Source organism: Arachis hypogaea, chromosome 18 (genome assembly GCF_003086295.3).
Source record: "Arachis hypogaea cultivar Tifrunner chromosome 18, arahy.Tifrunner.gnm2.J5K5, whole genome shotgun sequence".
In the NCBI taxonomy this organism is placed as follows: Eukaryota; Viridiplantae; Streptophyta; class Magnoliopsida; order Fabales; family Fabaceae; genus Arachis; species Arachis hypogaea.
Window position 1 is genome coordinate 105118846 of NC_092053.1, and position 72089 is coordinate 105190934.

At 38.2% G+C, this 72089-nt stretch overlaps 1 long non-coding RNA gene and 3 other non-coding genes across 4 annotated transcripts; 1 reads left to right on the forward strand and 3 right to left on the reverse strand.

Moving 5' to 3' along the window:
* Nucleotides 1-11685: 11685 nt before the first annotated feature.
* On the reverse strand, nucleotides 11686-11793 carry LOC112773697 (small nucleolar RNA R71). Its single transcript, XR_003188234.1, has one exon. It is a non-coding gene; the product is annotated as a small nucleolar RNA R71 (small nucleolar RNA).
* A 19587-nt stretch (nucleotides 11794-31380) lies between these two features.
* On the forward strand, nucleotides 31381-31488 carry LOC112773440 (small nucleolar RNA R71). Its single transcript, XR_003187990.1, has one exon. It is a non-coding gene; the product is annotated as a small nucleolar RNA R71 (small nucleolar RNA).
* Nucleotides 31489-43349: 11861 nt separating this feature from the next.
* LOC112772350 (uncharacterized) lies at nucleotides 43350-46899 on the reverse strand. Its single transcript, XR_003187474.3, has 2 exons — nucleotides 46032-46899; nucleotides 43350-43804 (listed from the first exon to the last, which is right to left on the reverse strand). It is a non-coding gene; the product is annotated as an uncharacterized lncRNA (long non-coding RNA).
* An 11093-nt stretch (nucleotides 46900-57992) lies between these two features.
* Nucleotides 57993-58100, reverse strand: LOC112774165 (small nucleolar RNA R71). The gene has a single exon (XR_003188665.1). It is a non-coding gene; the product is annotated as a small nucleolar RNA R71 (small nucleolar RNA).
* Between the last annotated feature and the right edge of the window lie 13989 nt (nucleotides 58101-72089).

Sequence of the window (72089 nt, forward strand, 5' to 3'; positions counted from 1 at the left end):
TTTTTGGGGTTAATTTCATATAGTTTTGAGTATGTTCTAGTTAGTTTTTAGTCTATTTTCATTAGTTTTTAGGAAAAATTCATATTTCTAGACTTTACTATGAGTTGTGTGTTTTTCTGTAATTTCAGGTATTTTTCTGGCTGAAATTGAAGGAGCTGAGCAAAAATCTGATTCAGGCTGAAAAAGGACTGCTGATGCTGTTGGATTCTGACCTCCCTGCACTCAAAGTGGATTTTCTGGAGCTACAGAACTCAAAATGGCATGCTTCCAATTGCGTTGGAGACATCCAGGGCTTTCCAGCAATATATAATAGTCCATACTTTGCACAAGGATAGACGACGTAAACTGGCGTTCAACGCCAGTTCTCTGCCCAATTCTGGCGTCCAGCGCCAGAAAAGGATCAAAAGCTGGAGTTGAACGCCCAAACTGGCATAAAAACTGGCGTTCAACTCCACAAATGGCCTCTGCACGTGAATTGCTTAAGTCTCAGCCCAGCACACACCAAGTGGGCCCCAGAAGTGGATCTCTGCATCATCCATCATAGTCCACTCATATTTTGTAACCGTAGGCTACTAGTTTAGTATTTAAACAACTTTTAGAGACTTATTTTGTATCTCATGACATTTCAGATCTAAACTTTGTATTCTCTGACGGCATGAGTCTCTAAACCCCATTGTTGGGGGTGAGGAGCTCTGCTGTGTCTCGATGAATTAATGCAAGTATTTCTGTTTTCCATACAAACACGCTTGTTCCTATCTAAGATGTTCATTCGCGCTTAACTGTGATGAAGGTGATGATCCGTGACATTCATCACCTTCCTCAAACCATGAACGTGTGCCTGACAACCACCTCCGTTCTATATCCGATTAAATGAGTATCTCTGAGATCTCTTAATCAGAATCTCCGTGGTATAAGCTAGAACTGATGGCGGCATTCATGAGAATCCGGAAAGTCTAAACCTTGTCTGTGGTATTCCGAGTAGGATTCAAGGATTGAATGACTGTGACGAGCTTCAAACTCCTGAAGGCTGGGCGTTAGTGACAGATGCAAAAGGATAGTAAATCCTATTCCAACCGGATCGAGAACCAACCGGTGATTAGCCGTGCTGTGACAGAGCGCGTGAGCGTAGTTTTCACTGGAAGGATGGATGGTAGCCATTGACAACGGTGATCCACCAACACACAGCTTGCCATAGGAGGACGTGCGTGCATGAATCAGAAGACAGAGGAAAGCAGAGATTCAGAAGACAAAGCATCTCCAAAACTCCAACATATTCTCCATTACTGCACAACAAGTAACCTTTAATTTATGCTCTCTTGGTTATTCACAATTCAACTGATAAACATAATTGACTTCCTGACTAAGATTTACAAGATAACCATAGATTGCTTCAAACCAACAATCTCCGTGGGATTCGACCCTTACTCACGTGAGGTATTACTTGGACGACCCAGTGCACTTGCTGGTTAGTGGTACGCGTTGTGAAAAGTGTGATTCACAATTCGTGCACCACTCACCAACGTTCCCACCAACGTTGGGCACCATTCTTTGTTGCAACGTTGCTAGCAACGTTGGTAAGCCACACCTGGGCCACCAACGTTGAATGCTAGGCTTTAGAGCATTGGTGGCAACGTTGGTGAGCCAAACTAGGCCACCAACATTGCACCTCTTCTTGTGGCAACGTTGCTAGAAGCGTTGGTGAGCCAAACTAGGCCACCAACATTGCTCAACCTTCTCCTTAAGCCAACGTTTGTGGCAACATTGGTGAGCCAAACTAGGCCCCCAACGTTGCTCAACCTCCTCCTTAAGCAACATTTGAGGCAACGGTTGTGGCACAAACTTTCCCACCAACGTTGTTTCCTTTTCCTACAAGCAACGTTTGAGGCAACGTTGGTGGCACCAACTTTCCCACCAACATTGCTTTCTCTGCTTCTTCCTTGCTCTTCCTCTACTTCTCCCCACCTATCATCAACCAAACGAATGCATCAAAGCCTTGCCATAATCACAAGATTTTGCATCATTCGTAGCATTCAAGTAAATCTTGCATAAATCTCATGAAAATGCATATAATTAACCATGTTTGATTGAATCAAGATATGCATGCAATTCTCATCCAAAGCTTACTTATTGCCTAAGAAAGTGCATGAAACCAAATGAAATCTAATGAAAAAAGCTTGTGAAACTAGCCTAAGATGCCTAGCCATCACAACACCAAACTTAAATCTTGCTTGTCCCCAAGCAAGCAGTAAAACATAAGAAGAATGAATGAAAACAGAGAAGAGTTTAAGTCCTTATTAGAGGGTAATCAATCTTGGTTCATGGAGTTTCATGCAAGATATCTTTGAAGCTGAACACTTATTAATTTCCAGGCCACAACATCCCTTTAAGTACTAACTAAAGTGCTTTTATGAAAACCTTTTTAATCCTTGATCCTTGGTGCTTTTCTTCTTTCTTAGAAACTTATCCTTTATTGAGCTTAGTGTTCTGTGTTGAGGCAGCTTTTTAAGGTAAGTTTTCAGTCAACACTCCCGATCCAGTTAGCTCAAGGTTTTGGGTGATGAAGCACCTGGTGCATGAAATCGTGATCGTTCATTACTTGGTAACGGTGCTAAAAACTTAATACGCACGTTCATAATTTTAGTTCTTTTTCACAATTTCGATACAACTAACCAGCCAGTGCACTGGGTCATCCAAGTAATAAACCTTACGTGAGTAAGGGTCGATCCCATGGAGATTGTCAGCTTGAAGCAAGCTATGGTCACCTTGTAAATCTCAGTCAGGCAGATTCAAAAGGTTATAGAGTTTTAATAATTAAAAGATAAATAAAACATAAACTAGTATAGAGATACTTATGTAATTCATTGGTGAGAATTTCAGATAAGCGTATAGAGATGCTTTCGTTCCTCTGAACCTCTACTTTCCTACTGTCTTCATCCAATCATTCCTACTCCCTTCCATGGCAAGCTTTATGTAGGGCATCACCGTTGTCAATGGCTACATCCCATCCTCTCTGTGAAAATGGTCCAATGCGCTGTCACTGCATGGCTAATCATCTGTCGGTTCTCGATCATACTGGAATAGGATTTACTATCCTTTTGCGTTTGTCACTATGCCCAGCACTCGCGAGTTTGAAGCTCGTCACAGCCATCCCTTTCCAGATCCTACTCGGAATACCACAAACAATGTTTAGACTTTCCGGATCTCAAGAATGTCCATCCATGGGTTCTAACTTATACCACGAAGACTCTAATATCTCAGACTCGGTCCTCTGTATTAGATATCTAAGAGATACTCATTCTAGCTTGTTTGCATGTAGAATGGAAGTGTTTGTCAGGCACGCATTCATAGGTGAGAATGATGATGAACGTCGCATAATCCTCACATTCATCATGTTCTTGGGTGCGAATGGATATCTTAGAGAAGGAATAAGCTTGAATTGAATAGAAAAACAGTAGTACTTTGTATTAATTCATGAGGAACAGCAGAGCTCCACACCTTAATCTATGGAGTATAGAAACTCTACCGTTGAAAATACATAAGTGATAATGGAGTTCATTGGTCTCGGCCCCAGAGGGGGAACCAGAAGAACCAATCCTCAAATGATCCGAAAATAAAACTCCGGATGTAAATACAATAGTAAAAAGTCCTATTTATGCTGAACTAGTTACTAGGGTTTACAGAAATGAGTAAATGATGCAGAAATCCACTTCCGGGGCCCACTTGGTGTGTGCTTGGGCTGAGCGTTAAGCTTTATACGTATAGAGGCTTCTCTTGGAGTTGAACGCCACTTTGTAGCTTGTTTCTGGCGTTTAACTCCACTTTGCAACCTGTTTCTGGCGTTTGAATCCAGAATGCAGCATGGAACTGACGTTCAATGCCAGTTTGTGTCGTCTAAACTCGGGCAAAGTATGGACTATTATATATTGCTGGAAAGCCCGGGATGTATACTTTCCAACGCAATTGAGAGCGCGCCATTTGGAGTTTTGTAGCTCTAGAAAATCTACTTTGAGTGCAGGGAGGTCAGAATCCAACAGCATCTGCAGTCCTTCTTCAACCTCTGAATCTGATTTTTGCTCAGGTCCCTCAATTTCAGCCAGAAAATACCTAAAATCACAGAAAAACACACAAACTCATAGTATCCAGAAATGTGAATTTTAATTAAAAACTAATAAAAATATACTAAAAACTAACTAAATCATACTAAAAACTATGTAAAAACAATGCCAAAAAGCGTATAAATTATCCGCTCATCAGCACCCCTCACACCTACTAGCTCAAGCCTCTCCTCAACACATACACACCACAGGCATTTGGCTTGTAATTCAACCTTGAAACATTGATGCCCATCACCTCTTTGGGTTACTAAATGCTTTGTCGTGAGGTTGCTCTTGATAGTGGACTTTTAGTTCATAATCCCGGGTTAGTTAACCTAAGTTACTAAGTGTTAAAACACTCCTTAGAACCTAATTATCCAAGTAAATCCTAATACAAAAGAATCACAGGAATGTGTCTTAAGGTTCAAGCTATTGGTGCGTAGCTTATTACTTGTTTCTTTCTTTTTGTTGCTGCCAACGTTGGTGCTGCCGTTGGTGGCCCCAACTTTGCGACCAACGTTGGCTTTTTTTCCATTCTTTCATTTTTTTATTTTCTTCCAAAGATCCTTATTCTCAAAGGTTTCATGTAAGGCAACTGAGTTCATACTTTAAACATTTACCACCACTTAACCTTATTCTACCCTTCATTTTTATTAGTCAGCTTGCTAAGTTTTCAAACATTTACCACCACTTAACCTTATTCTATCTTCTACCAAAAATGGACTTCTACTCTTTCTTGTTTCACAACATTTTTCTTTTATTCATGCATGGAGAACAAACATACAACCTAAGCAAGATAACATGATGTAAACACTTAGGCTAGCACACTTAAATGAAAGTAAAAGAACATTCACAACATGCAAATGACCATGAACACAGGGTATAATCACACTTTTAATTAAAACACTTCAATCTGGAGATAGTTAAGTGACAATACAACCTCTTGGTGCCTTCATGCTTAGTCTTTCCAAGCACTTGAATGACTTCCTGCAAAGATATTGGAAGTTCCTTGTTCCTCCATCAATTCCTTCCTCTATGTTCCTATTCACTACAACAAAACAAAAAATTAATCAACTTAAATGACGGAAAAATGAAAGGCATTAACTAACTTTTAAAAATTTGAAAATTCGGTTAAGTATTCCTCAATTATCAATCAAAACGTGACTCTTGCAAGCATATATATGATGTTGGTGAACACCAAATTTAGTGTTTAACCATGTGGTATAAAGAGTTATATTCAATTCCTAGGATGTACATCTTGTGATCCTTATAGATCATCCCAGGTGCCTTGCACACCAAACTTGCTATTCACCATATGATCCTTGTAACAATTCAATTAAATTCTTGTCATCTTTGATTCATTCATCATAAGGACCACTTTATTTTCTACTTTCAAAAATGAACTCAAAAATAATGTAGAGCATACTTTAACTTTCATGAAATTCAAGGCTTAAAACAAATTTAACTCTCATCAATTGTACTCATAGCATATGCAGAACACCAAACTTAATGTTTGGCTATATACTTTAGGAAAATGCTTTGAGTATATATCCTAAGTTGGCTCTATTATCATCATGCTTGAAACCCATCTTAGGGTGCCTTTAGGCACACCAAACTTAGAAATTAATCATGTGCTTCAGGATGCTAAATGTAGCTGTCAAATTTGTTTATGAAAGCTTGAATTCATGCTAGAAAACCATTGATTATTAACACTAAAATAGTAAATGGAAATGCTAAACATGGGTTGCCTCCCATGGAGCGCTCTTTTATTGTCACTAGCTTGACATTTGTTCTTTGTTAGGGTGGCTGATGGTCATAGTGTCTCAGCTTATCTCCTATCACTGTGAGCCTTCTTCCTGTGTTTTTATTGACAATTTTTGCATGCTCCAATGAGAGTATTCTACTGACAGTGTAATATTTATCAGAATGTGGAGGTGTTTCCAACTGTTGGTAGATCAACTTCACTTTGCCGTCCAGTGAAAATCCTTCAGTTGGGATCATCTTGTTTCTCCACCCCTTAGGCACTTTCTTCTTGTTCTTCTTTCCTTTTCCTGATGACTTTCCAATGTCAGGGGTATTCTTCTTCACTGTCCCCTCTGGTGCCTTTCCTTGTAGCACCTTCTCAGTATCTTTGTTCTCCTGATCCTTATTTTCTTCAGACTTGCTTTGGCTAGAAAGGGTCTTCCTAGTATGATCGAATCACTTCTTTCTTCTTCTAAGTCCATGATCACAAAATCAGCTGGGAAGATAAACTTGCCCACCTTGACTAGGAGGTTCTTTACCACTCCATTAGGTCTTATCAAGGATCTATCAGCTAGCTGTAATGACATTCTGGTTGGCTTCACTTCTTCTATAGATAACCTTCTCATCATGGAGAGTGGCATCAAGTTGATGCTCGAACCCAAATCACATAAAGCTTTATCAATTGGCATGTTGCCAATGGTACAAGGTATGAAGAAACTCCCAAGATCCTTAAGTTTTGGTGGTAGGCCTTTCTGAATCACAATACTGCACTCTTGAGTTAGGATCACTGTTTCTTTTTCTTTCCAACTTCTCTTCTTGTTGATGAGCTCCTTGAGAAATTTCGAATAAAGTGGCATTTGTTCTAATGTCTCAACAAGTGGAAGGTTGATCTCTAGCATCTTGAAGATTTCTAGGAACTTGGGGAATTGCTAGTCCTTGATCTCTTTGTGCAGCCTTTGAGGGTATGGTAGAGGAGGGACATAAGGCTTCAACTCCTCCTTCAGCTTTGGTGGTTGCTCCTCTAAGACTTGCTTTCCCTTCTTTGAGGCTTGTGGTTCCTCCTTCTTCTTGTCCACCTCTGTTCCTTCCTTGCTAGCAACCTTGGTATCATCCTCCAATGTCTTCCCACTCCTCAGTTGTAAAGCTTTGCATTCCTCCTTAGGGTTGGAAATGGTATCACTGGGGAAGGCATTGGTTGCCCTTTCAGTTTGTTGCTTAGACAATTACCCAATTTGCCTTTCCAGATTCCTCATGGAAGCTTCATAACTCTTGTTGGCCAGTTCTTGATTCTTCATCGATTTCTCCATCATCATCTCCAAGTTGGAGATCCTTTGGGATTCTTGTTGCTGTTGTGGTTGAGTGTGGGATGTTGATGGTTGATGGAAATTATTCTGGTTAGTTGATGGATTATTTGGTGGGTAGAAGGTGGATGAGAGATGATTATTTTCAGGTTTTCTATATGGATTTTGGTTAGTGGTTTGATTATTTTGGTGGTTTGTGTTACAAAAGTTGCTTGGGTTGGAATTTCTTTGCCATGAATTCTGGTTTTCTCCCCACTTCAGGTTGGGGTGGTTCCTCCATGAGAATTCATTTTGTCTAGAACCTTGGTTGTGCATGTATTGAACTGGTTCATGCTGTTGTTCACCATTGTATGTGATGAGCAGATAATTTATACGCTTTTTGACATTGTTTTTAGTATGTTTTTAGTAGAATCTAGCTACTTTTAGGGATGTTTTCATTAGTTTTTATGATAAATTCACATTTCTGGACTTTACTATGAGTTTGTGTGTTTTTCTGTGATTTCAGGTATTTTCTGACTGAAATTGAGGGACTTGAGCAGAAATCAGATTCAGAGGTTGAAAAAGGACTGCTGATGCTGTTGGATTCTGACCTTCCTGCACTCAAAGTGGATTTTCTGGAGCTACAGAACTCAAAATGGCGCGCTTCCAATTGCGTTGGAAAGTAGACATCCAGGGCTTTCCAGCAATATATAATAGTATATACTTTAGCCAAGAATTGACGACGTAAACTGGCGTTCAACGCCAGCCTTCTGCCCAAATCTGGCGTCCAGCGCCAGAAAAGGATCCAAAACCAGAGTTGAACGCCCAAACTGGCACAGAAACTGGCGTTCAATTCCACAAATGGCCTCTGCACGTGCAACACTCAGGCTCAGCCCAAACACACACCAAGTGGACCCCGAAAGTGGATTTATGCATCAATTACTTACTCATGTAAACCCTAGTAGCTAGTTTATTATAAATAGGACTTTTTACTATTGTATTAGGCATCTTTTGATCATCTTAGGATCTTAGGATCATCTTTTAACGCATTGTTCTTAGATCAAGGGGGCTGGCCATCTTGGCCATGCCTGGACCTTCACTTATGTATTCTCATACGGTAGAGTTTCTACACTCCATAGATTAAGGTGTGGAGCTCTGCTGTTCCTCAAAGATTAATGCAAAGTACTACTGTTTTCTATTCAATTCTTCTTATTTCACTTCTAAGATATCCATTCGCACCCAAGAACGTGATGAAGGTGATGATTATGTGTGACGCTCATCATCCTTCTCCCTTATGAACGCGTGCCTGACAAACACTTCTGTTCTACATGAATTAAGCTAGAATGAGTATCTCTTAGATCTCCTAACTGGAATCTTCGTGGCGTAAGCTAGAATGATGGCGGCATTCAAGAGAATCCGGAAAGTCTAAACCTTGTCTGTGGTATTCCGAGTAGGATTTAATGATTGAATGACTGTGACGAGCTCCGAACTCGCGATTGCAGGGCGTTAGTGACAGACGCAAAAGGATAGTAAATCCTATTCCAGCATGATCGAGAACCGACAGATGAATAGCCGTGCCGTGACAGGGTGCGTGAGCATATTATTCACTGAGAGGATAAGATGAAGCCATTGACAAGGGTGATGCCTCCAGACGATTAGCCGTGCCGTGACAGGGCATTGGATCATTTTCCCGTGAGATGACCGAAAGTAGCCATTGACAATGGTGATGTATCACATAAAGCCAGCCATGGAAAGGAGTAAGACTGATTGGATGAAGATAGCAGGAAAGCAGAGGTTCAGAGGAACGAAAAGCATCTCCATTCGCTTATCTGAAATTCCTACCAATGATTTACATAAGTATCTCTATCCCTATTTTATTATATAATATTCGAAAACACCATTATCACTTTATATCCGCCTGACTGAGATTTACAAGGTGACCATAGCTTGCTTCATACCAACAATCTCCGTGGGATTCGACCCTTACTCACGTAAGGTATTACTTGGACGACCCAGTGCACTTGCTGGTTAGTTGTATCGAAGTTGTGACAATTATGAATTAAGATCAGAGCACCAAGCTTTGGAGCCATTATCAGGATTTGTTTGAGCCTGGAGATCACAATTTCGTGCATCAAGTTTTTGGCGCCGTTGCCGGGGATTGTTTGAGTTTGGACAACTGACGGCTCATCTTGTTGCTCAGATTAGGTAATTTTCTTTTCGTTTTCTTTTCAAAAATATTTTTCAAAAAAATCTTTCAAAAAATTTCTCCTTTGTTTTCGAAAAAAAAAAAGTAATAAAAATGTTTTCAAAAATGTTATTCAAAATTTTTAAGAATGAATTCTAGTGTTTCATGAAGCATGTAAAGCCTGGCTGGCTGTAAAGCCATGTCTAAATTTATTTGGACTGAGGCTTGCAATTTGTTATCAAAGAGCAATATACTCTCGTGTTAAATGCTGAAGCTTGGCTGGCCATTGGCCATGTCTAGTGTTTTGGACTGGAGCTTTCATTGAAAGCTTGGCTGGCTAGTGAGCCATGTCTAATTCCTGGACTGAAGCTTTAGACTAAGAATGCAAGATTCCTGGAATTCATATTAAAAATTTTGGAATCCTTATTTTTCTTTTTCATATAATTTTCGAAAAAAAATCCAAAAAAAAATTAGAAAATCATAAAAATCAAAAATATTTTCTGTTTCTTGTTTGAGTCTTGAGTCACATTATAAGTTTGGTGTCACTTGCATATGCATCTTGCATTTTTCGAAAATATCATGCATTCATAGTGTTCTTCATGATCTTCAAGTTGTTCTTGGTAAGTCTTCTTGTTTGATCTTGATGAATTTTTGTTTTGTGTCTTTTCATGTTTATCATATGCATTCTTGAATTCTTAGTGTCTAAGCATTAAAGAATTCTAAGTTTGGTGTCTTGCATGTTTTCTTTGCATTAAAAATTTTTCAAAATTATGTCTATGATGTTCATCTTGACATTCAAAGTGTTCTTGGTGTTCATCTTGACATTCATAGCATTCTTGCATGCATCACATGTTTTGATCTAAAAATTTCATGCATTGCATATTTTTCATGTTTTTCATAAAAATTTCAAAAATCAAAAAAAATATCTTTCCCTTTTTCTCTCATCAAATTCGAAAATTGAGTTGACTTTTTCAAAAGTTTTAAAAATCAAGTTGTTTCTCATAAGTCAAATCAAATTTTCAATTTGAAAATCTTATCTTTTTCAAAATCTTTTTCAAAAATCAAATCTTTTTCAAAATTCTTAGTTATTTTCGAAAATTCCAAAAATATTTTTCAAAAATCTTTTTCTTATTTTTATACCAAATTTTCGAAAATAACATAATCAATTAATGTTCTGATTCAAAAATTTGAAGTTTGTTACTTGCTTGTTAAGAAAGATTCAAACTTTAAGTTCTAGAATCATATCTTGCGATTTCTTATGAATCAAGTCATTAATTGTGATTTTAAAAATCAAATCTTTTTCAAAACTAATTCCTATCATATCTTTTCAAAAATATCTTCTTATCTTATCTTTTTCAAAAATATCTTTTCAAAATATCTTTTCTAACTTCCTAACTTCTTATCCTTTCAAAATTTGTTTCAACTAACTAACTAACTTTTTGTTTGTTTCTTAACTTTTTCAAAACCACCTAACTAACTCTCTCTCTCTCATTTTCGAAAATATCTTCCCTCTTTTTCAAAAATTCCTTTTTAATTAACTAATTATTTTTATTTTTTATTTCAAAAATTTTCAAAAATTACTAACATTTTTCAAAAACCATTTTCGAAAATCACTAACTCTTTTTCAAAATAATTTTCGAAAATTATCCCTCCCCCATCTCATTCTATTTATTCATTCATATCCTAACATCTCATCTCACCTCTCTTCCATCCTCACAGTTGTGTTTCTTCCATTATATTACATTCTTTGTCTCCCCCTCTTTTCTTCCACTCACAAAGGGATCTCTATACTGTGGTATAAAGGATCTCTATTATTATTATTATTTTTCTGTGCCTTCTTCTTTGTCATATGAGCAGGAGCAAGGACAAGAACATTCTTGTGGAAGCAGATCCAGAACCTGAAAGGACTCTGAAGAGAAAATTAAGAGAAGCTAAAATACAACAATCCAGAGATAACCTTTCAGAAATTTTCGAACAGGCAGAGGAGATGGCAGCCGAAAATAATGATAATGTAAGGAAGATGCTTGGTGACTTTACTGCACCTAATTCCAATTTACATGGAAGAAGCATCTCCATTCCTGCCATTGGAGCAAACAACTTTGAGCTGAAACCTCAATTAGTTTCTCTAATGCAGCAAAACTGCAAGTTTCATGGACTTCCATCTGAAGATCCTTTTCAGTTCTTAACTGAATTCTTGCAGATATGTGATACTGTTAAGACTAATGGAGTAGATCCTGAAGTCTACAGGCTCATGCTTTTCCCTTTTGCTGTAAGAGACAAAGCTAGATTATGGTTGGATTCTCAACCCAAAGACAGCCTGAACTCTTGGGATAAGCTGGTCACGGCTTTCTTAGCCAAGTACTTTCCTCCTCAAAAGCTGAGCAAGCTTAGAGCTGATGTTCAAACCTTCAGACAGAAAGAAGGTGAATCCCTCTATGAAGCTTGGGAAAGATACAAACAGTTGACCAAAAAGTGTCCTTCTGACATGCTTTCAGAATGGACCATCCTGGATATATTCTATGATGGTTTATCTGAGCTATCAAAGATGTCACTGGACACCTCTGCAAGTGGATCCATTCACCTAAAGAAAACGCCTGCAGAAGCTCAAGAACTCATTGACATGGTTGCTAATAACCAGTTCATGTACACTTCTGAAAGGAATCCTGTGAGTAATGGGACGCCTATGAAGAAGGGAGTTCTTGAGGTTGATACTCTGAATGCCATATTGGCTCAGAATAAAATATTGACTCAGCAAGTCAATATGATCTCTCAGAGTCTGCATGGAATGCAAGCTGCATCCAACAGTACTCAAGAGGCTTCTTCTGAAGAAGAAGCTTATGATCCTGAGAACCCTGCAATAGCAGAGGTAAATTACTTAGGTGAACCTTATGGAAACACCTATAACTCAACATGGAGAAATCATCCAAATTTCTCATGGAAGGATCAAAAGCCCCAACAAGGCTTTAATAATGGTGGAAGAAACAGGTTTAGCAATAGCAAGCCTTTTCCATCATCCACTCAGCAACAGACAGAGAACTCTGAACAAAATGCTTCTAATTTAGCAAATCTAGTCTCTGATCTATCAAAGGCCACTGTAAGTTTCATGAAAGAAACAAGATCTTCCATTAGAAATCTGGAAGCACAAGTGGGCCAGCTGAGTAAAAGGATCACTGAAATTCCTCCCAGTACTCTCCCAAGCAATACAGAAGAGAACCCAAAAGGAGAGTGCAAGGCCATTGACATAAGCACCATGGCCGAACCTACAAGTGGAGTGGAGGACGTGAATCCCAAGGAGGAAGACCTCCTGGGATGTCCAGTGATCAATAAGGAGCTTCCCTCTGAGAAACCAAAGGACTCTGAGGCCCATCTAGAGACCATAGAGATCCCATTGAACCTCCTTATGCCCTTCATGAGCTCTGATGAGTATTCCTCTTCTGAAGAGAATGAGGATGTTACTGAAGAGCAAACTGCCAAGTTTCTTGGTGCAATCATGAAGCTAAATGCCAAATTATTTGGCATTGATACTTGGGAAGTTGAACCTCCCTTGTTCATCAATGAACTAAGTGATCTGGATCAACTGACATTGCCTCAGAAGAGACAGGATCCTGGAAAGTTCATAATACCCTGTACCATAGGCACCATGATCTTTAAGGCTCTGTGTGACCTTGGTTCAGGAATAAACCTCATGCTCCTCTCTGTAATAGAGAAACTGGGAATCTATGGGGTGCAAGCTGCTAAAATCTCACTAGAGATGGCAGACAGCTCAAGAAAACAGGCTTATGGACAAGTAGAAGATGTATTAGTAAAGGTTGAGGGCCTTTACATCCCTGCTGATTTCATAGTCCTGGATACTGGAAAGGAAGAGGATGAATCCATCATCCTAGGAAGACCTTTCCTAGCCACAGCAAGAGCTGTGATTGATGTTGACAGAGGTGAAATATTCCTTCAATGGAATGAGAACTCCCTTGTGTTTAAAACTCAAGGATCTCCCTCTGCAACCATGGAGAGGAAGCAGAAAAAGCTTCTCTCCAAGCAGAGTCAATCAGAGCCCCCACAGTCAAACTCTAAGTTTGGTGTTGGGAAGCCACAACCAAACTCTAAGTTTGGTGTTGAACTCCCATATCCAAACTCTAAGTTTGGTGTTGGAGAGTCTCAACAAAGCTCTGCACATCTGTGAGGCTCCATGAGAGCCCTCTGTCAAGCTATTGACATTAAAGAAGCGCTTGTTGGGAGGCAACCCAATGTTTATCTAATTCTTATTTTTATTGTTTTTCATGTTTTCTTAGGTTCATGATCATGTGGAGTCATAAAATAAACAAAAAAATCAAAAACGGAATCAAAAACAGCAGAAGAAAAATCACACCCTGGAGGAGCATCTGTCTGGCGTTCAAATGCCAGAACAGAGCATAGTTCTGGTGCTGAACGCCCAGAATGGGAGCATCCTGGCGCTGAACGCCCAGAACAAGTATGGTTCTGGCGTTCAACGCCAGAAATGGCAGCAAAGGGGCGTTGAACGCCCAAAATGGGCACCAACCTGGCGCTGAACGCCCAGAGTTGGGTACAAAGGCATTTTGCATGCCTAAATTGGTGCAGGGATGTAAATGCCTTGACACCCCAAGATCTGTGGACCCCACAGGATCCCCACCTACCTTCACTCACTCTCTTCTCTCTTCTCAATCATCCTCTATTCCCAATAAACACTCATCCCTTCTGTCTTCCATTTACCACTCACACCCATACTTACCTTCAAAAATTCAACATCTCTTCCCCACCCAATCCCACCCATATGGCCGAATACACACCGCCATCCATCTCCTCCATACCCTCTTCTTCTTCTATTCTTTCTTCTTTTGCTCGAGGACGAGCAACATTCTAAGTTTGGTGTGGTAAAAGCATAGCTTTTTTTGTTTTTTCCATAACCATTGATGGCACCTAAGGCCAGAAAAACCTCTAAAAAGAGGAAAGGGAAGACAAAAGCTTCCATCAAGGGTCTATAGCTCAGTGGTAGAACATTTGACTGCAAATCAAGAGATCCCTGAGATACCTCAGGGGATACATTTTCTTCCACACAATTATTGGAAGCAACTAAAGGGTGGAACATCAAGAGCACTCCATCATCCTTCATGAAATCAGAGAAGATCTAAAAGCAATGAAGGAGGAGCAGCAAAGACAAGGAAGAGACATAGAAGAGCTCAAGGACATCATTAAGGTGGACTCATTCCTTGTTCTTACTTTCTCTGTTTTTCGTTTTCTATGCTATGTGCTTATCTATGTTTGTGTCTTCATTACAAGATCATTAGTAGTAGTAACTATGTCTTAAAGTTATGAATGTCCTATGAATCCATCACCTCTCTTAAATAAAAACTGTTTTAATTCAAAAGAACAAGAAGTACATGAGTTTCGAATTTATCCTTGAACTTAGTTTAATTATATTGATGTGGTGACAATGCTTCCTGTTTTCTGAATGTATGCTTGAACAGTGCATATGTCTTTTGAAGTTGTTGTTTAAGAATGTTAAATATGTTGGCTCTTGAAAGAATGATGACCAGGAGACATGTTATTCGATAATCTGAAAAATCATAAAAATGATTCTTGAAGCAAGAAAAAGCAGCAAAGAACAAAGCTTGCAGAAAAAAGAAATAATAATAATAATATAGGCGAAAAAAAAAAGAGAAAAAAAATTTAGAAAGAAAAAGAAAAAGCAAGCAGAAAAAGCCAAAGCTCTTAAAACCAAGAGGCAAGAGCAAATAAAAAGGATCCCAAAGGCTTTGAGCATCAGTGGATAGGAGGGCCTAAAGGAATAAAATCCTGGTCTAAGCGGCTAAACCAAGTTGTCCCTAACCATGTGCTTGTGGCGTGTAGGTGTCAAGTGAAAACTTGAGACTGAGCGGTTAAAGTCAAGGTCCAAAGCAAAAACAAAGAGTGTGCTTAAGAACCCTGGACACCTCTAATTGGGGACTTTAGCAAAGCTGAGTCACAATCTGAAAAGGTTCACCCAATTATGTGTCTGTGGCATTTATGTATCCGGTGGTAATACTGGAAAACAAAGTGCTTAGGGCCACGGCCAAGACTCATAAAGAAGCTGTGTTCAAGAATCATCATACTGAACTAGGAGAGTCAATAACACTATTCGAAATCTGAAGTTCCTATAGATGCCAATCATTCTGAACCTCAATGGATAAAGTGAGATGCCAAAACTATTCAAGAGGCAAAAAGCTATAAGTCCCGCTCATATGATTGAAGCTCTGTTTCATTGATAGTTTGGAATTTATAGTATATTCTCTTCTTTTTATCCTATTTGATTTTCATTTGCTTGGGGACAAGCAACAATTTAAGTTTGGTGTTGTGATGAGCGGATAATTTATACGCTTTTTGACATTGTTTTTAGTATGTTTTTAGTAGAATCTAGCTACTTTTAGGGATGTTTTCATTAGTTTTTATGATAAATTCACATTTCTGGACTTTACTATGAGTTTGTGTGTTTTTCTGTGATTTCAGGTATTTTCTGGCTGAAATTGAGGGACTTGAGCAGAAATCAGATTCAGAGGTTGAAAAAGGACTGCTGATGTTGTTGGATTCTGACCTCCCTGCATTCAAAGTGGAGTTTCTGGAGCTACAGAACTCGAAATGGCGCGCTTCCAATTGCGTTGGAAAGTAGACATCCAGGGCTTTCCAGAAATATATAATAGTCCATACTTTGACCAAGAATTGATGACGTAAACTGGCGTTCAACGCCAGCCTTCTGCCCAAATCTGGCGTCCAGCGCCAGAAAAGGATCCAAAACCAGAGTTGAACACCCAAACTGGCACAGAAACTGGCGTTCAACTCCACAAATGGCCTCTGCACGTGCAACACTCAGGCTCAGCCCAAACACACACCAAGTGGGCCCCGGAAGTGGATTTATGCATCAATTACTTACTCATGTAAACCCTAGTAGCTAGTTTATTATAAATAGGACCTTTTACTATTGTATTAGGCATCTTTTGATCATCTTAGGATCTTAGGATCATCTTTGAATGCATTGTTCTTAGATCAAGGGGGCTGGCCATCTTGGCCATGCCTGGACCTTCACTTATGTATTCTCATACGGTAGAGTTTCTACACTCCATAGATTAAGGTGTGGAGCTCTGCTGTTCCTCAAAGATTAATGCAAAGTATTACTGTTTTCTATTCAATTCTTCTTATTTTGCTTCTAAGATATCCATTCGCACCCAAGAATGTGATGAAAGTGATGATTATGTGTGACGCTCATCATCCTTCTCCCTTATGAACGCGTGCCTGACAAACACTTCTGTTCTACATGAATTAAGCTAGAATGAGTATCTCTTAGATCTCCTAACCGGAATCTTCGTGGCGTAAGCTAGAATGATGGCGGCATTCAAGAGAATCCGGAAAGTCTAAACCTTGTCTGTGGTATTCCGAGTAGGATTCAATGATTGAATGACTGTGACGAGCTCCGAACTCGCGATTGCAGGGCGTTAGTGACAGACGCAAAAGGATAGTAAATCCTATTCCAGCATGATCGAGAACCGACAGATGAATAGCCGTGCCATGACAGGGTGCGTGAGCATATTATTCACTGAGAGGATAAGATGAAGCCATTGACAAGGGTGATGCCTCCAGACGATTAGCCGTGCCGTGACAGGGCATTGGATCATTTTCCCGTGAGATGACCGAAAGTAGCCATTGACAATGGTGATGTATCACATAAAGCCAGCCATGGAAAGGAGTAAGACTGATTGGATGAAGATAGCAGGAAAGCAGAGGTTCAGAGGAACGAAAAGCATCTCCATTCGCTTATCTGAAATTCCTACCAATGATTTACATAAGTATCTCTATCCCTATTTTATTATATAATATTCGAAAACACCATTATCACTTTATATCCGCCTGACTGAGATTTACAAGGTGACCATAGCTTGCTTCATACCAACAATCTCCGTGGGATTCGACCCTTACTCACGTAAGGTATTACTTGGACGACCCAGTGCACTTGCTGGTTAGTTATATCGAAGTTGTGACAATTATGAATTAAGATCAGAGCACCAAGCTTTGGAGCCATTATCAGGATTTGTTTGAGCCTGGAGATCACAATTTCGTGCATCAGTATGCTTAATAGCTCTCGTCATTTTGTCCCCACACAACTAGTGGTTGGTTAGTTGAGCTCACTGAAGCTAGTTGCAATCCATCCATTCTTTTTGACATCTTCTCCATTTGTTGTTGAAGTTACTGGTGCATGATTTTGTTCTGAGCCAAGATTTCATCAACACCTTCAAGTTCATAAACACCTCTTTTGGGAACTGATTGTCTTTCTGAAGAATAGAAGTATTGATTATTGGCAACCATGTCTATGAGGTCATGTGCTTCTTGTGCAGTCTACATCATTTACAATGACACTCCTCAAGAGTAGTCTAAGGCCTTTCTTGCCTTCATGGATAGACCTTCATAGAAGTTTTGAAGCTCAACCCACTCACTAAACATGCCCTCAGGACATCTTCTAATCAATGCCTTGTACCTTTCCCAAGCTTCATATAATGACTCTCCCTCTAGTTGTCTGAAAGTTTGCACATCCGTTTTAAGCTTGATGCAAGGTTCTGAAAACCAGAACGGTCATCAAACCATTTTAATCACTGGTTCACTAGTTTACTGGTCCAACCAGTCCAACTGGTGGTTCAACCAAAAAAACTGTTTTAGAACAGCAACGTATGATGGAGAGGGAAGATTGTTGGTTATTTGTCCATAGTTGATTCTAAAATTAGAACCACTTGTCCGTATAAAACTATAAATGTCTCTTAAGAAAAACACAATTTTAAATTATCAGAAAAATAAAATGCTTAAATTCCTATGCTAAATAAGAAGAATAAGTACACAACCAAATTGATAAAATCATAAAACTAAAATGAATAATATATAAATTAATTAATGGTTTTTGATTCCTCTGAGGATGCAATGTAGTTTCTCTTTCATTCCATGAAGCTAAGAAGGAATAACATTCTGATCACTAAACAACTAGACTAGAATGTTCTGTTAGCAAGAAAACATAGACAGAAACAAAATAAGATTACCCCAGATAACAAAATCAGTTTTTTTCATCAACTTTGTGTGGAATCAAAAGAGAATCATGCAGAAGTATACAAGTTACACAACAGAAATAGTGAGAAGCAGCATAAGCAGTTTGAAGTAGGAGGAATTGAATAAATTTGCATGGCCTTGACATGACTTTGACTAATAACACATATAAAAATATGCATTGAAAAAGTACAAAATTTCAATAAACATTACTAAACAGAGGCAAGAAAGAACAATCATCATTCAGCAACAAACATTACAAACAACAAGTAATTACACTATTACCAAATTCAAAAAGAATGAAAATCAGATAACCCCAATCATAAACACCATTACTAAATTAAATAAAAAATCAACCAAAAATCACCTTGCAAATCAAAAACTCAATCTCTTGAACTCAATAATTACATTAGTTATCCAACTAAATAATTGCATCATAGTTATCATAAACAAATTTCAAAGCCTAGAAGCAGAGTGAAATTAAAAACATGAAGCATATAATAAATTAAAAGATCACCAATTGCAAAATTTTTAATAAGAATAAAAGTTAAGAACAATGAAAAATGAAAAAAGATTCAACAGTTTTCAACCCAATTTTAATAAAGCTCATTACAATGATTAACAACAACAAAAAGGACTGAAGGAACAGTGAATCAGTAGCACGCAGTGCAAATTTAAAATGTAAAAGTTATCAATTTAAAATTTATCATCAAATATAATCAGTGAGCAAAACCAATCAACCAAGCACTGACTGAGTATTCTATTCTGATTCTGTGACTGGGAAGCAACAAATTCAAGTTACAGCAACAAATTTAACAAATCCAAGTAAAGTCCCGATTTACAGCAACATTTAGATTAGCAACAAGGCAAATTTGATTAGAAATTTAGCAAGGAACAGGGAAGCGATGGTGCAGGGACTCACCAACGGTCGACAGCGAGTCGGCGACCACCCCATGGAAGGCGACGAAGGAAGAGACAACCCCACGAGTTGCTTCTGCCGCCGGTGACGAGACAGATGAACCGCGAGATGCCAGTGACTGAGACGAGACTCGAGTGAGATTGGGAGGCAGAATCGAGCAGAGACAACCACGGATGACGAGCAGCAACCAACACGCACAGCTCGAGCACTCATTGGCAGAGGGAGGCGCGAGTAGCCGAGCATAGAGGAGAACGGTGAGATGCGAGCACCCAATGTGGAGGATCCGGCAAGAGGCCCGAGAGCACCAAGACGGAAGTTCTTGAGTGCGATAGACGGCAGCAGCAGTCACTCATCCAACAGACGGCGACAACTATTGGTGGAGGCTAGGGTTTGCTTTCTTTGGTGGAGGCTAGGGTTTGCTGAAGGAAGGAGTTGGAGAAAGGGGGAATGAGGGATAACGCGTGCAACTTTTTCCCTTTCAAGGAAGGAAACGAGGTCGTTTTCTGTAAACCAACCGGGTTCTGATCCGGTCCGACCTGCCGATAACTGGCCGGTTCAGCGGTTCATGAGCGGTTTTTGATTTTGTGGTTTGCACACTGGACCAGATCGTTTTCTTTGTCGGTTCCCGGTCGAACCAGTTCGACCGGCCGGTCCGGTTCGGTTTTCAGAACATTGGCTTGATGACTCTTTGAGGGGGTAGAACTTGGCTAAGAATTTGCTCACCAAGTCTTCTCAGTTGGTAATGCTCTCCTTTGGGAAGGTTTCTAGCTAGTGAGAGCCTTTGTCCCTTAGCGAGAATAGGAATAGGAGCAGCTTGTAAATGTCAGGATACACTCTATTGGTCTTAACTTTGTTACAGATTCTTAAGAAAATAGAGAGATGTTGATTTAGATCTTTTCAGCAACACTTCCTCCATATTGGCAGTTATTCTGAACTAGAGTGATAAGTTGTGGTTTGAGCTCTAAATTGTGGGCATGAACATTGGAGTAAGGATACTGCTCCCACAACTTCTTAGGTTAGGGATGGTGTACGAAGCTAGCACTCTCCTTGGATGCTGGCCAATGTTGTTGGCCACATCCTCAGGTGGATTATGGAGGTTGTCCTCCATCTCTTGGTCTCCCTCTTTTGAATCTTCCTCTCCAATTACTCCCTTCCCTCTTGATTCTCTTCTTAGTCTCAAGAAGATTCTCTCTGGTTCAGAATCAAAGGAGGTAGATGCACCTCTTCTTCCCCCTGGCATACACAAACACAAACAAACCAAAAGCAAAATAGAACACTCTATTGCTAGAGTAGTGTTAGAGTTAGTAGAAACAAAGTTTTAAATAGTTAGTAGGCTTTAAAGAAAACAAAGAAAAATGCTCAATCGAGACTATCACCTACTTAATCATTATCAATCTATATCAATCCCCGGTAATGGCGCCAAAAACTTGATGGGCAAAAATTGAATCCGCACAAACTACCAGCAAGTATTCCGGGTTGCATCAAGTAGTAAAACTCACATGAGTGAGGTTGATCCCACAGGGATTGATGGATCAAACAACTTTAGTGAGGATGAGTCTAGTCAAGCTAATATTGAAAGAGTTTGGTGAAATTAAATGAGCAGAATATAAATTGCAAGAAAATAAATGCTGGAAAGTAAATGACAGAAACTTAAATGGCATAAAATGTAAAGTATTGGAGAAATAAATGCTTCAAAGTAAATGACAAGAACTTAAATGTCGGGAAATGTAAAGAGCTGAAACTTAAAGAGCAAGAAATGTAAATGACTTGAATCTTAAATTGCAAGAAAGTAGAATGCAAATGTAAATCGCAATAGAAATGTAAAGTGCATGAAAACTAAAGGGGTCCTGGGTGCTGGGAATCAATAAAGCAGTAAACAATTGCAATGAAAGTAAATTCAGGGTAATCTAAATTGAAGAAAATCAAAGAGAAAGATTCATTAGGGATTGGAGATATCATAATCCATCATGAATCAAATGGGTCTCAATTTCCTTCTCAATCATATGAGTAGATCTATGGCGGATTGTAATTGATTGGATCCCAATTCCTTGGCAATCCAATCTCTCTAATCACAATCAATCTCACCAATTCCTTGATCTAATTGTCATGAGAAGAGGTTAACTGCATTCTCTTATCCATAAGCCACACAATTTCTCAAGACCTCAATTCCTCCCGAATAGTGTTGGTCAAGAGAATTGAGAAGGATAGAGCTCCAATTCTAATGCCCATGATTCTCCTTTTGAGGCTCACACAAGCATTCAATAGATTCAAACCCCCTTTCGGAGTGAGTGAATCTCAATAAGCATAGAAGATATCCTATAGCTACCCAAGCGGATTGAGAAGAAGAAGATGTTCATTCAATCATTAGGATTACAATAGAGCTCCTCCCCTAATGAAATGGGGGTTTAGTTCATCATTGCTCAATCAAAAAGAAAAGAAAGTACATAAAACTCAGAGAAAAGTACAAAGTAAATGATTTCGGGGTTTCCTAATTAGGGTCCCTGCTTCCCAGCCTTTTTTCTAACTCAAAATCTATACTATTTATACACTTTCCTAATCAATCTTCAAGTCTTTGGATGTGGGCTTTGGCCTTTGTTGAAGCAAGTTAGGAGTGGCTTTTAGTGACGTTGGCATGGGCGTTAGTTAACTAACGTTCACAAGCTTTCAGGGAGCCATTGAATTGAAGTTGGTACTAGCGTTGGTGGGCAACATTTTTTGTACAAACGGTACCACAAACGTTGAATGCAAAGCCCCTTTGAACGTTGTGACTAACGTTGGGCTCATCGTTGGTGGCACCAACGTTCGCTTGGTTACGCATGCGCGTCGCTCACGTGTACGCATCAAAGCTGGTTTCTTGCCATTTTGCGTGTGTGCGTCACCCATGCGTGCGCGAAACTTGCCATTTTTCCACTTTCACGCGTACGCGTCGTTCACGCGTATGCGTCACGTCAAAATTTTCCAACTTCAATTTAAAATTTTGTCAAACACGTTGGTGGTAACATTGGTCTCACCAACGTTCCCACCAATGTTGGGCACCATTCTTTGTTGCAATGTTGCTAGCAACGTTGGTGAGCCACCCCTGGGCCACCAACATTGCATGCTATGCTTTGGAGCGTTAGTGGCAACGTTGGTAAGCCAAACTAGGTCACTAACGTTGCACCTCTTCTTGTGGCAACGTTGCTTCTCATGCTTGGAACGTTTGTGGCAACGTTGGTGAGCCAAACTAGGCCACCAATGTTGCTCAACCTCCTCCTTAAGCCAACGTTTGTGGAAATGTTGGTGAGCCAAATTAGGCCACCAACGTTGCTCAACCTCCTCCTTAAGCAATGTTTGAGGCAACGTTGGTGGCACCATCTTTCCCACCAACGTTGCTTCCTTTTCCTACAAGCAACGTTTGAGGCAACATTAGTGGCACCAACTTTTCCACCAACGTTGCTTCCTTTTCCTACAAGCAGCGTTTGAAGTAACGTTGGTGGCACCAACTTTGCCACCAACGTTACTTTCTCTGCTTCTTCCTTGCTCTTCCTCTACTTCTCCTCACCTATCATCAACCAAACAAATGCATCAAAGCCTTGCCATAATCACAAGATTTTGCATCATTCGTAGCATTCAAGTAAATCTTGCATAAATCTCATGAAAATGCACATAATTAACCATGTTTGATTGAATCAAGATATGCATGCAATTCTCATCCAAAGCTTACTTATTGCCTAAGAAAGTGCATGAAACCAAATGAAAACTAATAAAAAAGGCTTGTGAAACTAGCCTAAGATGCCTAGGCATCACAAGCCAGCCTTGAATTTCGAGAGGAAAAATAATAATATTATATTATTTTACCAAATTCAGTTAAACGTGAGATAAGTTTAATAATATAATAATCAGACCTAAAATATACCAATACGGATCAATGTCGACACTCTCTGAAGAGCTTAGCTATGCTAAGACAACCTAGTAGATCCTTCGTGGATGAGATAATCATATTATTAGTTTCATATATACTAGTAGCTTATATGTTTGCTCTAGTAAAGTGAATACATGTGATCTAATACATCTAACTTTAGTAATTAGCTCCCAAATGATATTTTAACAATAATCACCTCCTTGCTTCACCTTCTTAATGTCACGGCCTCCCTCCTTTCAGCCACATCCTCCTTCATTTCTTTTCATTCTTCCATGAGTTCTTGAGAGAAAAAGAGAGAAATTTCACAAGCGCACACCCAATATTCATAGCTTCAAGTTCGACTAGCTTACAACAAAAAGCCCTTCTCAAAAAACTAAACCAATTAAAGTGTTCCTTTTGATCTCTTCTTTACTCTCATATCAATTTTCTTAAGGTAAATTGAAGTATGATTCTTGTTCTTCCCTCTTGAAGTGTTGTCCATGATGAACTCATGGACAAACCTTGATGTTCTTGATGTTTTTGCTTAGAAAATCACATCTAGTGGCCTTATAGAGCAAGGAACCATCAAGTTTCAGTTTGAAAGCTGAAAAAATCTTCCTTGTTTTTATTCTTGAAGGTTCGGCTATTGGTGCATCTAAGGAGTGGCCTTACTTTGTTCAATTCTCTGTATGAATCATGTTCTAAGTACCTTGAAGGATCTAGATTTCGAATTCCAAACTCTAGGAGTGAGTAAAACTTTCCCTTTTCCTATGTATATGATTCATCTTTCATGGCTTCCTTGGGCTAAAAGCTATTCTTGATTGAAAACTAACTAAGTAAAGTTGTGTATGGTGTGTAATTAATGAATCTGATGATTGGTGACTAAAATTGAATGTTTATATACTTATTAAATGATGTTTATATGTTGATTACAAGCTTAGAAACTTGATGTTCCTTAGAAGTACCATAGCCAAGTTTCTAGGTGCTTGTAAGGAAGCTTATTTTAAGCTTGATTAATGTTGTTCTTAAGGTGATTTTTCAAGAATTAATATATGAAAGTGGCAATGCTCTAAAATATTAAAGAAAAGTCTTATGAAGTATTAAGGATTCAAAGAGAAAAGATAAAAAAAATATATATATAGCAAAAAGGGAAGGTTGTAGCTTCGGCTAAAGGAGAAGAATACTAAGGTAAAAAGTTAATAAGGGTGAAGTGGTATTTTGATAAAATATTGAGGATAAAATGGTAAATTAAGGTTATAAGGGCCTTATGATCATTTAATAAAATATTTGAGGGTAAAAAGATTATTTTTGGGTTTTTAGGGGCGGAAAGATAATTATATAAAAGATCAAAGGCAAAAAGGTAATTATACAAAAGATCAAGCACTAAAATACAAATATATAAAAGTTTAGGGGTAAAAAAATAAATATAGAAAAATTAAAGGGTAAAAGTGCAATTACATAAAACTTAAGGGACATGAATATAATTATTATAAAAGTTAGGGATATAATCGTAAAATTGAGAAAAATTGTAATCTTTAATAAAAGAGGTGCAAAAAGACAATTTAAAGCCTGAGATCTAGAAATTCTCTTCATAAAAGATTTAGGGTGAGTGAGAAATTGAGAAGAGATTAATTGAGGTCTGAGTGAGAAAAGTAAAGGAGAAAGAGAAGCATAAAGAAAGAAATTAGCAATAGAGAATTGAAAACTAAAAAAGGAACTGAGAAAGAGAATTGGGACATATTTAAGGAAGACTGTACGTGAGGATTTAAATGTTGACTAGGCCTAGTGGTGCATGAAATTGTGATCATCAATGGCGCCATCAACATGGTACGCTCAATTGTAATCTCAACTCTTTATCACAACTTCGCACAACTAACCAGCAAGTGTACTGGGTCGTCCAAGTAATAAACCTTACGTGAGTAAGGGTCGATCCCACGGAGATTGTTGGTATGAAGCAAGCTATGGTCATCTTGTAGATCTCAGTCAGGCGGATTCAAATGGTTATGGATGATGAATGATTAAAAGATAAATAAAACATAAAATAAAGATAGAGATACTTATGTAATTCATTGGTGAGAATTTCAGATAAGCGTATGAAGATGCTTTGTCCCTCCCGTCTCTCTGCTTTCCTACTGTCTTCATCCAATCCTTCTTACTCCTTTCCATGGCAAGCTGTATGTTGGGCATCACCGTTGTCAGTGGCTACAATCCCATCCTCTCAGTGAAAATGTTCAACGCACTTTGTCACAGCACGGCTATTCATCTGTCAGTTCTTGATCATGTCAGAATAGAATCCAGTGATTCTTTTGCGTCTGTCACTAACGCCCCACAATCACGAGTTTGAAGCTCGTCACAGTCATTCAATCCTTGAATCCTACTCGGAATACCCCAGACAAGGTTTAGACTTTCCGGATTCTCAAGAATGCCACCATCAATTCTAGCTTATACCACGAAGATCCTAATTAAGGAATCCAAGAGATAAACACTCAATCGAAGGTAGAACGGAGGTGGTTGTCAGGCACACGTTCATAGGTGAGAATGATGATGAGTGTCACAGATCATCACATTCATCAAGTTGAAGAGCGAGTGATATCCTAGAACAAGAACAAGCTGAATTGAATAGAAGAACAATAGTAATTGCATTGATACTCGAGGTACAACAGAGCTCCACACCTTAATCTATGGTGTGTAGAAACTCCACCGTTGAAAATACATAAGAACAAGGTCTAGGCATGGCCATAAGGCCAGCCCCAAAACGTGATCTAAGGTAGCATAGAACTACTCAAAGATTAGCCTTATCAAAGATGAAAATACAATAGTATGAGGTCCTATTTATAGAGAACTAGTAGCCTAGGGTTACAGAAATCAGTAATTAATGCAGAAATCTTCTTTCGGGCCCACTTGGTGTGTGCTTAGGCTGAGCATTGAAGCATTTTCGTGTAGAGACTTCTCTTGGAGTTAAACGCCAGCTTTCGTGCCAGTTTGGTCGTTTCACTCCCACTTTGGTGCCAGTTCCGGCGTTTAACGCTGGGAATTCTGATGCTGACTTTGAACGCCGATTTGGGCCATCAAATCTCGGGCAAAGTATGAACTATTATATATTGCTGAAAAGCTCTGGATGTCTACTTTCCAACGCAATTGAGAGCGCGCCAATTGGGCTTCTATTGCTCCAGAAAATCCACTTCGAGTGCAGGGCGGTCAGAATCCAACAGCATCTGCAGTCCTTTTCAGCCTCTGAATCAGATTTTTGCTCAGGTCCCTCAATTTTAGCCAGAAAATACCTCAAATCACAGAAAAATACACAAACTCATAGTAAAGTCCAGAAAAGTTAATTTAAAAAAAAACTAATAAAAATATAATAAAAACTAGCTAAAACATACTAAAAACATACTAAAAACAATGCCAAAAAGCGTATAAATTATCCGCTCATCACAACACCAAACTTAAATTGTTGCTTGTCCCCAAGCAACTGAAAATCAAATAGGATAAAAAAAGAAGAGAATATACAATGAATTCCAAAAACATCTATGAAGATCAGTATTAATTAGATGAGCGGGGCTTTTAGCTTTTTGCTTCTGAACAGTTTTGGCATCTCACTTTATCCTTTGAAGTTCAGAATGATTGGCATCTATAGGAACTCAGAATCCAGATAGTGTTATTGATTCTCCTAGTTAAGTATGTTGATTCTTGAACACAGCTACTTTATGAATCTTAGCCGTGGCCCTAAGCACTTTTTTTTCCAGTATTACCACCGGATACATAAATGCCACAGACACATAACTGGGTGAACCTTTTCAGATTGTGACTTAGCTTTGCTAAAGTCCCCAATTAGAGGTTTCCAAGGTTCTTAAGCACACTCTTCTTTTTTGCTTTGGACATCGACTTTAACCGCTCAGTCTCAAGTTTTCACTTGACACCTTCACGCCACAAGCACATGGTTAGGGACAGCTTGGTTTAGCCGCTTAGGCCAGGATTTTATTCTTGTGGGCCCTCCTATCCACTGATGCTCAAAGCCTTGGATCCTTTTTATCACCCTTGCCTTTTGGTTTTAAGGGGTATTGGCTTTTTCTGCTTGCTTTTTCTTTTTCTTTTTCTTTCTCTTTTTTTTTGCAAGCTTTTCACTGCTTTTTCTTGCTTCAAGAATCAATTTTATGATTTTTCAGATCATCAAATAACATTTCTCCTTTTTCTTTCATTCTTTCAAGAGCCAACAATTTTAACATTCATGAACAATCAAATTCAAAAATATGCACTGTTCATGCATTCATTCAGAAGAACAATAACATTGCCACCACATCAAGATAATTAAACTATTTTAAAATTTGAAATTCATGCACTTCTTTTTCTTTTTTTTTTAATTAAAAACATTTTTCATTTAAGAAAGGTGATGGATTCATAGGATACTCATAGATTTAAGGCATAGACACTAAGACACTAATGATCATAAGACACAAACATAAATAAACATAGAGCACAATTTTTGAAAAATAGAAAATAAAGAACAAGGAAATTAAAGAACGGGTCCACCTTAGTGATGGCGGCTTGTTCTTCCTCTTGAAGATCTTATGGAGTGCTTGAGCTCCTCAATGTCTCTTCCTTGCCTTTGTTGCTCCTCTCTCATGATTCTTTGATCTTCTCTAATTTCATGGAGGAGGATGGAATGTTCTTGGTGCTCCACCCTTAGTTGTCCCATATTGGAACTCAATTCTCCTAGGGTGGTGTCGATTTGCTCCCAATAATTTTGTGGGGGAAGTGCATCCCTTGAGACATCTCAGGGATTTCATGATGAGGAAATTCCTCATGCTCTTGATGAGGTTCTCTTGTTTGCTCCATCCTTTTCTTAGTGATGGGCTTGTCCTCATCAATGAGGATGTCTCCCTCTATGTCAATTCCAACTGAATTGCAAAGGTGACAAATGAGATGAGGGAAGGCTAACATTGCCATAGTGGAGGACTTGTCCGCCACCTTATAGAGTTCTTGGGATATAACCTCATGAACTTCTACTTCCTCTCCAATCATGATGCTATGAATCATGATGGCCCGGTCTATAGTAGCTTCAGACCGGTTGCTAGTGGGAATGATTGAACGTTGGATAAGCTCCAACCATCCCCTAGCCACGGGCTTGAGGTCATGCCTTCTTAAGTAAACCGGCTTTCCTCTTGAATCTCTCTTCCATTGAGCGCCCTCTTCATAAATGTCTATGAGGACTTGGTCCAACCTTTGATCAAAGTTGACCCTTCTAGTGTAGGGGTGTTTATCTCTTTGCATCATGGGCAAGTTGAATGCCAACTTTACATTTTCTGGACTAAAATCTAAGTGTTTTCCCCGAACCATTGTAAGCCAATTCTTTGGGTCCGGGTTCACACTTTGATCATGGTTCTTGGTGATCCATGCATTGGCATAGAACTCTTGAACCATTAAGATCCCGACTTGTTGAATGGGGTTGGTGAGAACTTCCCAACATCTTCTTCGGATCTCATGTCGGATCTCCGGATATTCACTCTTTTTGAGTTTAAAAGGGACCTCGGGGATCACCTTCTTCATGGCCACAACTTTATAGAAGTGATCTTGATGCACCCTTAAGAGGAATCTCTCAATCTCCCATGACTCGGAGGTGGAAGCTTTTGCCTTCCCTTTCCTCTTTCTAGAGGTTTCTCCGGCCTTAGGTGCCATAAATGGTTATGGAAAAACAAAAAGCAACGCTTTTACCACACCAAACTTAGAAGGTTTGCTCGTCCTCGAGCAAAAGAAGAAAGAAAAGAGTAGAAGAAGAAGACGAATGGAGGAGATGGAGGAGGCTTTGTGGTTCGGCCAAGGGGGAGAAGTGGTGTTGAGGTTGTGTGAAAATGAAGGAGTGAAGATGGGTTTATATAGGAGTTGAGAGGGGTGTAGGGTTTGGCTAGTATGGGTGGGTTTGGGAGGGAAAGTGGTTTGAATTTGGATGGTGAGGTAGGTGGGGTTTTATGTAGGATGGATGTGAGTGGTGAAGAGAATGGTGGGATTTGATTGGTGAGGGGTTTTTGGGGAAGAGGTATTGAGGTGATTGGTGAATGGGTGAAGAAGAGAGAGAGTGGTGGGGTAGGTGGAGATCCTGTGGAGTCCACAGATCCTGAGGTGTCAAGGATAGCTCATCGCTGCACTGAGTGGCGTGCAAAAACGCCCTTTCTGCCAATTCTGGCGTTAAACACCGGGCTGCTGCCCTTTTCTGGCGTTTAACGCTAGTCTGGTGCCCCTTTCTGGCGTTAAACGCCCAGAATGGTGCCAGACTGGGCATTAAATGCCCATTTGCTGCCCTTACTGGCGTTTAAACGCCAGCAAGCTTTTCCTCCAGGGTGTGCTATTTTTTCTCTGTTTTTCATTCTGTTTTTGCTTTTTCAATTGTTTTTGTGACTTCACATGATCATCAACCTACAGAAAACATAAAATAACAATGGAAAATAGATAGATATAATAGAATTGGGTTGCCTCCCAACAAGCGCTTCTTTAATGTTAGTAGCTTGACAGTGGGCTCTCATGGAGCCTCACAGATGTTCAGAGCAATGTTGGAACCTCCCAACACCAAACTTAGAGTTTGAATGTGGGGGTTCAACACCAAACTTAGAGTTTGGTTGTGGCCTCCCAACACCAAACTTAGAGTTTGACTGTGGGGGCTCTGTTTGACTCTGTTTTGAGAGAAGCTCTTCATGCTTCCTCTCCATGGTTGCAGAGGGATATCCTTGAGCCTTAAACACAAGGGAGTCTTTATTCACTTGAATGATCAATTCTCCTCTGTCAACATCAATCACAGCCTTTGCTGTGGCTAGGAAGGGTCTGCCAAGGATGATGGATTCATCCATGCACTTCCCAGTCTCTAGGACTATGAAATCAGCATGGATGTAGTGGTCTCCAACCTTTACCAAGACATTCACTACAAGTCCATAAGCTTATTTTCTTGAATTGTCTGCCATCTCTAGAGAGATTCTTGCAGCTTGTACCTCAAGGATCCCTAGCTTCTCCATTACAGAGAGAGGCATGAGGTTTACACTTGACCCTAGGTCACACAGAGCCTTCTCAAAGGTCATGGTGTCTATGGTACAAGGTATTGAGAACTTCCCCGGATCCTGTTTCTTTTGAGGTAATCTCTGCCTAGTCAAGTCATCCAGTTCTTTGGTGAGCAAAGGGGGTTCATCCTCCCAAGTCTCATTACCAAATAACTTGTCATTTAGCTTCATGATTGCTCCAAGGTACTTAGCAACTTGCTCTTCAGTAACATCTTCATCCTCTTCAGAGGAAGAGTACTCATCAGAGCTCATGAATGGCAGAAGTAAATCCAATGGAATCTCTATGGTCTCAGTGTGAGCCTCAGAGTCCCATGGTTCCTCATTAGGGAACTCATTGGAGGCCAGTGGATGTCCATTGAGGTCTTCCTCAGTGGCGATCACTGCCTCTTCTTCCTCTCTAAATTCGGCCATGTTGATGGCTTTGCACTTTCCTTTTGGATTTTCTTCTGTATTGCTTGGAAGAGTACTAGGAGGGAGTTCAGTAACTTTCTTACTCAGCTGACCCACTTGTGCCTCTAAGTTTCTAATGGAGGACCTTGTTTCAGTCATGAAACTTTGAGTGGTTTTAATCAGATCAGAGACCATGGTTGCTAAGTCAGAGTGGCTCTGCTTAGAATTCTCTGTCTGTTGCTGAGAAGATGATGGAAAAGGCTTGCCATTGCTAAACCTATTTCTTCCACCATTATTGTTGTTGAAGCCTTGTTGAGGCCTCTGTTGGTCCTTCCATGAGAGATTTGGATGATTTCTCCATGAAGGATTGTAGGTGTTTCCATAGGATTCTCCCATGTAATTCACCTCTTCCATTGCTGGGTTCTCAGGATCATAAGCTTCTTCCTCAGAGGAAGCTTCCTTAGTACTGCCTGTTGCTGCTTGTATTCCAGACAGACTCTGAGAAATCATATTAACTTGTTGGGTTAATATTTTATTCTGAGCCAATATGGCATTCAGAGTATCAATCTCAAGAACTCCATTCTTCTGACTTGTCCCATTATTCACAGGATTCCTCTCAGAAGTGTACATGAATTGGTTATTTGCAACCATTCCAATGAGTTCCTGAGCTTCTGTAGGTGTCTTCTTCAGATGAAGAGATCCTCCAGCAGAGCTGTCCAATGACATCTTGGACAGTTCAGACAGACCATCATAGAAGATACCTATGATGCTCCATTCAGAAAGCATGTCAGAAGGACACTTTTTGATCAATTGTTTGTATCTTTCCCAAGCTTCATAGAGGGATTCACCTTCCTTCTGTTTGAAGGTTTGGACTTCCACTCTAAGCTTACTCAATTTTTGAGGTGGAAAGAACTTTGCCAAGAAGGCATTGACTAGCTTTTCCCAAGAGTTCAGGCTTTCTTTAGGTTGTGAGTCCAACCATATCCTAGCTCTGTCTCTTACAGAAAAAGGGAATAGCATAAGTCTGTAGACCTCAGGGTCAACCCCATTGGTCTTGACAGAGTCACAGATTTGCAAGAATTCAGCTAAAAACTGATGAGGATCTTCCAATGGAAGTCCATGAAACTTGCAGTTCTGTTGCATTAGAGAAACTAATTGAGGCTTCAGCTCAAAGTTGTTTGCTCCAATGGCAGGGATTGAGATGCTTCTCCTATAGAAGTCGGGAGTAGGTGCAGTAAAGTCACCAAGCACCTTCCTTGCATTGTTGGCATTGTTGTTGTTTTCGGCTGCCATATCTTCTTCTAGTTTGAAGATTTCTGTTAGGTCCTCTTCAGAGAGTTGTGCCTTAGCTTCTCTTAGCTTTCGCTTTAAGGTCCTTTCAGGTTCAGGGTCAGCCTCAACAAGAATGCCTTTGTCTTTTCTCCTGCTCATATGAAAGAGAAGAGAACAAAAAAGTATGGAATCCTCTATGTCACAGTATAGAGATTCCTTGAGGTGTCAGAGGAAAAGAAGAATAGAAAGAGGAGGTAGAAGGAGAAGAATTCGAACTTATCAAGAGAGATAAAATTCGAATTATTGATAATGGAGGAGTGTTAGTCCTTAAATAGAAGGATGTGAGAAGAGGGGAAGAATTTTCGAAAATAAATTAAAAAGATTTTGAAATTAGAAAAAGATATGATTGAAAAAAATTAATTTTGAAAAAGATGTGATTGAAAAGATATGTTTGAATAGATATGATTGAAAATCAATTTAGAAAAAGAAGATTTTTAAAATTAAAGTTGATTACTTGACTATCAAGAAATTAAAAGATGTGATTCTAAAATTTAAAATTTGATCCTTTCTTAATAAGCAAGTAACAACTTGAAAATTTTTGAAGTAAATCTTGAATTGAAGCAAGGATTTTTGAAAATGGTAAAAATAAATATAAAATGGAAAGAAATTGATTTTGAAAGAGATATGATTGAAAAGATGTGATTTGAAAAAGATTTGATTTTGAAAAATTATGAAAACTTGAAAAAAATGTGAATTAAAAACAAAATCTTCCCTCTAGTGTCATCCTGGCGTTAAACTCCCAGCCAGGTACCCTGGCTGGCGTTTAAACGCCAGTTTTCCTTCTTCACTGGGCGTTTTGAACGCCCAGCTTTTTCTGTTTGATTCCTCTGCTGAATGTTCTGAATCTTCAATTCTCTGTATTATTGACTTGAAAAGACATAGTTTTAAAAATATTTTTGAATTTTTGATGATGGGAATCAATAAAAATGCAACTAAGATCAAATAAACAATGCATGCAAGACACCAAACTTAAAAGTTGATACTAGACTCAAACATAAAATATTTTTGATTTTTATGGTTTTATAAATTTTTTTGTGATTTTCAAAAATTATATAAAAAAGAAAATAAAGAGAATCAAAACTTTTAATAAGAATTCCAGGAATCATGCAATGTTAGTCTAAAGCTTCAGTCTAAAAAGATTAGACATGTTTGGCCAAGCTTCAGCGGGACATTACATTCAATAGCTAAATTGATGGGAATCAATCAGCTTTTGTGATGGTAAGAACATCACCTTGAAACTCTAGAATTCATTCTTAAAAATTCTGAAAAGTACCTAATCTAAGCAACAAGATGAACCGTCAGTTGTCCAAACTCGAACAATCCCGGGCAACGGCGCCAAAAACATGGTGCACGAAATTGTGATCATCAATGGTGCCATCAACATGGTACGCTCAATTGTAATCTCAACTCTTTATCACAACTTCGCACAACTAACCAGCAAGTGCACTGGGTCATCCAAGTAATAAACCTTACGTGAGTAAGGGTCGATCCCACGGAGATTGTTGGTATGAAGCAAGCTATGGTCATCTTGTAGATCTCAGTCAGGCGGATTCAAATGGTTATGGATGATGAATGATTAAAAGATAAATAAAACATAAAATAAAGATAGAGATACTTATTTAATTCATTGGTGAGAATTTCAGATAAGCGTATGAAGATGCTTTGTCCCTCCCGCCTCTCTGCTTTCCTACTGTCTTCATCCAATCCTTCTTACTCCTTTCCATGGCAAGCTGTATGTTGGGCATCACCGTTGTCAGTGGCTACAATCCCGTTCTCTCAGTGAAAATGTTCAACGCACTCTGTCACAGCACGGCTATTCATCTGTCGGTTCTCGATCATGTCGGAATAGAATCCAGTGATTCTTTTGCGTCTGTCACTAACACCCCACAATCACGAGTTTGAAGCTCGTCACAGTCATTCAATCCTTGAATCCTACTCGGAATACCACAGACAAGGTTTAGACTTTCCGGATTCTCAAGAATGCCGCCATCAATTCTAGCTTATACCACGAAGATCCTGATTAAGGAATCCAAGAGATAAACACTCAATCGAAGGTAGAACGGAGGTGGTTGTCAGGCACACGTTCATAGGTGAGAATGATGATGAGTGTCACGGATCATCACATTCATCAAGTTGAAGAGCGAGTGATATCTTAGAACAAGAACAAGCTGAATTGAATAGAAGAACAATAGTAATTGCATTGATACTCGAGGTACAGCAGAGCTCCACACCTTAATCTATGGTGTGTAGAAACTCCACCGTTGAAAATACATAAGAACAAGGTCTAGGCATGGCCATAAGGCCAGCCCCAAAACGTGATCTAAGGTAGCATAGAACTACTCAAAGATTAGCCTTATCAAAGATGAAAATACAATAGTATGAGGTCCTATTTATAGAGAACTAGTAGCCTAGGGTTACAGAAATCAGTAATTAATGCAGAAATCTTCTTCCGGGCCCACTTGGTGTGTGCTTGGGCTGAGCATTGAAGCATTTTCGTGTAGAGACTTCTCTTGGAGTTAAACGCCAGCTTTCGTGCCAGTTTGGGCGTTTAACTCCAACTTTGGTGCCAGTTCCGGCGTTTAACGCTGGGAATTCTGATGCTGACTTTGAACGCCGGTTTGGGCCATCAAATCTCGGGCAAAGTATGGACTATTATATATTGCTGAAAAGCCCTGAATGTCTACTTTCCAACGCCGGTTTGTAGCTCCAGAAAATCCACTTCTAGTGCAGGGAGGTCAGAATCCAACAACATCTGCAGTCCTTTTTAGCCTCTGAATCAGATTTTTGCTCAGGTCCCTCAATTTCAGCCAGAAATTACCTGAAATCACAGAAAAACACACAAACTCATAGTAAAGTCCAGAAAAGTGAATTTTAAATAAAAACTAATAAAAATATAATAAAAACTAGCTAAAACATACTAAAAACATACTAAAAACAATGCCAAAAAGTGTATAAATTATCCGCTCATTACCTAGCAAGTTAAGGACTTCGAGTCTACTCGCTTAGTGCAAAATTGTAAGGATGGAGATGCCCATAGACTGAAAATTGTTTTCTAGAATGAAAGTTAATTGATGTGACAATGCCGTACAACTTTGCACTAATTGAAAGTCAGACTGATATGGCTTCGGCTATATGACGTATATGCACAAATTGATATATCTGGAAAGGCATATTTGAGACTTGTGCCCTAATAAACCATAATTTTATGGTTTATCTTGTGTTAAATTTGGTGGATTTTATCAAAATTTTTCACATTTATTCATTGAAATAGCATAGTTTTATGAATTCTTTCTACTATGAATTCTCACCCTTTTGGCTATGAGTTTGGTTCTAACTATGTAGGAAATGGGAATTTCAATGAGGATATGCATCAAGGATGGAGAAATCAAACTTAGGAGGAGCCTCAAGCATATGGACAATCTTCATGGCAACAACCTCCTCCAGCATACTATGAGCATAATCAGTCCCATGGTGCATACCAATCTAATGGATATGGTGGACCTCCTTGTGGTTATCAACCACTACCATATGCCTATGAACCCCTTCCTCAACATAACCCTTGTAACATCCCAACTTTTTGGATAATTAAATTTATTATATTTGTTGAGGATTTTATTTTAAGAAAATTATTTTACTGAAAGTAATTAAATAAAACTCTATGATACTTTGAATTTAAAAATAATTAGGAGTTATATGTAATTTTTTTATAATAATTACAGTTTAAATTAATTAATATTTTTATATAATCTTTATTATAATTGAATATTTTATATAATTTCAGTAATTAAAAAAAAAGAAAGAATTATATAACTTAATTTAAGTAACTTTTATTATGAATAATTTATAATTTAATTCGAATTTTTTATTTTTAGAAAATAATCTGTTAAGAATAATTAAATTGATTTTATAAATATTGAGTTTAAGTTAATTAACGTTCTTGTGTAATTTTATTATAATTAGTTATTTTATTGAAATTAAAGTTTTGGTGATGGAAAAATAATACAAGGGTGTATGATTTAACCAGATAATTGATATTTTGGATTTAAACTATATTATATAGAATTTGATTAATATATTCATTTTATAATTTAAATTAAAAATAATTCATTAAACTTAGCAACATGTTGATAAATAATGTTTTTAAATATTTTTAAGAGAGTATATTTGGTTTTAAAATTACTCTACCCTCCAATTTTATCAAAATATCTATTCATATTTATCCTTTATTCTTTTATAAAATTTCTAATTTCTAACACTAAATCCCAAAAATCCCCAAATTAATTCAGAAAACCCTAATTCTCCCTTTTCCCCAGAGACAGAAACATGCATCCTTCACCCCCTTTCTCCTTCACATACTCAACGCACAACACACCCACACCAGCCACAGAGAGGAAGAGAGGGAGCTGCGCCATGTCACCGTCCATTCACTGTTCGGCTCGCCATCACCGGTGTCTCACTGTTGTTGCTGTGGAGACCGAACGCCATCGAGCTTCCTACCACCGCCTTGGAGTCCGCCGTCAGGTTCGAGTAGAAGAAAGAGGGAGGCGTGGAGTCAACATCGCACAAAGAGGGACTCGTCGCTGTCGTCGCGTGCCGTCATGTGCCGTCACTGTTGTCTGAGCCGTTGCCATCGCCATGGGTGAAGTCCGCCGCTGGTGCCAGTTGAGGCCGCTCCTTTGGAACAGATATAAGAGAGAGACGTTGAGAGGAAACTGCAAGCTGTGAGCCACTAACTGAGAAGAACTTCGTTCTCGTCGCCATACTGGAGTCGTCGCTGCCAATGCCACACGCCGTCGTCGCCATCGCCGTCGACGGAAGCCTCTCCATCACAGTTCAATCACCATCAAGCCTGAAGGGAAGTACCACTGCTATTGCCCGACAGCAGCTTCCCCTGCGTTCCCAATTCCATTCTTGAAATTGTAGCACTCTTGCTCATGCTTTGCTTCCCGATTTTATTTCTCTACTATATTTTGTTCTGAATACAATAGCATATGTTAATGTCTCTGTTTAGTATGGTCGTCCTTATCCAGAACCACTGATGTCACTGCTACAGAGGTGATTGGGATAGGTGACGGAGGATTTTCGTCGGTAAAGAATTTCTCAAAATAACTTCATTGCAAGTATAGTTCTAAACCGACAAGCAATCCTCGGTCAACGTTTAATTAGGTTGTCACAAGTACAAACCCTAATAAAAATAAACCGAAGTATTCAAACCTTGGGTCGTCTCTCAAGGAATTACAGGAAATTGTGTTTATTATTGGTTATGATGTACTTCTTTTTGGGGTTTTGAAATAAGGAACAAGAAATGTAAATAGCAAGAAAGTAAGAAAAACTCAAATGGTAAAAAGGTCTTGGCAATGGTTAATGGTTAAGAATCTCTATCCTTGTCACTAACCACAATATGATAGTTGTAGGGATCAATCTCATTTAGTCATCCTCTAACAATTGAAGGAAGGTCAAATGAGCTTCATCAATCTCAATCCATAAGAACTAGCCACTCACTAATCGAATTAGTGAAAGCTAGTGTCAATGGACATCAACCATCAATCACTTGGGCATTAGCAACTCAAGGTCACGCAAGTTACCAACCCAAGCCTAGAATAGAAAAATCTAATCTATAGCTAAAAGAGACATTTCATCAAACACATAGAATGCAATAAAGAGAAACATCATAAAATGCAAGAATTAATAAAAGCTATAACTAACACAAGCAAGAAAGCAATAAGAGAAACCAAGGCAAACATAAAAAAAGACATGGAAACATAAAATTGTATTAAAAAGGAAATTGAAAGTAACACAAGAGTTCATAAACTAAATGGACAAAATAAAGGAATCAATAAGAGAAGTAGATAACTAAAGTGCTAGAACAAATAAAAGTAAGAGAAAACTAAATTAAAATAAAACTGGAATCTAAACCTAAGGAGAAATTGAAAGAAGAAACCCTCAACCTAGAGAGAAGAGAGAGCCTCTCTCTAGAATTCTACATCTAAAACCTAAAGTGTGTGAATGAATGATGTCAATGAATGTCCAGCTCCACTCTCCAGCCTCTTGTCTTTATTTTCGGGCCTGAAACTGGGTCAAAAGCAGCCCAGAAATCGCCCCCAACGAATTCTGTTAATTACAGCACGTGACGCTCGTCACGCATACGCGTCATTGAACCTTGCACCTGGCCACACGTAGGCATTAGCCACGCGTGTGCGTCATTTGGTTATGGTTTGGTCATGCGTACGAGTCAGCCATGCGTACGCGTGGACACAAGCTTCTCAAAACTTCAATTTCTTGTGTTCCTTCCAGTTTTGCATGCTTCCTTTCCATCTTCTAAGCCATTCCTATCCTATAAATCCTAAAATCACTTAACATACACATCACAGCATTGAATGGTAATAAAAGATGATTAAAAATTAGTAATTTAAAGCCAAAGAAGCATATTTCCAATCATAGCACAAAATTAGGAAGGAAACTTAAAAACATGCAATTTACATGAATAAGTGGGAAAATAATTGACAAAATGCACTCAATTCAATCCAAAATTTACCATAAAATAGTGATTTATCAATCTCTCGACACTTAAACATTAGCATGTCTTCATGCTAAGCTCAAGGGAACCAAAAGAGTAAAGGGAAAATAGTGAGACTTAGGCAATGCAACATATCTATATGAATGCAACTACATGCTAAATTCTTTTACTTACTTGGTTAAAAGTAAATAAATCTTTTAAGAACAAATATGAACTGGATTCCACTAATTCAAATCATAAAATAAAGTACAAATAGACTTGCAAGAAGAAAGCTCGTGAAAGCCAGGAACAAAGAATCAAGCATCAAACCCTCACCGGAAGTGTATACACTCTGATCACTCAAGTGTTTGAGGGTTGATTCTCTCGGTTCTCTACTAATCTTACTTTCTAAGGCTTTCTCTTCTTCTACCAATCAACAAAAATTTAATGTACAGATACACATATCAAGAGGTCTTTTCAATGGTTGTAATGGGGTTTGGGTCAAGGTAGGAATGTATTTGGTTAAGTGGACGAAAATCCGAATCCTTGATTAACCTAAACTTTCCACCTAACCTAAGAAAATCCATGTAATCAAAATAGAAAACCTAACTACCCATTAACCATGTTTTCCACATATTCATGCATTCCAAATTTGAATACAACTCAAATGCATTGCTATCACCACTTACTTCGGGGCATTTTGTCCATTTTTATTGCTTTTTTTTTCTTCTTTTTATTTTTCTTTTATTTTTGATTTTGTTTCTTTTTTTTTTTGTTTTTCTTAATGCATATGATTAAGGTATTCAATGCAAGAATATGTGCTCAACTATCCTTTTCACATTTTCACTAAAAATATATAATACCCAATTCCCAAACCAAATGTTTCCAAATCCAACTTTTCCACACTTAAATCATGAACACTCTCATTAGTCTAAGCTAACCAAGGATTCAAATTAGGGACATTTATTGTTTTTTGCTTAGAATTAATGATGTGCAAAAATAAAGAACAAATAGTCCAAACTAACAACGAATTCTCTCAATCAAGTGTTTTAGATTCAAATTATAATAACCGAGATCAAGAGTACTTCAACCTCGGGTCGTTCCCCCTAGGACGCAATTGGAAGTGTTTCTCTTTCGATTGTGAGGAAAAGGGGGGTTTTCAAGCAAGGAATGAAAGATTAAAAGAACTAAGCAATAAAAGAACTAAGAGATAAGCAAAATTGTGAATTAATGCAAGTAAAGGGAAGCAAGATCAAAACTAATGAAAATGCTATAAATGCAACAAAGAGCCTTGACTTGGGAATGAGTATCCAAGGAATCCTATCATCGCCATAACCACAACTATGGTAATTATGATGAGTCAATCTCGCCTAGTCAAACCCAACCATCGAGGAGTAAGTCAAGCAAGCATAATTGACCTTAATCCATAACTCCTAGCTAACTTACCAAACTAGTTGATAAAAAGCTAGCGTCAATGGAAACAAGAATCAACTAACTACCCAAGAATTATCACTAAATGTCGGACATTATAACTCTAGTATCCTAGGAACTTAAACCGCAAGCCAAGGTGGGAAAATTTACTCAAAATCTAAAGTTGGAATTTTCACAAACACTTTGTGTGCATAAAAGTAAAACATGGAAAATTTCAAGGAAAAATAGCAAACTATAACCAACTATCAACAATACCAACAATAAATATCCAAACAAACATAAAGAAGGCATGAAACATTAAATTCATCAATCAAAACTTCAAGAACTCAAAATTGCAATTATAAACAAAGTGCTTGAACCAAAGGAAATGAAAATAAAGACAATGTAATTAAAGAGGAATTAACGAGTACTTACAATTAAAGATGATCAAAATCCACAATTAAGCTTGCTATAAAATGCTACATGAGAATGGAAAAATGAAACTCTAAGAGAGCAATGCTACACTACTCCTACTCCTACTCCTAATTACTCTTTAAAACTATCTAAGTGAGCTCCCCATGAAATGTGTTGAATTCCCCTTGATATTGCACTCCAATTCAGCATTGCAGCCTTCCCAAAATGGGCCAAGAGGCCTCTGAAAATACGCTGCACGTGTTTCATTAATGAAATCACGTGTTGGGTCCTGTGCGGACGCACAGATATGTGCGTCTGCACACTCGGCAGAAAGTTGACCTGTGCGTACGCACGGGTGCTTGTGCGTACGCACACATGGAAATTCTTTCTTGTGCGCGCGCACGCTAGCTTGTGCTTCCACACACATAGAAATACTCGCTTGTGCGCACACACAGGGCTGTGCGCACGCAAATTTCGCTGTGTGTGCTTTTCCTTGTTTTCTTCATGTTTTCTCCCTTGTACATGCTTTCTTCCACTTTTGGCCATCCATTCTTGCCTCTAAGTCCTGAAATCACTCACAAACCACATCACGGCATCGAATGACATAAAAGTGGAATTAAAATCACTAATCTAAGCATTAAAACACATGTTTTCACATTTAGAATCAAATTAGGGATGAAACACAAAAGTATGCTATTTTGGTGCTTAAGTGTGAGTTCATGTGCTAGAATCCATCCAAGTTGAGTCAAAATACACCAACAATTATGGACTCATCAATTCCTCCATACTTAAACAATAGCATGTCCTCATGCTAAACTAACAAGGAGAATGATCAAAGGGGTAATCAACTTATTAAATGCAACTACCTATATGCATGCAAGTATGTATATACTATATATCTATCTATCTATCTATAGTATCTATATGAAATTGGTGAAAATGAACAATCAAATTTCCAAGCAAGTATAGACAAATAGGGCAAGGCAAAGAGATAATTCAATGCAAGCAAAATCTAGAGAATTGATTCAAGTTTCAACATGAAGCAACTTGCAAGAATACATGATAAAGGACATGAAAACATAGAATTGAGTAATTGAACCCTCACTAAGTGTGTATACACTCTAATCACTCGGTGTCTAGGGTCAAATCACTCAAATATCCTTCCAAATATGCTTTCAAGGATTTGATTTTCATCTAACAATCAACAAACAAGTGATGCATGAATGCAATTATCATGAGGACTTATTGGGGTTGTAATGGGGTTAGGGTAAAGGTGGGATAGATATGGCCAAGTGGACTAAAATGATTGAATCCTTGATTAGTTTAAGTATCCAACTTAGCCTTTCTCAATCCAATGACAAGAATATGCAACCTAACATTCCTATACTCACTTTTTATACACATTCATGTATGCTCTTTCATTTACATCACATATGCATTTCTTATTCATTTTTTTTCTTTTCTTTGGGGCAACCTTTGTCTCCTTTTTTTTTTTGTAAGAGACAATGCATATGGTTCAATAGCTCATACATGAATGTACCCATTTTCCAAAATTTTCAATGAATACCCAAAATCAAACAATTTTATTCACTACTAATGTTTCCCAAAATTCCCCCACACTTAAATGAAACACACTCCTCAACCTAAGCTAATCAAGGATACAATCTAAGGTAAATCATGGTTTTCCGTTTAAGGTTGTGATGTGCTAATATCAAGAACAATGGGGTAAATAAAGCTCAAAAGGGGTTAACAAGGGTAGATGCAAGGGTAAGGCTATATGCATGGGTGAGTAAGCTTAATTCAAAGATGGCCTCAATCATGCTCAATGCAATTCAAAACATCAATCATTGGAAATAAAGATCAAGCGAAACCAAGATTACAATCATAGAAGATATATATCACACAATGAACAAAATTAGTGGTTAAAAGATGTAACCACTCATTCAAGCTCAAAAACTCACAAGGTATTTGTTCTTTACTCATCTATGTTCCAAAATAATCATTCAAGCAACTTTGAAAACAATTTCCCAAATCAATTCAATAGAACGCCCTAAAAATAAAAATCTTGGAAATCTTTGTTGTTTTTCACCAAAACTTATTTCCATATGTATGTATGTATGTTGTGATGGATGCAATTTTTCAAAAATTTCCTAGTTCTTTTCCTAATTTTCAACAATGCAAAAATTAACATGAACAATTAGGATAAAATTGAACTAGGTGCCATACTATTCACAACATCCAATCACAACTTCTATCTATAGAATATATCATGCAAAAGATGCAAAATGCAATAGATATAAACTATGAAGAAAATGCAATGCAACAATCAAAAACACTCTAAATACCTACAAGAAACATAATAAAAAGAAACAAAAATAAAGTGCAAAGTGTTCGGAAAAGGAATTTACACCCCGAAAATGACGAATCCTCCCCCACACTTAAGCGTTGCACGGTCCTCCATCCACGAACATGATCCGGGGGAGAATGTCTCTCAAGAGCTCCATCACTACAACAAATAAGGCTTTTCGCAACGGTTAAAAACCGTTGCCGTAGATTGAAAAACCGTTCCCAAAACTTTAGGCAACGCTTTGGCAACGGTTTTTGACCTGTGGTATATGCAGCCATTACCAATGCTCAAAGGCAACGATTTTTTACCTAAGACAACGGTAACAGAAAAACCGTTGCCACAGTTAGTGGCATAGATAACGGTTTTGACAGAAAATTTTAAACAACGGTTTTCATCTGTTACTCAATAAGCAACGGTTTTAAACTGTTGTGATTTTATTATTCACATAGCCAACGGTTTTAAACCGTTACCGTTGGTGCCAAGTTTCGGCAACGGTTTTAAAACCATTGCCAGTTTATAGACATCTAGGACAACGGTTTTAAGGCATTACCGTTGATGTCATTTTTCGGCAACGGTTTTGATACCATTGCCATTTAATAGTCATTTAAGACAACGGTTTTAAAGCGTTATCGTTGGAGTCGTATTTTGGCAACGGTTTTATTATGTAGTCATCTTTGATTTCAGTTTTTTTTTAATTATTTAGTGTCAATAAATAATCTAAACTATTTGAATCTAATCACTAAAGAAAAATAATTGAACATTTCCCATCAAATTTAACTTATAAAAGTTGTTGTAAGATCTACAATATAATCTAAGTTTGCAAAAAATATAATAACAAAAGAGAGTTGAAATAGCTAAGTAGCAAATAGTCATCATGTCCACAAATATTATTTGTTAGTAAGAATAAAATATATGTATACATTTCCAGATACTTTCTAAAAGAAACAAGACTAAAGTTCTCACTTGAACATATTCCCAAATGGCTTCTTTATCTTTAATCCCCTTCCAATTTGTGTAAATTAATGGACAAAAATCTGAATTCCTAGCCACTGTGCCCAAAAATTTGCTCAAGTTGTTTACAGCTTCATCAGTAGGACCAATTGCCTCTCCTTCAATATCTAGAGTAATTTCTTCTCTATCTTCCAACTGTCTTGCATGAATCTTCAAGCATTGTGTAGGTCCTCGTGTTTTCTTCACTGTTGTCTCTATACAAAGATACTAATTATATACCATCCCTCTTATTGATTTATAAGATATTTAATTGAAAAAAAAAGAACAAATTAAAGTAACCTATTGAGTTAAATTTGGTCACGAAACAAAACTAAAGTAACAAATTGCCAAATTCAATTCACAAATTGGAATTCAATTAACACAAATTTTTAGAAATTTCGGCAGCATTCTGGCAGTAAATAGGACATTTTTGAATTTAAATAAACAGCGGAATCAACCCATATGAACTCACTAAAATCAAATCAGCACTAATCAGGATCAATTTATATGAATTAAACAGCAGCAAGCAAAAAATGGTAATCAGCAGCAAGGATAAAGCAAGGCATGACATCAGCCATTAACAAGGATAAAGCAGCACCATACAATTTGAAACAAAACTGCAACAACCATCATTTGTCAATTAAAACAGCTCAGAAAACCATTCATTCCAGGCATCAGCAGCAACCAAAAAGTTTAACCTAAATCCACTACAAATCAGATATAACTTCCTAACCACCTATAATCCACTAAGCATGCATAACTAAACTGGCTAATCTAACAAAAACTGAACAAACTAATTAAACTAAGAAATGTAATTAGGGAAAAAATTGACAACCTACAGAAGAAGCAGAAATAGAAAATGGCAAGGGGAGGGAGAATGGAGGCAGAGCAGTGTCGACATAATAAGGCAAGGGGAGGGAGAATGAATGGCAATCAGCAGCAATATAAAAATTAGCATAATAAGGCCATCATCATCATTACTCAATCAAAACAAGGCATGAAATCAGCCATTAACAAGGATAAAACAGCACTATACAATTTGAAACCGTTTATTCCAGGCATCAGCAGCAACCAAAAAGTTCAACCTAAATCCACTACAAATCAGATATAACTTCCTAACCACCTATAATCCACTAAGCATGCATAACTAAACTGGCTAATCTAACAAAAACTGAACAAACTAATTAAACTAAGAAAATGTAATTAGGGAAAAAAATCGATTAAAATACTCCCCCCGCGCGCGCACACACACCTCACACAAAACAAATCACACACTCATCTCACCCAAAACTCAATCTCCACACATCCAATATCCATTGAAAGCCATAATATTTTCCTATTCTCTTCAAGCATCTTATCCAGCTCTTTCCTCTCTTTTCTAGCTTGTTCCTACACCATATAAAGAATCCCCAACCAAATGAAGACATTGTCTTTTCTTAAGCTTTGAAATCATACATGTATCATAAAGATGATATGAGACCAGAAAAATAAAAAGAAAACTAATTAGGACCTCAACCTGCATTTCTAGAAGAAGATACTACATACTATTATTGTTATTAGGCACAGAACATAGCAGTGACGATAAATCATGCAAATAGTGGTTCGGCATTTGTGTTGACGACATTTTAAGGCCAGATATGTTCACATGATAGATGATCATCAAGAAAGGGGAAGTGTTGTGTTGTGTCAGAGAAAATGTCCCACTTTTTTAATTGACTCTCGTCTGCTTTGAGAATTTTATGTGCCATTGGGGGTGTAGAGGGACATCATCCAATTGTCTTTACAAACAACATGTGACTTGTGCTATGCATTCATCCAATTTAGTATTGCCTAAGCATCAAATCTTACACCAATTTCACAAAATAGATAGAACAAAAGTAATAATAATAATAAATATACAAGATTGCAACACTAACCTTGGATTTTGGTTGAGTGGTTTAAAGAAATATGCCATATTTTAAGAACATTAAGAAAATTTAGATACAACAACAAAACCTTCTCATACTAGATAGGTTGGTCCCTAATTTCAGATGCAAATGGCAAAGTAATATATTGGTCAAGCTTTTCACCGACACACTTTCAGTACAGTTTCCTGATGATTGATAATGTTAAGGAGTGAAGATAGTGAAAGAGATAGTTATTTATATAAGAAGGTTCAGTATTAATCTAGAATTAAACCTAGAAATAGCATTTCTTGTGTAATTTGATTAATATAGGACACTGAAAGGGATTCATTTAAGGATGAGTAATTTGAACATATTTTAAAGATACTCAAAGGTACCAAGATTACTACATAATTTATTCACACTAAAACAATTGTTGAAAATATGACAATTTTAGTGCTTGAAACTCTCTCGCACTATAATACTATATATATGATCCAATTAACTTTGTAGGCATTCTAAAATTAAAACTATTAAACTTTAAAAATAAATCTCCTACCTCAGAGTGTCGAACTAGCAGGAATTAATTGCGATGAACCCCTTTTTCTTAATCCATGGCAACGGCAGCAATATTTCCGATCACTTTTCAGCAGTAGCAGCGGCACTGGAGCAGGGAAAAGGCAGCGCAGTTCAGACCAACGGCTCCAGCAACCTCCTCTGGCGAGTTCTGTCCCTTTCTCCATCGCTGTTTTGTATCGCAGTGAACCATTAGTAGCAGACATCTCGATTGGTACCAGCGGCGAGTTCCAACAGTTGAGGATTGAATGAAGTTGCAGCAGCAAGGAAGACGGCCATGACAGCAGCAGCAACCCCCTTTCTGCGGTGACGACAACAAAAGCTTCGCTGGCGGTGAGTGTGACTCGACGGTGAGTGTGGCGGATTCGAAGAATATGGTGGTATTGGCGGCTCAGGGGAAGGCAGAACGGCGATAGCGATCGTGGCTCCAGTGAAGGTGACGGCTTCTTCAACTCCTCGTCGGGGTCCTTGGCTCGCATCTCCCTCATCTCAATCTCGGGCTTCCCTCAGCGACACAGAACTGACGGCGGCTCAGACGGCAGTGGTGACGTTGAAGCACGACGGCGACGAGGCATTGGTGGCGGGACAGCTCCGTTGCAGACTCTGTCTCCCTCTCACGCATGTCGTTCTCTTCCTCACATCCGACTCTCTCTCGGTCACCCCTCTATCTTCACCTGACGATGATAACGACAACGGTGGAACCCTTCTCGGCGCCATCCCCTCCCTCGCTTCTCCTTCCTCTTCTTCTCCATTTCCCCCTCGAGCTCCCCCTATTTCTCGTTTCTCCCCTTTTCTTTCCTTCTGTGTGTGTGAGTTGTGTTTAATTTAGGGCACAAAGGAAATTTGGGATAATAGGGTTTAAATTAAGAATTTTTAGAATTAGGGTAAAATGTATATAAGTAATATAATAATTTTTATAAAATATTTGAGATCAAATAATAATTTAATATTTGAATATAATACTGTAAAGATTATTTTTGGAGCATATAAAATTTTATTTACTCATATATTATTGATTTTAAATAATTATTTTTAATTTAAATTATAAAATGAACATACTAATTACATTTTATAAAATACAGTTTTAATCCGAGAATATCAATTATTTAGATTATATGATATAATTTTTTATTATTTTTTTATTACCAAAATTTTAATTTTAATTTGTATAAAATAATTAATTATAATAAAAATTGTACATAACTATTAATTGTCTTAAATTTAAAGTATTTATAAAAACCAATTTAATCATTTCTAACATATTAATCTCTAAGAGTTCAATTTAATAAAATAAATCGTAATTTATTCATAATAAAAATTTCTTAAATTAAATTACCTAACACTTCCATTATTGAATTTTAATTTTAAATCACATGAAATAACTAATTATAAAAATTATATAAGATTATTAATTAACTTAACTCCATATATTAATAAAACTAATTTAATTACTCTTAAAAGATTAGTTTATAAAAATAAGGAGTTTAAAATAAAATAAGTCAAAATTTATTTATATAATTATTTGAAATTATTTTTATTGGTATTGTTTAATTTGTATAATTATTTAAATAATATTAGAAAATTGTTGTTTCATAAATAATTGTTGTAATGGTTGTAAAACCGTTTTTTAAAATAGTCAAAGAGAATGGTTTTATTTTGTTAGTATAGCATAATGAAAATTTGAACTTCAACAGCAACACTGTAAAAACCGTTGTCTAAGACCATCTAATAGAACAGTTTTAAAGTGTAGCATTTTGGCAACGATTTTTATGCGTTTCTTTTGTACAATTATTTAAACAACAATAAAAAATCCTTGCTTAAATACAAATCATGGTAACGATTATAAAATCGTTCTTTAAAGTAGTCAAAGAGAATGGTTTTAATTTGTTGCTATAAAATAATAAAAAATTGAATTCAACAGTAACACTATAAAAAACCGTTGTCTAAACCTATCTAAGAGAACGGTTTTAAGGCGTTACAAAATTTGGCGTTGCTAAAGGCCATATTTGTTGTAGTGCACCTTCGGTTGGTGGATGCGGGGGCTTGGGTTGTGTGGAGATTGCCAAGTCTAATGCATGCTCGGCATCTCCATCTTCAGTGTCCTCCTCCTCTCCCGGCTTCTTGCCTTCATGTCTCATCCTTGAAAAGAATGAATAAAGTATAATTAGGAACCGTAGGGCAAGTAGTACAAAAAGGTAAAGGAGAGAGTAAAGAAGCATCTAATTGAGGAAGTTTGCATAGTGGTATGGAATACACACAACGACCGGCTAATTAAAGTGGCATCCACACAATCAAAAAGTAAGAATGAGTTCCTCAATTAAATAGCCTAAGATGCAACTAAGAGATGAGCATCAATTAAAACACAAGCAAGCTTAGGCAATTACAACAAGAGTGAATTGAATGTGGAAATTATTGGATATTGAAGTTGTGCAAGTGAAAGCACAAGATTGATATAAAATAGCACAACCAACAATAACCAATGCAATAATGAAGAGAACTACCTATTCATCCTTAAGAATAATCAAATAATCACATGGGAAGGTGCTTGCTATAAAAAGTGACAACTCTTGATAAGAATCAAGTCAAGTCAACTCAAACAAATGTAAAGCATTAACAAGGAGCAAATACCTTGTGATGTGATTATATTGTCTTAAAAACTCATGATGAACAGTCAATTCCATTCAATCCACTAAATTCAATATGTACTTGTTGAAAATTACACCAAATAGGAGACAAAAGGTCAATTTATAAATCAATTTGGTGCTAGCAACTCAAAGCATTAAACAAGTACGTTATTGAAATTTCAATCCCAAATAACATCATCATCATTCAAAAGTGCACAATTCTTAATTAGAATGTCAAACAAGGATATAGTCCCACACACATGGTAGCTACAATACATGAATTAAACAAAATGTTCATTCAGGCATTATGTCAAACACATGGAGTGTGGTGCACATATTCACAATTCAAGCCAAAAATTCAATCATCAACAACTCATAAATCAGAAATTTGAACACTTGCAATCCAACAAACAGACAATTAAACAAAACTAAAGCTAAATTACTAAAGTTAAATAAAGAAAAATAGAAAGCAAGCAACTAAACATAACAAAGAAGATTAAAACAAGAAAATTGAAGAGGTGAAGAATAGAAAAGAAATGGATAGGCAACAGTGGCACTTGTGTTAGCCACTGCGAGGCTCACGGCGACGGAGTTTCGCCGGAGAAGAGAAGATAGAAAGAAGAAAAAGAAGGAAGAAAGAAGAAATAGAAGAAAGAAAGAAAAGAAGAAGAGAGAAAGAAATAGAAAAGAGAGAAAAGACCTGTGCGGATGCACAAGGTCGTGTGCGGATGAACACAGGAAAAACAAAGGCGTATGCACGCGCACCAGGTCGTGCGGACGCTGCGAACAGAAAGTGTAACGCTTCCTGTGTGGGCGCACAAGAAGGTGTGCGGACGCACATAATGGAAAAAGAGATTGCGTTCACAGGCACAGCCTGTGCGTGCGCTGCGGCCAGGGGGTTCGCCGAGGGCTGTGCGGGCGCAGATCTCTATGTGTGCGCACAGGTGGCACTTCTCTAATTCAAATCCACTAATTCAAATCATAAAATGAAGTACAAATAGACGTGCAAGAGGAAAGCTCATGAAAGCCGGAAACAAAGAATCGAGCATCGAACCCTCACCGGAAGTGTATACACTCTGATTACTCTAGTGTTTGAGGGTTGATTCTCTCGGTTCTCTACTAATCTTGCTTTCTAAGGCTTGCTCTTCTTCTACCAATCAACAAAAATTTAATGCACAGATACACATATCAAGAGGTCTTTTCAAGGGTTGTAATGGGGTTTGGGTCAAGGTAGGAATGTATTTGGTTAAGTGGACGAAAATCCGAATCCTTGATTAACCTAAACTTCCCACCTAACCTAAGACAATCCATGTAATCAAAATAGAAAACCTAACTACCCATTAACCATGTTTTCCACATATTCATGCATTCCAAATTTGAATACAACTCATATGCATTGCTACACCACTTACTTCGGGGCATTTTGTCCCATTTTATTGCTTTCTTTTTTTTCTTCTTTTTATTTTTCTTTTATTTTTGATTTTGTTTCTTTTTTTTCTTTTGTTTTTCTTAATGCATATGATTAAGGTATTGAGTGCAAGAATATGTACTCAACTATCCTTTTCACATTTTCACTAAAAATATATAATACCCAATTCCCAAACCAAATGTTTCCAAACCCAACTTTTCCACATTTAAATCATGAACACTCTCATTAGTCTAAGCTAACAAAGGATTCAAATTAGGGACATTTATTATTTTCTGCTTAGAATTAAATATGTGCAAAAATAAAGAACAAATAGTCCAAACCAACAACGAATTCTCTCAATCAAATATTTTAGATTCAAATTATAATAACCGAGATCAAGGATACTTCAACCTCGGGTTGTTCTCCCTAGGACGCAATTGGAAGTGTTTCTCTTTTAGTTGTGAGGAAAATGGGATTTTCAAGCAAGGAATGAAAGATTAAAAGAACTAATCAATAAAAAACTAAGAGATAAGCAAAATTGTGAATTAATGCAAGTAAAGGGAAGCAAGATCAAAACTTGTGAAAATGCTATAAATAAAACAAAGAGTCTTGACTTGGGAATGAGTATCCAAGGAATCCTATCATCGCCATAACCACAACTATGATAATTATGATGAGTCAATCTTGCCTAGTCAACCCCAACCATCGAGGAGTAAGTCAAGCAAGCATAATTGACCTTAATCCATAAGTCTTAGCTAACTTACCAAACTAGTTGATAAAAAGCTAGCGTCAATGGAAACAAGAATCAACTAACTACCCAAGAATTACCACTAAATGTCGGACATTATGACTCTAGTATCCTAGGAACTCAAACCACAAGCCAAGGTGGGAAAATCTACTCAAAATCTAAAGTTGGCATTTTTCCAAACACCTTGTGTGCTTAAAAGTAAAACATGAAAAATTGCAAGGAAAAATAACAAACTATAGCCAACTATCAACAATACCAACAATAAGCATCCAAAAAACATAAAGAAGGCATGAAACATTAAATTCATCAATCAAAACTTCAAGAACTCAAAATTGCAATTATAAACAAAGTGCTTGAACCAAAGGACATGAAAATAAAGACAATGTAATTAAAGAGGAATTAACGAGTATTTACAATTAAAGATGATCAAAATCCACAATTAAGCTTGCTATAAAATGCTACATGAGAATGGAAAAATGAAACCCTAAGAGAGCAATGCTACACTACTCCTACTTCTACTCCTAATTACTCTCTAAAACTATCTAAGTGAGCTCCCCATAAAATGTGTTGAATTCCCCTCGATATAGCACTCCAATTCAGCATTTCAGCCTTCCCAAAATGGGCCAAGAGGCATCTGAAAATGCGCTGCACGTGTTTCATTAATGAAATCATGTGTTGGGTCCTGTGCAGACGCACAGATGTGTGCGTCTGGACAGTCGGCTGAAAGTTGACCTGTGCGTATGCACGGGTGCTTGTGCGCCCGCACACATAAAAATACTTGCTTGTGCGCACGCACGCAGGGCTGCGCGCACGCACACTTCGCCGTGTATGCTTTTCCTTGTTTTCTTCATGTTTTCTCCCTTGTACATGCTTTCTTCCACTTTTGGCCATCCATTCTTGCCTCTAAGGCCTGAAATTGCTCACAAACCACATCACGTCATCGAATGACATAAAAGTAGAATTAAAATCACTAATCTAAGCATTAAAATGCATGCTTTCACATTTAGAATCAAATTAGGGATCAAACACAAAAGTATGCTATTTTGGTGCTTAGGTGTGAGTTCATGTGCTAGAATCCATCCAAGTTGAGTCAAAATACACCAACAATTATGGACTCATCAGTGGTTGTTGTTGAGATGACTGAAACTGGCAGTTATTAAAATTATTCTGTTAAAAACCGTCCTGAGAATTATTGTTAAAATTTTGTGGCATCTGAGGTTGCTCTTGATGCCAAAGCATCTTAGCCTAGTTTTACTAGCCTTTTTCCTTTGTTTTTAATAGGTTTTATACACTTTCTTGGGTTACAAGTAAGCCATTTGGGTGGAAATTCATGTGTATTTGGATTCAATCAACCATGAGTAAATTGATGCATTCTCATGAGGTTTTGTGCTATAATTGCTTATATGTCAAGGATGAGAAGAAGTCTCATGATTTTAGCATAGCTTTGATGCATTTGTTGATTGATGACATGTGACCAAAAGGCTTGGAGGAAGGTTGAAGAAAGGGGATGGCAGCAATGGAAATGAAGGCAGCAAAACCACCCTGGAAAGATCTCACGTTTGTGCCAACATTTGCCTCAAACTTGAGGTCAAACGTTGGCTCAAAAACTAACCCTGGAGGAAGTAACGTTTGCGCCAACGTTTGCCTCAAACTTGAGATCAAACGTTGGCTCAAAAATACACCCTGGAGGAAGCCAACATTTGCGCCAACGTTTGCCCCAAACTTGAGGTCAAACGTTGGCTCAAAACTACACCAGGGGACTTAACGTTTACGCCAACGTTTGCCTCAAACTCGAGGTCAAACTTTGGCTCAAAACTACACCAGGGGACTTAACATTTGTGCCAACGTTTGCCTCAAACTTGAGGTCAAACGTTGGATGCAAAATGGCCTTAGAGGGAGCACGTTTGAGCTCACGTTTGACCTCAAACGTGAACTCAAATGTGAGTGACAGAAAAGCACCGTTCTGCATAATGTTAACACGGAAACGTTTGAGTCAACGTTTGCCTCAAACATTGACTCAAACTTGAATGCTCCAAAGTCCAAATTGCAAACGGATTTCTTCTCAAGTCCAAGAGCAATCAACTGAGGCTATCTTCAATCCAATTCCATCAAGGCCAAGGGCCCAAATTCAACGGCTTCAAGATCATTAGAAGAAAGTGTATAAATAGAAGTTAGTTTGATTTAGACGGTACTTTAACTTTTACTTTGACTTTGAACTTTTTACCTCTGTTAGAATTTTGATTTGTAATTTGGAGAGCTTTTATTCAGATCTTGGAGAATTGGGAGGAGAATTGAGTTCTCTTCCCCTCCGGGTTTTCTATTTTCTTTTCTGCAAAGCTTACTTGAGTCTTGATAGTGAAGAGTTGAGGAAATTCTGTCTCAACCTCACCCTTGAGATCTCTTTGCTCCTTTCTCTGCATAATTCAAGAATTCAGTGATTTGAATTCTAAGTTTCTTTACTGTTTTAAATTTTAATTTGTTTGCAATTATTCTTTGAATTGGATCAAGGAAGGCAGTGAGATCTAGACTTGGATTTCTAGTCTCTTGACCCCTGAGATCTGTATTTTCATTTTAGTTCATTTGCTGAATACTTCTTGAAGCTGATTTACTTTTCTGTTTGAAATCAATCTCAATTTATTTCATCATCTACTCTTCTGCTTGTTGCAATTTATTTTTGCTTGTTTAAATTTTTGCAATCCCAATTCCCAATTCCTTTTATAATTCAAGCAATTTAAATTTCTTGTACTTTAAGTTTCAGTCATTTACGTTTCTTGCAATCTAAGTTTCTGTAATTTATATTACTTACATTTGAAGATTTAGCTTCTTTACTTTCTTTGCCCTTTAATTTACAGTCAATTGCCCCTCTCCCTTTACAATTCATGCAATTTAGCTTCTGTCAATTACAAATCACTCAAATCAACTCTTGTTCGCTTGACTAAATTAACCACTAAACTAAAATTGCTCAATCCTTCAATCCCTGTGGGATCGACCTCACTCACATGAGTTATTATTACTTGATGTGACCTGGTACACTTGTCGGTGAGTTTTGTGTTGGATCGTTTTCCACACATCAGCTCTCTCCACCCTAAATTTGGGTGATTTCTCCACCCCTGATTATAGGTCTTGGCGTATAGTTCATTATTTGGGTTTCTAGGAGCATTCCCCATATAGTTGACCTGTTCAGAAGGAAATTGAGCATAGTCATAATTCTCACTTTGAATGAAGCTACCATTCATGTCATAAGGCGCTTTTTGAGGGGCATTCTGAGCATTAACAGCTGAAACCTGCATCCCACTCATGTTTTGAGTGATAAACCCCATTTGGAGGGTTTAACTTATGTTGAATTTAGAGGATTTTATCGCCTTCTCCCACATTTATCCAATGAAATAGCATGGTTTTTGTTATTCTCCTTTAATTGTGCTTAAGAGTGAAAATATGCTTTTTGGGACTTAGAATAGCTAAATTTAATTCACCTTGATTCTATTAGATGCCTTGATATGTTTGTTAAGTGATTTCAGGTTTAGGAGGCAAATATTTGGATCAAGGGGATGAAGGAAAATCATGTAAAAATGGAGAATTCATGAAGAAATGAAGGAATCGCAAAAGCTGTCAAGCCGACCTCTTCTCACTTAATCGACCATAACTTGAGCTACAGAGGTCCAAATGATGCGGTTCTAGTTGCGTTGGAAATCTAACATCCGGGGCTTCGAAATGATATAAGATTTGTCATAGTTCCATCGCTTTTACGGCCGCACACACACACTGTACGCGCCGATGGTTGCACATGGTTCACTTAATGCAACTCGTGGCCAGCAATTTTAGAAGTCTTGTGGGCCCAATCCAACTCATTTCTGATGCTATTTAACCCAAGGATTGAAGAGGGATGACATACTTTACACACTAGTCTAGTTTAGTTTAATTTTTGGAGGAAAAGTTAGTTTTAGAGAGAGAAACTCTCACTTCTCTCTAGGATTAGGATTAGGTTAGATCTAGATTTGGAACTCTTAGATCTAGTTTAGTTTCATGCTTTGATTTACTTTTCTCTTTGTAATTCTTCTTCTACTACTTTTCCTCTCTCTAGTTTTGCATTTAATTCTTGTAATCCTTTACTTTTATGTTGATGCACTTTTATTCTTTTATTTTTCTTTAATGCAATTTATGTTTTCATGTTCCTTTATTGTTCATTTGATTTGTTGTTGTTTAATTCCTTGCAATTGAGTTGTGTAGATTTACTTTCCTTGCAATTTTACTATGCTTTCCTTTTGTGCCTTCCAAGTGTTTGATGAAATCCTTGGAAGGATGTTAGAGTAGAATTTTATGCTCTTGGCTTGGGAAGGTAACTTAGGAACTCTTGAGTTACTAATGTCCAAGTGATTGATGATTGGGAGCCATTAACTCTAGATCTCACTAATTGAATTGGTGGAGAACTAGGACTTATGAACTTGGATTGATATAGCTCACTTGACTTTTCTTTACTATTAGTTAGAGAATGACTTAGTGGGATTGATCCTTGCCAATTCTCATGTTGTGGTTAGTGATTAGGATAGAGATCCTTGACCACCACACCTTGCCAAGAACTTTTTAGTTGTTAGTTTATTTTCATTGCCATTTACATTTCATGTCTCTTATCCCAAAAACCCCAAAATATCTCATAACCAATAACAAGACACTTTATCGCAATTCCTTGGGAGAACGACCCGAGGTTCCAATACTTTGTTTTATAGATTTTAGGGGTTTGTACTTGTGACAAACAAATTTTTATATGAAAGGATTATTGCTTGGTTTAGAAACTATACTTGCAACGAGAACTCATTTGTGAAATTCTAAACCGTCAAAAATCCCATTCATCAAAATGGCGCCATTGCCGGGGAATTGCAATGGTGTTGTGTTATTGGTTATTGTATATATGTGAATATTGTAAATAGGTTTGCCTTTTGCTTCTTTGTTAGTTCTTGCTAGTTTTAGGATTCAATTTTCTTGCTTCTTATTTGATTTTTGTTTCCAGTTTCTCTTGCTATCATGAATTCTCACTTTGGCTATGAATTTGGTTCTAACTATGTTATAGGAAATGGGAGTGATAAACCACTATTTTATGGTTTATATTGTGTTTAATTATGTGGTTTTATCATGATCCTTACCCACTTATTCATTAAATTAGCATGCATATTAGATTTCTTTCCGGAATTTATTACATGTTTGAAAACTGCTTCCTAGAGACTTTAATTATTAAATTTTAATTCTCCTTTATTCCATTCGATGCCGTGATCTGTGTGTTAAGTGTTTCAGATTTTATAGGGCATGAATGAGTTGGAGATTGGGAAGGAAGCTAGCAAAAAATGGAAGAAACACAAGAATTTGAGGAGATAACCAGCGAAAAGTGACGCGGTCGCATGGCTCACGCGGCCGCGCGGATTGGAAAGCCCAAGCGACGCGGTAGCGTGGACGACGCGAACGCGTGGCGAGGAAAAAGCGCAAGTGACGCGTCCGCATGGATGACGCGATCGCGTGACATGTGCGATCTGCATAATCTGCAGAATTCGCTGGGGGCGATTTTGGACCCTATTTCGACCCAGTTCTCGGCCCGAAACAGCAGACTAGAGTCAGAGAATATGCAGAAACAAACAACAAATTCATTCAGAGACAGTTTTAGATCTAGTTTTACTCTCTTAGGTTTTTCTCTCTAGGTTTTAGAATTTTTAATTTTCAATTGATCTTAGCATTGGAACATTGAGAAGAGTTATTTCATCCTCAAGACTTCATCATTCTAGTTCGTTTTCTTAACTTGGTTTCATTCTTCCATGTTCTTTGTTTTGTTCAATTTTGTTATTTGAATACTTTTATGATTAGTTAATGCAAGGATTATTTCTTTTTAATTCAATTTCAATTCCAATAATCATGTCTTCTTTTAATTCCCTTTCATGTGCTATGGATTTATTATTTACAATGCGTGAGTAGTTTCTTTACTTGATGGGGAGTTGATTAAAAAGAACTCTTGAGTTGGAAGGATTGAAGGAAAATTTGTAATTGGGTTAAATGTTGGATTGCTATCCTATCACCAACGCCAATCCCTTTGAACTAAGTGGGTTGCAACTTGTGAATAGATCTGGCATTCCAACTTGTTTGACTTTCCCTTACCTAGTAAAGGATAACCAAACAGAACAACCATTAATTATAAATTAATCTTACAATCACTCCATCAATAGTAGAAATTCCAACCAATCAACTCCCAGTCAAGGCTTTTACTCATATTAATTAAATTTCCTCAATTTAAATTCCAATTTACTTAACTCAACTTCTTTGAACATCTGATTAATAAGATAGTACACTTTTCTGCAACTCGTTGGGAGATGACCTGGGACTTAAAACTCCCAGTAATTTTTAATTCAAACTCTCTGTGACATACTTCTAAATTGATAGGCAGATTTTCGGTGAGTTAAGAACTATACTTGCAACGTAACCATTTTAATAATTTTTAATTCACCAGCTTCTGCGTCTCATCAATTTTTGGCGCCGTTGCCGGGGAGTTGTAATAGAGTGCTAATTTTATTGATTAGAATTTATTTATTTGCATTTTATTTTATTTTGCTACTATGAGCTGCATGTTTCTTCCGTCAAATGACGCGTTCACTTCCTGATCCACGCTTGCTAATATTCGATCCTGAAATTGAAAGGACAATTTCACGAATAAGGCGAGAACAGCGTCGGTTAGCCCGCTCTGAGGGCGGATCTGAAAGTGAATCTGAGGAAGAAACCAGCCCCCGTTCTACTGATTCGGTTGTTTTACGTGCAGAAAACATGGCAGCTAGGAGAGTTACCATCCAGGAGGAAGGAGCCCCTGATTTTACAATGCAACCGTTTCAAGCGCATCATCTAGCGGTAGCTACAGATTTTGAAATAAAGACCGCACTGCTAAATTTGATGCCCAAGTTTCATGGCCTACCTGCTCAAGAGCCTATCAAGCACTTGAGAGATTTCTAGGCAGCCTGTTCTATTGTCAGGCGTGATGGCACTGATGAAACTTCAATTCTGCTGAAAGCTTTTCCATTTTCTCTTGAGGGAAAAGTAAGAGAGTGGTACTACACTCAACCTCTAGCAAATGTATCCAACTGGGATACACTCAGAAAGGAGTTTCTGGAAAAATTCTTTCCATCTGAAGTTACTGATAAACTGAGGAAGGATATCTCCACAATTGTTCAGGATGACAATGAGACTCTCTTTGAATACTGGGAGCGCTTCAATAATCTTCTGGAAGCATGCCCCCATCACATGATTGACAAGATCATGCTACTCAGCTATATTACACAGGGTATGAGGCCCCAAGATAAGACCACACTGGAAAGTGCCAGCAATGGGTCTATGAAGAAGTACAAGACCACTGATGAAGCTTGGCAATTGATCAGTGATTTAGCTGAATCCACTAGGAATCACAGACAGAAGCAAGGCCGTTCAAAAGCTGTTACAGAAGTATCTTCTAGCAGAGAGACTGCTGCTCTAACTCAAAGCATCTGTGAAATGACCAACTTGCTGAAGCAAATGCAGTTGAATCAACAAGCTCAGCAAGCTCAACCTCCTCCACCACAGCAAAACCAACAACTAGTCCCACAAAGAATTTGCAGAATCTGTGCTGATTATAGCCATTACACTGATGAATGCCCGCAGCTCCAACAAGAAGACAACATGGTGGCATCCACTCACAACTTCTATGACCGCCCCAACCAAGGGTACAATCAAAGTGGAAATAATAACCATGGATGGAAGGACAATTCAAACCAGAATTGGAGGGACAACAATAACAGAGGAGGCAGAGATAATCAGGGAAATCAGAAGTGGAACAATAACAACAACAGGCAGCAAAATCAACCATACAGAGCACCTCACCTGAGGCAGAACCAAGGACCACAGAACAATCAGCAGCAGACCTCTCAATTTACTCATTCTTCGTTATCTTCTAATGAAGATCTACTACAATCTTTTGAGAAAAGACAACAGACCATGGAAAACAACATCATGAATAGTATTAATGCCAGTCTGAATGGTCTCACCTATACTCTGCAAGCTTTTATGACACAGTTTGGATCAGCACAAAATTCCAGTAACCAACCTTCAAGCACCACTGAAATCCCCTCTCAACCATTACCCAATCCAAAGGGAGGCATTAATGCCATCACCCTGAGGTCCGGAACCACACTGCAGGAGAGGAATCAGGAGGAACCAAGCTCACCAGAATACGCCTCAGATGAAGAGGTGGTAGAAATCGAAGATGTTGAAGAGGAAGAGGATATACAGAACATAGCTGAAGAAGAAATAGCTCAACCACAGGGGGAAGCACCAAAAGGCGCAGGCACCACAGAAAACACTACTCCTATTCCATTTCCACAACTTGCAAGGAAGCCCAGGAAGCAGCTGGAACCCGATCCTAAAATGGTAGAGATATTCAAAAAGGTTGAGGTAACTGTTCTCCTTTTTGATGTTATTCAGCAGGTACCTAAATATGCAAAGTTTCTAAAAGACTTATGTATCCATAAAAACAAAATTAATGAATTAGAAACTATTCCTTTAGGTAGTTCTATATCTGCTTTAATGGGAGGATTACCTGAAAAATGTAGTAATCTAGGTCCTTGCATAGTTAGTTGTACTATTGGTGGTGTAGTAATTTATGATTGCATGTGTGATTTAGGAGCATGTGTTAGTATAATGCCTTTGTCTATATATGATGTTTTGAGGCTCCCTCCCTTAAAAAGGTCGGCAGCTCGTTTTGTGTTAGCAGATAAAAGCATTATTACAGTGGCTGGAGTTGGTGAAGATGTTTTGGTGAACATTAAAGGGCTCATATATTCCCACTGATTTTTATATCTTGGAGATGCCCCACAATGATTCAGATAAGCCATCATCAATCCTACTTGGAAGACCATTCCTAAAGACATCAAAATTCAAATTGGATGCTTTTTCAGGAACATACTCCTTTGAAATAGATGGCCGCATAGTAATCTTCAATCTGAATGGAGTCATTGACAACCCCCAGAAGATCGTTCTATCTTCCAGTGTGATGTCATAGACGAAAGTGTGGCTGAAGTTCAAAAGGAAGAGTTTGAAGAGAGGCACACTGGACAAGGTCCAAGTGTGGGGACCCTCTTAACTGACAATGGGGGCACTTCGCCATTTTCACAAGCCCCAGATAATCCAGAGCCCGCCCATGATCAAAAGTTAGAATTGAAACCTCTCCCTCCACATCTCAAATATGCTTATCTTGAGGATGAGCAGAAGCTTCCGATTATTATTGTAAGGGAACTGACTTCTCAACAAGAAGAGCAGTTACTTGATGTACTGAGGAAGCATAAGAAGGCAATTGGGTGGAGTTTGGCAGACATAGTGGGAATCAACCCTCAAGTATGCGAGCACAGAATATTTTTAGAAGAGGGAGCAAGACCTGTCCGTCAACCACAAAGAAGATTGAATCCCACCATCTTGGAAGTTGTCAAAAAGGAAGTGACCAGACTATTGGAAGCAGGTATCATATATCCCATTTCAGACAGTGAATGGGTAAGCCCAATACAGTTGGTGCCCAAGAAATCTGGAGTCACTACAGTGAAGAGTGAGAATGGAGAGCTCATAGCAACTAGAGTTCAAAATGCTTGGAGAGTCTGCATTGATTACAGGCGTCTCAACCAAGCTACCCGTAAGGATCACTACCCACTTCCATTCATTGATCAAATGCTGGATCGCCTGTCAGGTAAATCACATTATTGCTTTTTAGATGGTTACACAGGTTATTTCCAGATTCATATAGCTCCTGAGGATTAGGAAAAGACTACTTTTACATGTCCTTTTGGGACTTATGCTTATAAGAGAATGCCCTTTGGCTTGTGCAATGCACCAGCTACCTTCCAAAGGTGCATGATGAGTCTTTTCTCTGATCTTATTGAGGACTGTATGGAAGTTTTTGTGGACGATTTTAGCGTTTATGGTGATTCTTTTAGCCTTTGCTTAGAGGGATTATCTAGAGTATTATATAGATGTGTTAATACAAACCTTGTATTGAATTTCGAAAAATGCCACTTTATGGTAAAACAAGGGATTGTATTAGGACATGTGGTATCTAATAATGGCATTTCTGTAGACCCAGCAAAGGTGAATGTTATTTCTAGTTTACCTTACCCCGCTTCTATGAGGGAAGTTCGTTCGTTCCTTGGCCATACAGGTTTCTACAGGAGATTTATTAAGGACTTTAGTAAGGTGGCACTTCCCTTATCCAGATTACTGCAGAAAGATATTGAGTTCGAGTTCAGTGAGGATTGCAAACAAGCGTTTGATAAGCTGAAGACTGCTCTAACTCAAGCCCCAATTGTGAGAGGACCAGACTGGAGCCAGCCGTTTGAAATCATGTGCGATGCTTCCAACTATGCAGTAGAAGCAGCGCTGGCTCAATGTGAAGGTAAGGATCCTTTTTTTATTGCCTATGTGTCTAAGACTTTAGACACTGTCCAATCCAATTATACTACTACTGAGAAAGAGCTTCTTGCTATTGTTTTTGCTCTGGATAAATTTTGAGCTTATTTACTTGGTACTAGAGTAGTAGCGTATTCGGACCATGCAGCTCTAAAGTATCTATTAGCTAAAAAGGAATCCAAACCAAGACTTATACGTTGGATACTGCTGTTACAAGAATTTGATTTAGAAATAAAGGATAGGAGTGGTAATCAGAATTTAGTAGCAGACCACTTGAGTCGCCTTGAACATATTAAGGATGATTCTACTCCTATAGATGATAATTTTCCTTTTAACAACCTGCAAGCAGTATCCGAGGTAGTCCCTTGGTATGCACCTGTCGCTAATTATTTAGTTAGCCACACATTTCCTCCACATTTTTCTAAACATCAAAGAGACAAGCTGAAAAGCGAGTCTAAATATTATATATGGGATGACCCATATTTATGGAGATGTGGCGCTGACCAGATAATTAGACGTTGTGTGTCTCAATCAGAATTCCAGTCCATTTTAGAGGCCTGTCACTCATCTGAGAGTGGAGGACATTTTGGCCCTCAAAGAACAGCTAGAAAGATCTTAGACTGCAGATTCTGGTGGCCTACTCTTTTTAGAGACGCTGCTGAGTTTTTTAAATCTTGCCTTCCATGCCAGAAATTCGGTAATATATCCAGGAGGGATGAGATGCCTCAACAATATATGCTCCTCTGTGAAATTTTTGATGTTTGGGGCATTGACTTCATGGGTCCATTTCCAAATTCTAATGGATATTTTTATATATTGATAGCTGTGGATTATGTTTCCAAATGGGTGGAAGCAATTCCTACCCGCACTGATGATGCTAACACTGTTGTTTCCTTTGTGAGAAACCATATTATATGTCGCTTTGGATCAACACGAGCGGTCGTGAGCAATCAAGGCACCCATTTTTGTAACAGGAGACTAACAGGATTGATGAAGAAGCATGGGATAATCCATAAAGTTGCAACAGCTTACCATCCCCAAACTAATGGGCAAGCCGAGGTGTCAAACAGAGAAATTAAGCGTATCTTGCAAAAGATAGTAAAGCCTCATAGAAAAGACTGGAGCACTAGGCTACAAGATGCACTGTGGGCATACAGAACAACATACAAGACACCCATTGGGATGAGCCCCTTCCGCTTGGTTTACAGAAAAGCTTGTCATCTCCCAGTTGAAATAGAACACAGAGCCTTCTGGGCAGTTAAGGAGTGCAACATGGGAATTGAGAATGCTGGAGTTGAAAGAAAGTTGCAACTGCAGGAACTGGAGAGCCTTCGCCTAGAAGCTTATGAGAATTCCAGAATTTACAAGGAAAAGATGAAAGTTGTGAATGATCAAAACATCAAGAAGAAAGAGTTCCAACCTGGAGATTTTGTCCTCCTTTACAAATCTCGACTAAGGCTCATGCCCGGTAAGTTGAGATCAAAATGGGAAGGTCCATACAGAGTAGAGAAAGCTGAACCGTACGAAGTTTATCACCTAAGCCATCCTTCAAGCTCTGAACTTATTAAGGTTAATGGACAACGCCTGAAGCTATACCATGGTGAGAAGGTGCAGAAAAATAAGGAGCTTGAGATCTTCCGCTTGGAAGATCCCCACATCGCAGCAGATTGAGCTAGTGGAGCGTCCAACTTACAGACGTTAAAGCAAAGTGCTTGGTGGGAGACAACCCACCGCAGTATGATCGTTCTTTTCTTCACTTTTAGTTTTTCTTCTTTAATAACTCTTCTCTTTATTAGTGCTTTCGTGCTCTTTCATTTACATGTCTTTATATTTCCTTAAAAAAAAAGGGTTTTTCGCCACGCGACGCGATCGCATCAGTGACGCGTCCGCGTCGCAAGGGCGTTGGAGAAAAAATAAATGAACAGAGAGTTACGCTGGAGCGTGGCTGGAAGCGTGTCAATGGCACAAATCGACCCACGCGACCGCGTTCCTGACGCGTTCGCGTCGCATGGGAATCATGGCCTCCCACACAACCGCGTGCCCCACGCGGCCGCGTGCCCTGAGTTTTTGACGTAAAATGGTGCACAGTAACATTCTGTGCGAGAGTGATGCTGGATTGGTGCTGGAAGCACAATCCTTGTCACGCGACCGCGTCGCCGACTCGGCCGCGTCACCCATTTTATAACGCACACTCACGCGATCGCGTCACCCAATTTTGGCAATTAAAATAAATTGAACAGAGAGTTGTGCTGGAGCGAGGCTGCACTCGCGCCAGCAGCGTAACATGGGTCACGCGACCGCGTGACCGACGCGATCGCGCCCCCTTACCTGGAAGCGCACCCACGCGAACGCGTGCCCCACGCGGCCGCGTTGCATGCGCCGCACAGCTCAACCTAAAATTGCCACATACCTTATCTTCCCCTCCTCCCAATCCTAATTTTTCTTTTCCCTCCTTATTTCTTCCTTCCCCCTTCCCCTTTCTATCTCACCTTTCACTCTCTATCTCTCTCACCACCATTAACAAGGTTTTACCTTCTTCTTCCATCTTCTCTTTTCTATCATTCTTATTATTTTATGTATATATATTATTATTTCCTTTTCTTTTCTTTTTCTTTTCAATTTTTTTATTTTATTTTTCTTCTCCTTCTTTTCCTTTTTACATGGTGCTAGAAACTTTTTGGAGTCATCATCCCTCATTATATGCTTGTGGATTATTGCAAATTGTTTGACATTTATTTTTTTTTCCTATTTAAGGGATTGCTTGCATATTCATCTTCATATTTTCTATACCCTATTCACCATGCATGCTATGTGTTTGTAAAAAAAGCTCATATGGCATTATGCACTTCTCTATGCTATACTATTCAATGCTTGCTTTTCACAACTTTCCCTTACTATTATATTAATTGAATTTTATTGTCAATACAAACATTTTGGCTTGTTACAAAGTATTGCTTGGTCTATGCTACTCATGCCCTTTTCTAGCATGCCAATAAACGCCTTGCATCTACTTGTCTTTGTATACACCAGTTATTTTCCACTGTTGGCTTTTCATATGCACTCGAGAGCATGTGTTAATGTCATCTACATTTTGCTGTGCATCATTTACCCTCTTTTCCGTTTCATTCCTTGCTGTATATCTCTTTAAATTTAATTTTCTTTCTCTTCCCTTCTTTCAGGATGGCCACCAAGAAAGGAAAGGAGAAAGCAACTTCCAAACCACCAGCAAGAAGAGGAACTAAAAGAGCATTAGTGGCAGAGCCTTCTTCAACTGCAGTCAAGCCCTCAACAAAACGAGTTAAGAGGATAATAAAGGTTGATGAAAAGGAGAAAGCCTTTCCAGCAAAGGACGCTGTGCGATTTTCCAATCGCTACTGTGAGCAGATGTTCCCTATCCTGGCAGAAAGGAACTATAACAATGAATACCTTCTTATCCTCCCGTCCAATATTGCCACCTTTGTTGAGCCGCAAATTGAGGGAAGACAATGGGGTTTCCTACGGAGACAGCCAAGGCAGGTCAATCTTTCTTGGGTAGTTGAGTTCTACTCCAACTTCTACATGCCGACCCTGTAATCTGTTTATGTTCGGCAGAAGCAAGTCCCCATCACAGAAGAGGCCATTCAGCAAGCTCTGAGTCTTCCCCCTATTCCAGCAGGAATGGACGCTTTTCAAGAAGTCGCCCTTCAGCGCTAGAGATACCAATTTGACTGGGACTCCGTTCTCGGAATCATCGCAGCACCTGGCAGCCGTTGGATCTACGGATACCACCGTACCCGCCCTAAGGGAATCTTGGCTTCAGCACTTAACTTGGAGGCTCGCGTATGGGTACAGATCATGTCCCATTACGTCTTTCCGAGCACTCATGAGTCCTCCTTTACTGCGGACATGGCTGTTCTACTATGGTGCATCCTTATAGACCAACCTCTGAATCTCTCAAGACATATCCAGAATGCTATGGAACACGTACAAATTGCGGGCAACTTACCTTTCCCCGCCTTGGTCTCAGATCTTGTCTCAGCAGCCGGAGTCTCCTATAGAGCTGGGGACACCAAAGCCGCGCTTCCACGAGATGATCAGTATGTCCCTAACGGGAAATACCTCAGACTCCCAGCAGCCACTACAAGCCTTCCTACTGCTCCAGTTGAAGATAATCCTTCTTCAACACCACAAGCATCTACAACTGAGAAATTGTTCCAGCAGATAATCGAACGGTTGGATCGGCAAGAACAGAAAGCAAAAATGAGAGAGCGCCGTAACGAGCGCCGATTCAAACACCTCAAGGAGCTACTCAAGGGACACTTCAGAAACTTAGATACCCCAGATTCCACTTCCTTTACTAGCACAGGGAGCCATGACGGTCCCGATGATGGAGATACTGCTACCAGCCCACCCCTGTTCCTGACAGATGGCACCGAGGACAGTGCAAAGCCTTAAGTGTGGGGAGGTCGGTCAGTACCTGACTTCCGGAGGTAATTTCTCTTCGCTAGCACCAATAATTAGGATATTTTAGTTAGATTTTCTTTCCTTTATAGAATAGAATAAATTGCGTAGGTTAGGATAGTTGCATGCATGTTCTACTTGATTGAAAAGACAATAAGTTTCTTTTAAAATCTATCTTTGGAACAAAATTTCACTAATTTTTCAAAAATTTTTTATGATAAATTTGCTTGAGTTGTATTTGGAACATGATATTTGAATTAAAAAACACACAATCTGTGAAAGATTTGAGCCTTTATGTATGGTTACATTATTTAACCATAATTATTTCATTCTTGTGTGTTTACTTCTCTATGATTGTAATCTATATTTTGTTTTATCTTATATGTCCAATATTTATTATATTCACATGCTTGCACATGATTGAGGCCATTATTTGTTATTAACTCACTTATCCCAAATAAGCCTACCTTTTACATCACCTTCGTTAGCCCCTTGTGCTTTTAATCCCCTCTTGTTCTATAACCACATTACTAGCCTTAAGCAGAAAAACAAATTAAAAATCCCAAGTGAATCTTTGGTTAGCTTAAGATAGAAATTGTGTATCAACTAAAGTGTGGGAACATTGGGTAATAAGGGAATGTATTTAATTTATTTGAATATTGGGAATTTGGGAACCTACTCATGAAAAGAGAAACCAAATTAGAAAATAATGAAGAATCTATGTGCATTGATACGTTATGTTTGCTTTTATGAAAAAAAATTAAAATTAAATAATAAAAATTATATATATATATATATATATATATATATATATATATATATATATAAAATAATTAAGGGGACAAAAATTACCCCAGTGTTAATGTTAATCAATGCACATGTGATAAATTAAAAAGAAAAATTTGGTACATGAGTATGGGAATCATACAAAAGTAGAAATTATGGGTAGCTAGGTATGATTTTAAACTTGTATAAAGTATGTATATGTTAGGTGAGATTTTAGACTAATCAAAGATTCACTTTGTTAGCTCACTTAGCCTTATATATATATACATCCTTACCTTTACCTTAGCCCTATTACGACCTTGAAAAGACCTCATGATGTTTGCATTGGTATATTAACTGTTGTTGATTGGTTAGGAGAAGAACAAAAGTTAGAAAGCATGATTAGAGAAGGGTAGAGTGATCACCCTATACACTAGAGATTAGAGCGTACATACATTATCAGTGAGGGTTCAATACATGAATTTTCATGTTCCCTGCTTTCATGAGCTATCTTCTTGCACTTTTATCCATTTTATTGTATAATGATAGAATTAGTGGAATTTGATTTGTAATTGTTTTGAAGAGCTTATTTACTTTTGATCAAGTGGGCAAGAACCATATAGTTGCATATATATATAGGTTTGCATTGCATTTCATGAGTTTCTACATGTTCATACTTATTTCCTTATCTCCTTCAATTAAGCATGAGGACATGCTAATGTTTAAGTGTGGGGAGGTTGATAAACCACTATTTTATGGTTTATATTGTGTTTAATTATGTGGTTTTATCATGATCCTTACCCACTTATTCATTAAATTAGCATGCATATTAGATTTCTTTCCGGAATTTATTACATGTTTGAAAACTGCTTCCTAGAGACTTTAATTATTAAATTTTAATTCTCCTTTATTCCATTCGATGCCGTGATCTGTGTGTTAAGTGTTTCAGATTTTATAGGGCATGAATGAGTTGGAGATTGGGAAGGAAGCTAGCAAAAAATGGAAGAAACACAAGAATTTGAGGAGATAACCAGCGTAAAGTGACGCGGTCGCATGGCTCACGCGACCGCGCGAAGGAGAGCAAATCGTAGCAACGCGGCCGCATGGCTCACGCGGCCGCGCGGATTGGAAAGCCCAAGCGATCGTGTGACATGTGCGATCTGCATAATCTGCAGAATTTGCTGGGGGCGATTTTGGACCCTATTTCGACCCAGTTCTAGGCCCGGAACAGTAGACTAGAGTCAGAGAATATGCAGAAACAAACAACACATTCATTCAGAGACAGTTTTAGATCTAGTTTTACTCTCTTAGGTTTTTCTCTCTAGGTTTTAGAATTTTTAATTTTCAATTGATCTTAGCATTGGAACATTGAGAAGAGTTATTTCATCCTCAAGACTTCGTCATTCTAGTTCGTTTTCTTAACTTGGTTTCATTCTTCCATGTTCTTTGTTTTGTTCAATTTTGTTATTTGAATACTTTTATGATTAATTAATGCAAGGATTATTTCTTTTTAATTCAATTTCAATTCCAATAATCATGTCTTCTTTTAATTCCCTTTCATGTGCTATGGATTTATTATTTACAATACATGAGTAGTTTCTTTACTTGATGGGGAGTTGATTAAAAGGAACTCTTGAGTTGGAAGGATTGAAGGAAAAATTTGTAATTGGGTTAAATGTTGGATTGCTATCCTGTCACCAACGCCAATCCCTTTGAACTAAGTGGGTTGCAACTTGTGAACAGATCTGGCATTCCAACTTGTTTGACTTTCCCTTACCTAGTAAAGGATAACCAAACAAAACAACCATTAATTATAAATTAATCTTACAATCACTCCATCAATAGTAGAAATTCCAACCAATTAACTCCCAGTCAAGGCTTTTACTCATATTAATTAAATTTCCTCAATTTAAATTCCAATTTACTTAACTCAACTTCTTTGAACATCTGATTAATAAGATAGCACACTTTTCTACAACTCGTTGGGAGACGAGCTGGGACTTAAAACTCCCAGTAATTTTTAATTCAAACTCTCTGTGACATACTTCTAAATTGATAGGCAGATTTTCGGTGAGTTAAGAACTATACTTGCAATGTAACCATTTTAATAATTTTTAATTCACCAGCTTCTGCGTCTCATCAGGGAGCTACAATGAAGATGTGTATCAAGGATGGGACAACTAAAGGTGGGAGGAACCTTTTGTATATGATCAATCTTCATGGCAACAACCTCCACCAGTGCACTATGAAGAAGAGTCATCCTTTGATGCATACCAATCCAATGGCTATGGTGAATCTCCTTGTGACTTTCAAGAACCACCACCATATGCCTATGAGCCATATCCTCGACATGAACCTCAACCATACTCACATGCCCCCTACCACCAAGCACCTCCATATGACCTTAATCCATATCTACCATACCAACCTCCTTTTGAACCATATGAGCCATACATGGAACCACCATTCCAAGATTACTACTCCCAAGAACCACCTCAATATACACCACCACACCCTTACCAAGAAGAACTACCTTCCTATCATAAACCCTTTCTCCAAGACAATGAACCCTCTTATCCACCCCAATCCTCAATGGATGAAACCCTTAGCCTTATACTTCAAGGGCAAGGAGAAATGCAAAGGGATACACTAGAGTTTGTGGCTACCTTGACCGAGGTAGTATGCCGGTTAGCCTCCCAATGCTTGAGCACTCAAAGCACTCCCATGGTCACATGTGGAAAATTAATTGAAAAGCAAAGCATGAAGGAGAGATTGGAAACTCCGGTGGAGAAGGAAGAATGCTATGTAGTGTTAGAACAATTGGAGGAGCCTATGATCATTGAAGAAGAGGAAGAAATGGTTGAAGACTTAGGAGATGCGGAACCCCCTTGGGAACCTAAATCATAGAAAACCTCTCCAAGACGATTGAATTTGATGTTGAGGAGGGGAGTGCACAACCTCCAAAACAATTTTTGAATGAAGACTTGGAAGGAGTGGAGCAAGAATTGAGTTCCCTTGGTGATGAAGATCATGCATCCAATCTTGGTGGTGAATCCTTTGAACTTGAAGAACCTTCTCCCAATGAGATAGAAAGCAATGTGGAAGTAGATTTTTCTCACCCTCCCATTTATGATTTGAGTGATGTAGAAGAGATAGATAAAATTGATGAACAAAGGGTTGAAATTGAAGAAAGTTGTCACGAGGTGGAGGTAGTCAAAGAAGAACACAAGGGAGTGGAGCTTACAAGCACATTGAAGATACCTCTCCCCAAGCCACCAGCATCCATTATTTCATTCAAGTGGGTAAATTCCTTATACTTAAGCTTTATTATTCACCTTGAATATGGTTTGCTAGAGACGGATGGTCAACTTAGATATATTTGTGGCTTTAAGAGCAAAAGGGAGATGGCTAGTGGTTGGAAATATCATTCTAGGTGCATGATGGTTACACGTTCAAAGCTTAATTGCAACGGTTGGTGTAGAATTAGATTGCTTGGGTCTAGAATGTTGTTTGGTTGCTTAAATGAGAATTCTAAGATTATGCCACCCAAATAGAATAATGATAATCAACTCAAAGATGGGTGTCAAAACAAAGTGTGGGATCCCAGATCGCACAAGGAGGATCAAATTTGGGAGCCCATGGTTTGTGAGGAACTCTACCCAAGCTTGGAGTTATTAATTTTGAAGAATGGAGCTTATTGGAGATTCAAGCATTGGTGGATGTTCAAGGATAATTTCAAGCACAAGCCACCTTGATGGAGCTCCCCATAAGTCCAACTTAAGGACAATAAACAAAAGTGCTAGGTGGGAGACACCCCACCATGGTAAACTCTTTTTATTTTTTCTTTTTTGTACATATTAATAGAATTAGTTTAATTTCATGTTTAGTTTAGTTTAGTTAGTTGAGTATATTTGGTAGTATAATATGTTAAATAAGATTTTAGGGTGTTTTGGTAGCTGTTTGGAGGTTTGGAAGGCTTGGTTTGGTGCAAGAACTTGGAAAAATTTTGAAAAAACAGAGCACCATCCACGCGTACGCGCACCGCACGTGCACGCGTGCCTAAGCATTTTCGACCATCCGCGCGCACGCGTACATGGCGCATATGCGTGGATGCAAAAAACTCCATCCCCAGCCAAAAACCCGAGAGTTAGGCCTGCACTGTGCGAATATTGGGCCTAAGGCACAAACCAACCCGCGCACACGCGTACGCGCTCTTGATTCTAATTGCGTCATGCACGCATACGCACGCTGTGCGCGTGCGTCGATAGCGTCACCTGCCCTCCTGGTACATTTTCCAGAGAGTTGGGCCAATCCTGAGCTGACACTGTGCCCTGCGCCTAATCCCACCCACGCGTGCGCGCACCTTGCGCATACACACCCTTCGGCCAATCTGTGCATAGACGCGTAAGCGTGCATGACGCATCCGCGCCGGTAAAAAAAAGAGTTTTTTTCTCCTCTTCAATTTTCTTTTGTTTATTGCATTCGTATACTTCTATTCTTTGCATTTCCATTTTGTTTTTATAGCTTGTTTTTACTTTATTTTTTTTTGAGTTTCTCATTTTAATAATGGTGTTGCATTTTCCTACTCAATTATTGAGAGTTTCTTGCATTATTTTGGTGCCTCTTGACTTGTTTGATATTGTTGGGTGATGAAACTTTTAAATCAATGCTTCATCTTGTATGACTCTTGTGTCCTTTATGCATTGTTATGACCTCATAATGTCTTTCATGACCCACTTTTTCTTATTTGATCTTGATGCTCAATATGCTCTTCATGCTTTGACCTTACTCTTGCATCAAGCTTAATGATATGCCTTAGCTTACATTGTTTTCTCACTCACATGTTGTAGCTACCATGTAGTGAGAACCTTACTCTTATTTGGCATTAGCCCCCGCCTATGTTCTATTTGCTTTGATATCTTTGTTGTAGGTTTAATTTTCTTTCTTTTTTTTTCCTTTTAGGTTGGCCACCAAGAAGGAAGAAAAGGAAAAGTTTCTAAATGGGGCAATAAACAAGTCATCCGCACAACCTTTCGAAGAAGCTCATCAGTTGTTTCAACCCATCCACATTGCTCTTCTTTGCATGTACCGAGGATGGTGCAATCTTTAAGTGTGGGGAGGTCGTCCGACCGATCTCCGTGGGTAACAATTTTCTTATTCAATACCAATTCTTAGTTTTCTTTGGTAGATTAGTTATTGCATTGCATGATAGGTTGCATGTTAGTTAGAATTTGTACATACTTTGCCACTTCTTTTTATGATTAGGACTACTTGGTTAGGGTGATGATTTTTTTTTCCAAGAAACTGTTTTAGGGCACCCTACCAATTTAAAAAATTTTTTGTTGAACTTGCTTGAAAGAATGTATTTTGGAACATAGTTTTTAAGCTAAGAACACAAGCTTGTGAGATTTGAGCCTAGTTGTGTGGTTACATCTTATAACCACTTATTTTCCCTTCTTGTGTGCAATTATTCTCTTTCTATGATTGTGATCTTTGATTTGTTTGATACTTTATGTCCATTATTTTGTGTATTCATGCGTTTATATGATTGAGGCCATCATTTTATTTAGCTCACTTACCTAAATAGCCTACCTTTTATTTTCCATTGTT